General features: G+C 38.4%; 3 protein-coding genes and 1 non-coding gene across 9 annotated transcripts; 1 reads left to right on the top strand and 3 right to left on the bottom strand.

Annotated features, from left to right (window-relative positions):
- Positions 1–2,750: 2,750 nt before the first annotated feature.
- Positions 2,751–13,158, top strand: LOC143461292 (programmed cell death protein 4-like). Its single transcript, XM_076959168.1, has 13 exons — positions 2,751–3,052; positions 3,375–3,491; positions 8,034–8,134; positions 8,280–8,396; positions 8,693–8,734; positions 8,871–8,979; positions 9,986–10,104; positions 10,268–10,383; positions 10,538–10,646; positions 11,387–11,494; positions 11,649–11,759; positions 11,868–12,007; positions 12,225–13,158. The coding sequence occupies exons 1-13, from the start codon at positions 2,926–2,928 to the stop codon at positions 12,301–12,303; spliced, it is 1,395 nt and encodes a 464-aa protein (XP_076815283.1). The 5' UTR covers positions 2,751–2,925; the 3' UTR covers positions 12,304–13,158.
- Positions 4,787–4,893, bottom strand: LOC143461346 (U6 spliceosomal RNA). The gene has a single exon (XR_013118039.1). It is a non-coding gene; the product is annotated as a U6 spliceosomal RNA (small nuclear RNA).
- An 8,804-nt stretch (positions 13,159–21,962) lies between the features above and the next one.
- LOC143461294 (uncharacterized) lies at positions 21,963–25,548 on the bottom strand. Its single transcript, XM_076959170.1, has 7 exons — positions 25,331–25,548; positions 24,913–25,168; positions 24,507–24,737; positions 24,005–24,346; positions 23,764–23,875; positions 23,585–23,652; positions 21,963–23,468 (listed from the first exon to the last, which is right to left on the bottom strand). The coding sequence occupies exons 2-7, from the start codon at positions 25,139–25,141 to the stop codon at positions 23,329–23,331; spliced, it is 1,122 nt and encodes a 373-aa protein (XP_076815285.1). The 5' UTR covers positions 25,142–25,168; positions 25,331–25,548; the 3' UTR covers positions 21,963–23,328.
- Positions 25,549–26,007: 459 nt separating this feature from the next.
- Positions 26,008–52,780, bottom strand: LOC143461286 (fibroblast growth factor receptor-like). 6 transcript variants are annotated; one of them, XM_076959156.1, is made up of 17 exons: positions 52,595–52,780; positions 51,946–52,278; positions 50,490–50,522; positions 50,003–50,169; positions 49,709–49,832; positions 37,014–37,207; positions 34,760–34,898; positions 32,626–32,751; positions 32,250–32,421; positions 31,983–32,101; positions 30,431–30,587; positions 29,997–30,159; positions 29,606–29,728; positions 29,076–29,146; positions 28,627–28,870; positions 27,564–27,729; positions 26,008–27,444 (listed from the first exon to the last, which is right to left on the bottom strand). In XM_076959156.1, the coding sequence occupies exons 1-17, from the start codon at positions 52,728–52,730 to the stop codon at positions 27,350–27,352; spliced, it is 2,562 nt and encodes an 853-aa protein (XP_076815271.1). In that variant the 5' UTR covers positions 52,731–52,780; the 3' UTR covers positions 26,008–27,349. The 6 variants fall into 6 exon arrangements, with proteins under 6 accessions (XP_076815271.1, XP_076815270.1, XP_076815272.1 ...); XM_076959155.1 differs by lacking the exon at positions 34,760–34,898 and adding an exon at positions 33,274–33,418; XM_076959157.1 differs by lacking the exons at positions 34,760–34,898; positions 37,014–37,207 and adding exons at positions 33,274–33,418; positions 36,271–36,458.
- Positions 52,781–53,029: the final 249 nt, after the last annotated feature.

Here is a 53,029-nt window from a genome sequence, read left to right as displayed (position 1 = left end):
TGAGTAATACGTTTCAATGCGGAGAGAGAGCAAAATTATATAAATATCACAATATCTCAAAAATTACAAAATCCAACTTTATCAAACAAACATGGACAGATAGCTGAACATCACAATGACCCATTGTTTCAATGTTTGAGAAACACGCAAAAATCTTGCTTGAACTGTCGGTTCGATAAAGTGTCGTTCGATCAACTGTCGTTTTGATTAACTGTCGGTTCGATAAAGTGTCGTTTGATCAACTTTCGGTTCGATAAAGTGTCGTTCGATCAACTGTCGTTTCGATCAGGTGTCGTTTCGATCAGGTGTCGTTCGATTAAGTGTCTTTCGATAAAGTGTCGTTCGATTAAGTGTCGTTCGATAAAGTGTCTTTCGATAAGGTGTCGCGTCACGATCTTGCATATAGTTATAATTATTTTAACTGTTAAAGTGGCACAGTATTTTATCGTGTTCACTGCATTTTTTTTGTCATATTAATGCTTTAATTTGGAAAAATGCTATCTGAAAAATACTTAAAAGTTCGCGAAAATAATTGATAAGTCCTATTCGGGTGATCAAAATATGTAAATGGCATTCATATGTGGATCAACTATAGGTCTGCGATGACTGTGTAAAACTATGTAAAAGTTTTTTGAATGGTGGATATAAAATCATCACGTATGTCCATCCTGCTTAAAAATGCTCGAAGCGCAAAAATGTTAGGTGTTTTGAGTGTCAAAAACGACTAAAACAAAGATTTTAATTTTGTAACGCCCACAGGTGGGCAGTCGGTACTTTGAAAGTACCGTCGGTAACGTGTCTGTTTTCTATCCAAGTTGAGATTTATGCATAGAAAGAATTGTATCAATTTTGGGTCAACTAGAATCGTTACTTGCAGTTGCAGCTATACACGGTACTATCATATGACAGATAAAAATCTCACCATTATTACCGGTATATTGACGCTTCAATAGTCTACGATTCTCAGATATTCAAGGTTCAAATTGCTTAGACAGGACCCCAAACAGGTGACTATAATAGCAGTCTCACGAAAGGAATCAGATTATCGTTAGAACTAGCCTACATGAGAACAAAAACAACAATATTGGAATAAGGTTATCATTCATCAGTTTCACCATGGAATAAGACCAACAGCGTAAATTTAATAGGTTTTAAACCATGAAAAACAAAAAATAAAGATACGAGATTACTGCTATATAAAATTGCTCAGGTAATTTTGAATTTATTTCGATAATGGAAAGCTGTTATCTAATTTTTGATGAAAAATTCCCCCGCAAAACCACAGGCTAGAGGCGGCTGAATAGTAACAATTAAAAACAATATCTTTCTTAATTAGAAGTTGAAAATCGACTTTAAAATAAGCCGAAAACTGAAGGCGCACGTGCAAAAAATTGGAACATTGCTGCCGTTGCAGTGGGATCTGTGGACACATGGCAAGCCAAATTGAACAAATGTGAAAATCGTTACGTGTAAGGTTTTCGGTTAGCCAAGTGGGATAAAAACGCGTTACTACTGCCGAATGAATTATATGAATGTAGGTGTCTATTTACAGCCTACCCTATACTTTAAAATCTAAACCCAGTCTGCAACTGCAAGTATGAGCAGCCGCCAGCTTACAAAGGCTAAAAGGTTTCCAAACATTTTGACCAACAACAATCCCAACTTACCAATCTACTCTTTTAAAACGCAGATTATGTGTTTGTTGTCCCGCTTGGCCAACTCGTTGCGGTTTTCAGTTTTGTTCAGTCTGGCTTGCCATAGTGTACTAACATGGCCTCATGCGTACCATTTTCCTGGATGCGCTCTACCATGTTGTTTACGCCTTAGTTTTTCCTGCAATCTGATTGGACAACGCAATTTAGACACGAGGTTTTGTTTACTTGAGCTCGTGCAAAGCGGTGTGGTCAACAAGAACTACTTTTGCAAGTTTCCCCCCCAAATATTACCATTAGCATTAGCTTTGGAGCTAGAATTAATTTGCCTCCGTTGCATATTGGACATAGTCTTTGAAATTTTTATATGAAAATTTGCACAATACGCTTTTTCAGCACAATTCTTTAGGATGACATCACGCATTGTTATTGTGGAGAACTATGGGTATAATGACATTGCCGAGCAGTGTTGTCAACTTGAAATGTTCTGTACTAAAATTTCTGCATTTTTTAACAATTTTAGCCCAAAAGTATTTTTGGTGTCTGTAAAATGTGCTATATTAGGCAACAATGTTTATCTATTTATTCTTCTGATACCCAATTACATCCTTTATTGGCTTTGTATACGGTTTTGTTTGTTTAGAAATAAGTATTACCAATTTTTATAAAGTGTGATTGGCAACATGTTTGTGTTTAAGCAAAACAGTTCTGGACAGATTTGCGCGATTACATTCAATTACGGAATAGAAAAGTGATTCGTAGGTTGCTATTGAAGGTAGCCTATCATTAGGCCTATGTTGTTTGACAGTATGTTTTTAGATAGAGTGTGGCAGTTAATGGCCATTACGTTGTACTGTCATAAGATGTAACCTAGGGCCTAGGTTGCCGAATTGTTTTGCAATCCGAATAGGCTTCCAAAAAACCAGACTAAAGCCTGGAAGTACTGAACATTGCATCACATTACAGCAATAAACCAGTGAATAGTAGCCCATTCAAAATGGCCCATACTTACTGTTAATCATCATGCGTCAACTTGGTGACTTATTAGTTGCCATATAATCGATTAGGCTACTATATTACAGTAGTAATGGTTTGACTTTTGTCTTGTTTTGCAGATTATTCTACTGCAACATAAAAACAAGTTTGAACGTCTGAAACGAAGTGATCTCCTTAAGGTTTAACGGGGGTCTGCATCAAGCTGGGATAGTTTGTGATGATAGAGCTGTTTTGAAAATAATATTATTCCTGTATAAGTTACGTGACCTTGTGGGGAATGGAGATGGACACAGATGCTAGCACCAACACTATGCAATCAACAAATTTTAATATTGATCGGCAACAAGTTAAAGAAAAGAAACGAACACGCCGTGACTCAGCTAAAACTAAAGATCATCAAAATGGTGATTAGCCCACTGTAGCTTCATTTAAGGACGGTGTAGGCCTATAGGACAGTATACTGTAGAGTATGGCAGTTTTCGCTCAGTTCTGGAGTTATTAGGGGTACAGAATCAAAATAACAATGCACAGGTGTACATCGTGATTCCTGGCCCAGGCAAATTTCTGGCGTTTGTGGTACGCTTTTTGTAATAGAAAAGGAAAAAAAAATAGTAACTCCTTTAGTGTGTACTTCTGCCATACTTTGCAGTCTGGGTTACAGTTTATTTTGTATGTTTAAAATTTTTTTAAATGAGTTTTGTAGCATTCATGTATGACGTTTTTCAGGTGTTCTTGCGTCAACTAATGGGACAAATGCAATTACGAATGGTGCTGTAAAACGTGCTGGAAAGTTAGGTGATCGCAAATCAAGGTCATTGTATGGACGTGGACTTCCAAAGAAAGGTTTGCAAGCAGTTGCATCTGTTGATATAATCATTTGGGCCTAATGTAGAAGTGTACAACCACTGGATGCATTCTATACTAGACCTCAGCTACTCTAATTGTGACATCATTTGGTTGTGTACTTCTGCACTAGACCCGACCAGTTTTTGTAACTGAATGTATATACTTTATATATTTCTGTTTTTGTGTATGTTATGACTAACTCTTTTGTAGCTTTACAAAACGTCATCATAGGTTGTACTAATATCAGTGACATGAAAACAGGTTTAGTTAAAAATACATGATACTGTACATATAAAGCTTTTATATTACACCTTGAATGTAATTGATATATTTTATATTTGTTAAGCTTTGGTAAGGTGTAAGGATAGTGTGTTTTTAACCACATCAATTGTATATGATTATGTTATACCCAAATTATATATGTATTATTATTAAAGCGTAATAAATTCTTATCACACAGGTTATAAACAAAAAACAAACGATACAGCACATTAAAAAAATATTCAAAGTATCCTTCCAGTTTTGGGGTAACTTTGACAATGCCCAATATATATAAATCCGTAAAAATATTTATTTGAACCAGTATATAAATACTAATTTGTAAAAAGAAGTATATTCAAAATTGTTAACTATATGAAATAATTAATGTGTGAGGGTGACTGATTTCCAAAGATTTCTACAAATACCATGTATACATTTTTGACTTGCTACTTATAATTGCTTTCTGTAACTCCCAATAATTTAACACATTTGAGTGTTAAGTTGTTGTTCTGATGTGTTACATACTGTTATGTCAATGTCACCTCGCCCCTTGTCCTGGGTTACGTTGATAGAATGGCAATTTAAAGAAGTGATAAGCTTCATTGCTGCTGTATTTTTTTCTTGAAAGACTATGATTTACAGATATTATTTAAATAAAATCAAAACATTATGAGATTGTTGCAAATAGCAAAGCATTCAGAGAGCACATATTTTCACCAAGCTAACTTCTTCCTTTTAACCGTCATTTTCATAAATGCATTTGTTTGAGTTGGGTTAATTTTGTGTTTCTCTGTTCAGCTTATAAACAAAGTCAGTTTGTATTTATCTTAACGTATGCTATTTGTACTTAATCCAATAGTAAGAAAACTCTATGCAAAAGCCTACACTTCATTTTCTAATGCAAATTCAGCCGAAATTTTTCTTCATACATACTCGATCATCCATGGCAAACAACTTTAAACAAAAGTAAATCTGTGAATCCTACCACTGAGAAGTGAACTTTTAATAATATAAATACTCTGCGAAAACTTTAAAATATGGAACGCTTCACGATTTTGCGTGTCATCCTTGCGCAGGGGCCATGCTAATCTTCTCTGTATCGTTCCAATTTTAGTATACGTACTGCCGAAGCAAGTACACTTAATCCTACTTTATTGCCTCTTTATATACCAATGGAACAAAAAAATGTTTCTTTTGTGGTACGCTCTTAAAAAACTGTCGCAGACAAAACGTTTTCCCTCTGGCTAAGTACAGTACACGTGTTAGTCATTTGGCACCATTCTCCCTTTTGAATTGCCTGTAAAAGAAAGAAGGCAGCTTTTAACTTCTCTGTGAACACAGCCAGTTCTGCTATTTTAACTGAACTACAAATTTCTATTTTTATGTAGGTTTTATTTTAGTTACCTCAAATGTCATATATTTTAAAACACATTAGTATTTAGTAATACCATACTTACTGTAGTTAGATTTTTTGAGGTGGTTTTGTCCCAATTAAAACATTTTGTTTGCATTTAACTATTGCCATACAACTTCATGTAGTTCATATTTTTTCTAAAACTTGCATTTGGCTAACGACTTAATAAGGTAGTTATTTCATAAATTCAAACTTTGTGAAACTTTTCCAGTTATGTTTTTTATTTGTTATACAGGCACAAAACCGCCAAAATATAGAATACTCACTATTTACGGTTTGTTTAATATAATTCTAAAATATGACCATTGGTATACAATAATCAATGAATGTTTGGTTGAAATTTTGTTTAGTGCTGTTTTATTGTGTTCACAAAAAATATGCACTCTCTTTTACTTAGATGTGAAATTTAAAAATAAACCTAAGATTTACATGGTATGCCCATTTCAAGTTTATTTCAAGCAAGTTATAGTTGGGCCGAACTACCAAAATAACTTTGTTATAATGGCACAATAGACCTGTCTATTGCTGCAAATAAGCAGTGGCCAAAAACCCCAACGACCCATAGGGTGGCTTTGTCTCATCACTAGGGCCATTTTTATTTTGACCTAAAAAAATTTTTTTTTGACTTTATTTTGACCTAACAAAATTGCTTATTTGTAGAGGCCACAGTTCTTCCTCCAGTTACCCAAACATAATATTTTGTCGATTTCAGACCCAAACGTAATATTTTGTCGAAAAGTCAAGGTGTTTTATGGATTATAAAAAGTGCGTCGTGTTTTTTGGCGATAGGTTTAGGTAGCTTGTGTTATTTTGTCCTTGTGAAAAGGACACTTTGCCTCGATTTTCTCCGCATGGTAAATTCTAATAAACAGCAAATTAAACAGGGAATGCTTGTTGTTGCTCCAATCCAGCTTGATGGCGTTTACTTTTCCTGTGGCTTTCAACAAAATACTTTTTATCGCACTTCACTATAACCTCGCAAAAATTGCACCTTAAATCACCCCCGGGAGTTGCATTAAATTCATCAGAAAAATCTCGACAAATCTGTCTAACTTTTGCTGAAGACGATTTAGCTTGCTTAGACATTTTTGAATTACAGAATGTCAGTAGGCTATTCCTAAAATCCAAACTGTTGATCTTCGAAAATACCACGTTTATGAAGAGGAAGTGTTTTATAAGAATTATTTAAATACGTAACAATCAATAAACAATGGACAATTTGCGATAAAAGTTACTGCTGATCCAAGTGGGCATCGTGACTTATTTCCTGCTTTTATGGGTTAATATGGTTTAATTGTGTCGCAGTTCCTGATTTACAATGCTTCCACGAGGATTTTTACAAGAATTACTCTCAAGAAACACAAACACTTTGTAAAAAGCCATATTTTGACAAATTTTGACTTTATTGAAAATTTTGACTTTATTTTGACCTATAAACTTCTTAGAAACAATCCCCTAGGTGCTGAAAACAACTTTATTCTTTGAGTCGTGGTCAGACGAGGTCCTTAAAATTTTTTGACTTTATTGACTTTTGCGGGGCCCTACTCATCACTAATGTTTTGACACAATGTGTTTTGAAATGTTTTGGATATGAAAGCAATTGATTTGTTTTTTTAGGCACAATTTTACACAATTTAATAAAGATTTTTAGAAAATCGTAATTAAGTACAGAAATATTTTAATACAGTCCCCCAGTTTATGGGTACGTAAAAGCATTACTTTCAGGCAGTATTTCTAAACCTTTTTCGATCCCAGCACCCTTTTAAACAGGTTTGAACAGTCTAGCACCCATTAAATATTATTTCCTACACACCCAAGCTATTGGTTAAGTAACCATACCCTGACATTTATTCCGGCCATTAAGTGTCATTAGCTTAATGAAAAGCAAAAAAAGTAATACAGTGAGACCTCGTTAATCCGGACCACTTCGTTTCGTCAAAAAATGTCGGTTTAGCGGGTTATCCGGATTATTGAAAAGTAAAAAATCAATCAATCTTGCAAATGCAGCACCGTGTTCAAAACGCAGTATGCACCTTACTCCAATTCTAAGTACCGACTTTCTGGCTGGACAGCAACTAAAATAAAATTATATTTTTTGTATGATCCGACCCAGTGTCGAACCCCAGAACCACCGTATTAAAGACGAATGCTCTCCAAGTGACGAACATTCGGCCGCAAATCGGTTTGACAACCGCTCTTGCGTGGCGAAGCATTCCGGTGGGACCAACTGTCTTGAATTTTTTTGACCTGTTTCCAATCTTTGCGCAATGCGATATCTAAAGCTGATAGCACGATTGAGTTGCAGCAGTATGTCTTCAATAGATTGCCGCACTCAACCGATGTAATGTACGTATTTTTTTGCGACCGCGGAAGCGTTGTTTGTTACTGTTGATGAACAATTTATTTTTTCGTTTCTAAAATACTGTACAGTACTGTACTTTTGAATCAATAAAGACCGCAACGTTATTATGCGTAGATAATCGGCTATTGTTTCGTCAACAAACTAACATAGTCTATTAGGACAGTCGTGAATCATTTTCGCTTAACTGTTAATAATCCGGTTTATCGGATTTTATTGCTATTGATTGAGCACATTTGTTCCGAAACTTTAGTGTCGGAGTCGGACAGCGGGGTTTCCGGATTAAAGGGGTAAAATGCATAGGAAGAAATCCGTTCCCGGCAGTTTTGTGTCGGATAGCGGGGATTCCGGTTCATCGGGGTACGGATTAACGAGGTCCCACTGTATTTGGATATTTGTCTGCCATCTATTTATCATTTTTCAGCAACTCAAGTTACGAAAATCAGTTCTAAGGGATTATACCTTCAAATTTCTATACTTAACTTGCTTTTTAATAAATATTTAGGTGGTGGTGGGGGAAAAGGTACATGGGGCAAACTTGGAGATGAAATTGAACCACATTTAGCTCTTGATAATCATGACCCTAATTACGATTCTGAGGAGCAGGTATTTTTGTGTTTAATGGCAATTACATTTTTGCAAATTTACATATATTTCTGCATGGATTTACAAGTACCTGTAGGTAAACATTTTGGTTCCTCAATTACTTTTTAAAGTTTTACCATATTTGTGCATTATGTTGGTAAAATAGGATGCTGATATAATGTACAAGCCGGTTAAACCAAAATGGAGTCGTGAAGAGACAGAAAAAACTGTCATACCAATTCTTAATGAATACTTTGAGCATGCACAGAAGATGGAAGCTATTGTATGTTGTGTCACATTTAGAAAATTGTTTACATTTGTGCGGTTATTAAGTTAAGTAGTTTAATAATGCTATGTTTATATTGTAAGGATATGATATATTTGAACATTAATAAATGTTCTAGTTCTGGAACTTTCAATAGTATTTTTAGAGAATATGCACTGTCATTAAGTTCAGCTTAAAATTGTTTATACATATACTTTAATAATACCTCAAATGCATTGTAGTGTTTTACCTTATCTGTTGCATTGTGTTAAGCTTAACACAGGTTAATGAATTCATTGCTGTATATTTTTAAGGATGCACTTAGTCATTTGAATATTGATGATGAAAAGCCTATGGTGAGTTATTGTGGTGCATGCTATTTTTGTATTTCTGCATTAATTGTGTCAAGACTAGATTTGCTGCTTTTACTTTTCATACTCCTGCTGTATCAATATTTATATGGAGCTGTAATATCACATAATTTTAATTTAGGTTGTTGTTTGCCTTATAACATTGGCTATGGAAAAGAAGAGTGAGTTTCGTGAATTAGCATCTCAGTTAGTCAAGTCCTTCTTGGACAATAGCCAAGCAGCTGAAAATGGTGAGCTTACATATTTCTGAGACCAAGATTTATCTGCATGATTTCAAAGAAAGAAAGAAAATAATCAACATTTGCAAACAATGAATAATATTATTGAAACTAGCCGGTAGACCAGGGGTCGGCAACCTTTTTGCATGTCACGGGCCAAATCCAAATTTGTAATGTTTTGGCGGGCCACAACCTTTCTATGTTTTGCTAACATCCTAAGTTGCCTAAATTTTAGATAGCGTTATATTTGGGCTAGTTATTGTTTTAACGACACTGTGTGTGGGACTTAACACATTTCCTAACTACTGGCATTTCACTTCACCAATACTTAAAAATTAAAACTGCCAACACAACTAGCTACATTGGCAGGAATGCGGAAGCAGTACTACTTTCAACCGCTTCCACCCCTAGCGTTACCGCAGATTTACACAATTTTTCCAAGCTGTCTTTTCAACAACAGTTCACTTTGTAGTTTGTAATAACTTGATTAGTGATTACAAAACACCACGTTTTCTACCTTTTCTATCTCTACTTTCTATTGTTAATCTTATTTTCTCTAATAGGGTTTTACGACTTCATAATAATCGTACATAAAATGGCTCAGTAGGTTCGACCACAAGGCTACAAAACTTCCTAAAACGTGACGGAATGCTTCCACTCTTACTAATGCGCATGTCTGCAAACTCACACACTTATTACGTAATTTCATAGAATTTCCCTTTTATCTGCATATACACTACAACATTATTACAGATATGTTACGTCATAGATTGTTCGCAATTTATACATTAAAAAATAAAATTGCAAACGAGACGGCGGGCCGTATTCTTTTAATAACTAACGAGATGTCTCGGGCCGAATGATTTTGCTTGGCGGTCCACATCTGGCCCGTGGGCCACAGGTTGCCAACCATTGCGGTAGACTATAGAGCACTGAAAGATTTTGTTAAACCAATACAAAAGCATTACAAAATTTTTCACTTTTTGTTTCTTTCTGAAAAAGTCTTTGAAATTTTTAGGCAACAATTCCAGCTCCTCAAATTCTTCTTTCATGACTGAAAATGAGTTGGAGAGAGGATTTGATTCTCTTCGTCTTTGTTTGGCAGACCTTAAACTAGACACCCCAGATGCAGCCGAGGTATGAACTATGTTTCAACTAATTTCTATTGCACTTTTTTCTGTCCATATCTTTCTATCATGTGCTTCATTTTTTTAAATTGATTTTTGTGACTTTTGATTGCACTCTTTTCTGTAAAACTAATTTTAGTTAATTTATTTTCACATGTATAATTAATTTGCAGGTTCTTGGAAAATTTATAGCCCGTGCAATTTTCGACGGCGTTTTGTCCAGGGATATAATCAAAGTCTTTCAAACCACTCAAACAACTGACGAGGATCTTGAAAATAAGTTGTCACGGTCAGATGAAATTGATAACTACTAACTGTATGATAGCTACCAAAATATCACTACCTATGAGATGTGACTATGAATCTGTGATAATTGGGTAGTCTATATTGTTCAATATGATCAACTTCTGACATCTTTAACGGGAATAAATGTTTCATTTCAGTTCATGCGCTTTAGAGGCAGATTGTTTACTTAAAATACGTCACAACAATCTCAAGTACGTTTGGGGAGTAGGCGGTGGCATCCAGCCTCTAGAGGTGTTGAAACAAAAGGTGAAAAGAAACTTTGCAATTAATTTCAGTTGGTTAGTTGTAATGATAAGGTTTTTTTTATTACTTGGTGAGCTTTTAATGTGTTGAAGTTGCAAATGCCTGATGTCACGTGTCACATGTTGTTACAGGAAACTGTACGTTATTTATGGCTCATCACATTTCTGCTTAGTGTTAACAGTGATAAGTTCCATAAGGTGACTCATTGCCTTTGCACAATGTCTCACTTGTACAACCACTCTTTGTGCTCTATGTTATCTGCATATCTTTGTTGTTAAGTTGTTTGAGTTGGTGAGGTATACTCTCTAGTCTAGAGACATGGTATGCCTTTGTTAATGTTTTACAAATCTTGGCACCTCCAAGCGAAATGCTTGGCAATATATTAACGTTTATGTTTTGAAACTGTCATTTATAAATAGTATTCTTCATGCTTTTAGCAACCTCGTGGTGTTCTTCATAGAGTTGCAAAAAATAAAGTTTTAAAGTTGCCTTCAAAAAATTTATCAAACACTTTAGGTTTAGTGAGTCACAACATACTAATTGCTACATTAAAAGTGACCATTGATTTATTGCTGCACAAATTGTGATAAATATTGACCAAGATAATGCAGCAATTGATCGCTGCATTTTAGCAACAGCCTTTAGTTATGATCTGAAATTTTGGCACACAACTATGATCTACCATCTTTCCTGGCTTTGTGTGGTGCAAAACAGGGAAATAACACAATACCGTTCTACTGCAGATGGCAGCATTACTGAAGGAATATCTGTCATCTGGTGACAGTGAAGAAGCGATGAGGTGTGTTCGAGACCTTGACGTACCCCACTTTCATCATGAAGTTGTGTACGAGGTACAAACCATATATGTACTACATAATGTATATTTGCAGAGGTTGTTTTTGGTAAGATGAGTTCATTAAATGGCATGATAAGTTCTGTTACGCACAATCATAATAATAATAAGCTTAAACCAGTCAATGCACTTTTATTTTTTGTAACAAACAGGCTATAGTAATGGCGATTGAAGTGAGTACAAAGAGGGCAATCAGCATGCTCGTTCACCTGCTTAAGAGATTTTCAGATACAGCTATTATTACAACTGATCAACTCGTTCAGGTAAGGCTTTCATTAATAGAAATACAGTGCTTCATCAAACCTTTTCCGTATATGTAACGCTGTATCTTGCTTGCAATAACTGTTGTGTAATAAAAGTAATCAATCCAGGGCTTTGTTCGTGTCTATTCCGAGATGCCTGATATCAACCTCGACGTGCCGAACGCTTATTTTTTTCTGGAACAATTGGTGGACACCTGCTACGAGCTTAAGGTTATTAACTTGAAGTTGAAGGTGCAGGCACCAAGCAGGTACAGCGTTGAATATATCGCGAATATAACCACTGTGACAAAAGCGATTTTTTTTCTATTGAAAGCTTAATGTTTGCAGTGTGTAATATATAATGTATAAGCTGCATTTAGTCTAGCATAAAAGCTAACACGCTTTCCGATCCTAAATAGCGTTAACAGTTAAACGCCTCTATTGTTCGCGTATATCTCTTAATACATAACCATTGTCCATTGAAAGGAGCCGCAAGCGTTTCGTGAGTGAGGGTGACGGGGGACGTTTCAAGACATTTGGTGACAATTACTTCGATCTGGTTTAAACCCCCAGTGGGACTTCAACCTTATGTGTGACGTAACCGTTTTAGCTACTTGGGTTTAATTTGGTGGCGCCTTGTAACTCGGCGTACTGTATGTGCTACTGTTTCCATTTTGCCCTTTCTTAATGTTCCTTCGAAATCTTTAACCAAAAACAGTTCATATGATGTGAAAATGTTTGTTTTAATCTATTTTACTAGAACCATGAACATTATGTTTCGTTGTAGATGTGATGGATTTGCTTTTAAAAACTGCAATACTTGCAGAGTGTAGAGGATTTGTTCTTAAATTCAGAACATATTCTGGAGGACTTTGTTGAAGTTCCACGGCATTTTCATAAAGCAATTAAAATCATTGCTTCATTTGTACAGTGAATATCTTCTTTTGTTTGAGGTTGCTCACAGGCTGTTTATAAGTTCCTTTACTTTTCCTTATCGTGGCATCCCTCTTTCGTTTTGCGTTTTTAAAAATTATCTGGAAACCATGATGGAAAGAAGTTGACATTATCTTCAAAAAGATAAAGGTTTTGCACAAAAATCTCCCAGAAGCTTCGCTTTTGCTTGTACTGTATCACGCTCACAGCTGTAGCAATCCACAACCTTTACCATCACGCGCTTGGTAGTTCTGTCATGCATGAAGGTTGAACCACGTGTTTTTAAAAATTTCATGAGAAAATTTTTTTCTTGACTTTTTTTTACCACGTAGCCCTTACAGCTTCATGACATTAGTCAGTCTCTCAAAATCAGTGTGATTTTTTGCGATTAAGCGACCGATTTGTATTTGTGGGCTTTATATACACGGAGTTGTGCTTACGCTGGTTTTAGTTCGTTCTGAAATAAATTTGTTTTGATGGTGAAAAACTTTGCAATGATCGTGTGCAAGTCAAAAGACACAAGTACAGTATATCACGCCACGGTTTCACATTTCAGTTTGATCATTGACTTAATTTGAGTCGACCGAGTCACATTTTGTCATGATTTAGCTTGACTCGAGTCAGAGTCCAAAATGAATCGAGTCACGTTATGAAGTCGTGACAGCAAAAAAAGGGGGTTTTGGGTAGCAAAGTCGAAATTTTTCTAAAAATTTACACTTCGAAAAAAGTATCAAACAGATTAATTTTGAAACAGCCATGACGTTATGATAGCCAGTTTAACGCAACACACACTGTGTCGTCAGGAGAAGTTTTAACTTACATGCATGGACTTGACTTGATTCGCTGTTAAAATTGACTCGATTTACAGTTTAAATTGAAACTCCAATTTTCTTCAATTTATATTTAAGTGAAGCAGGCGATTTCATCTCCTCTTTCTTGACTAGGCAAGTTTTTCACTAGAGTACTAGTGTAACAGCTCTCTGCACCTCCCGATCAGATTTTATTTTATTATTTTTAGTGCAGTAACTTAGTCATGAAAGGTTTGTAGCGTAAGATTAACTAAGACATAAAAACAAATGCGAAATATGTTTTCGGCCTTTTTTGGGTCACTCGCTTTTTGTAATCGAATGGAGTTTCTATGTGCATCGATTTGACCCGCGTCTGAGGACAAGAGAAACAAGCGAGTTCAGTTGTTCCACACGGGTCTAATCGCTCTGATGTAGATTTCCCGCTTCCTGGGAGCGATTAGTAGGTATCTAAGTAGGGACTGTTATCCTGGTAACAGCTCATACCCGTAATTCTCAACCTTTCATGGTTTGTGGCCATCAAAATCCGTGCCTCCTGCTCATCAATAAAAAAGTTAAAATGTTGATTTCAAAACCCTTTTTCTTCACTACTGCGTGTGTAGTAGCTTTCGCGCCGCTAATTTTGCACAGCAAGTACAAAAACGTGAGAAACTTGTGTCCCGCTTTGCCCTTATCTTCCCCTACTACTACATTACAGCACACTGGTGAGGCATCTGCTCGTGGTCCCCGGAGAACGCTCCTTTGGTCCCCCATTGCCCCCTGGTTAAAAAACCCTGGCTTATACCTTTGCAGCGATAAGACTCGCGCGTTACTTGATATTATCCAAAGAGATGCGGCCGATCACACCTTGGCAGTTATTACCGATGGTCGAGTATATACACTAATATGCTCCATAGACTTTGCGTTTGTGGTGTCCTCTCTTGAAGTGGCAGCGGCAAGTTCCAGCCTCGATGTACCAACACCCAACATATGCATGCGTGTGTTACGGTTTTAGACAAGATGGAAAAATGATAAGCTAAGACTTCAGTACGTTGATGCTATAAAGGATGTACATCGGGAGAGCTGGAGTGGTGCAAACACAGCAGAGTGAAAAAGTACAATGTACACATTCACCGTGATGCAAACTGCACATTTTGACCCCTCATTGGCAGTTGATTTGAGAATCCTTGCCGAAGGACATACACTTCTTTTTTCAGCCTAGGGACTTGTTATTGTTCCACCGGAGCACTTACTGTAAGCCTGTGCAACTGTTGAAGCTGACAAAAATTGGAAAGCTATCGAGTAAGTGCCTTGCTCAAGGGCACATCTCTGGAAACGAATACGTATTGTTACGCCGAAGCATTGTCCTTTGCCACAGCGTCACCGTGGGACCGATGTCGCTGATCCAAGAAGTCAAGAGTTTAGTTTCCAATTTTCATATAGGGCAAACTTCAAAGTTTATTCCTTCAAAATTAAGAGCAAGCTTTTTTATTTTTTTAAGTTGCAAGAAATATTTTCTTCATTTACATTTTTTCCCCAAATAATGATACATACTCCAGGTTAACTGTTTAATGTAAACGACAGCGTTTAACATGTGACCTGTTTGTGTTATCGGCCTTTTCTTATGCTGGTTCGAATAGACCTGCAGTTGTAGAATTGTATTTGATAAAATAAAGGGTAAAAACAGGCACGTCTGCTCACAGCTCAGGCAACGGTAAACTGACACGTTCGCCAACTAGCAAGGCGCAATTACAAACATCAGCGCCTCCAGCCGAAGGCAGAAACACAAGGCACGTCAAACGAGCACAAAACACGTAACACTCCTCCCCCTCCAATAAATTTCTCTTCGACATTAGCATAACTGGCTATAAGCTAAATATATGGAAAATAAAACGACAAATTGCAATATAATCACGTAGCAACCGCTAGTACTTCTGTTACCCAGGTGGATGTGTTAATCTTGAAGAAAATTGTCGACCACGCATGCCACAGTGGGCTACAAAAAAAACGTTTACAAAAACGATTCCTCAAACACAGCAAAACGGTGCAGTAGCGAAAAAATTATGATTATCACACCAATAAAAACAAACGGAAATCAAGGTAAAGCATTTCTATGTAAATAATATAAATACAAACATTACATTGAAAACCACAGCAAAATTTTAAATAACTTGTTATAAAAGAAATTCAAACATTCGTTGACTATACCAAAACAATAGTAGGCCTACAAACACAATAAACATGGGTTACAAATATAATGCTTCATGCCAATAACACAACAAAAGGTATAAAAACGTGAGATTGATAGTTAAAATAGACGATATATAACGGATCCGAAATAAAATACCATCGTACTTGGTATATGTGAAACTGTGGTTTATAAAACACAAATCATAGGAAAGTAGTCAACAACATAGCATCAAGCGTCACACAAATAAACAATTAATACGTTTCGACGTCTGGGTAACGAATAGTGCGAAGTGTGGGCTTCGGCGAAGTCGACCGTTATTTCGGGAGTTGCAAACGTTATTAAAATTGTTACTCTCGTGACGATTTGCATTTGATCGGTTAGGCCTATTAAAAAAGTAAGCTCCAGTCAAGGGCATGTCTAGTTGCTGGGGGACATCTTCTGGGCAACTAGCTTGATTATAGGAAGGCATCCCTGTATGATGGTCTCCTCTGCTTAGCTTTAGCCTGTTAAAATGTACTCTTAACGTACGTTCGTGGTTGCGAATCAGATAATTTACCGGCGGAAAAGTCTCAACAACTTCGTAGGGGCCTGAATAAGGGAGGTGAAACTTTCGCTTTTCATCTTTTGATATGACAGTGTTTCGCAGCATGACCTTGTCTCCTACTTGAAACTCAGCTTGTCTCGATACCGACTTGTCGTAACGTTCTTTCATGGATTGCCGACGTTGGTCGAGTCTCGTTTTCACGACTTCGTGGACAAGTCGCATACGGTCTTGTAAATCGAACATTGCCGATGATGATGGACGACTTGAAGGCTGTCCAGTCATCAAATCTGCTGGTAATCTCAATTCTCTTCCAGTCAGAAGGAAATGTGGAGAAACACCTGTCTCTTCGTGTCGACTGGCGTTATAGGTCGCATAAATTGAGGAGAGAGATTTATCCCAGGATAGTGGATCGCGCTGGACATAATTCTTCATGATGGAAAGGATGGTTCTGTTGGCCCTTTCAACCGCTCCGTTCCCAGAAGGGTGGTATGCTGTAGTTCTTGACTTCTTGCAGCCGAGAAGATCAATAAGCTCTTTAAACAACTGGCTCTCAAAGTTTCCTCCTCGGTCGCTGTGAATGCGCTCCGGAACACCATGAATCGTCATCCAGTTATGATAGAGAACAAATGCTGTTTCTTGGGCTGTCTGTGATGGCATAGACCAAGCCTGCATATATTTAGTGTACATATCGGTGGCTACCAGTATGTAACGATTTCCTGAATGTGTCACAGGAAGTCCTCCAAGGACGTCAATCTCTATTCTTTGCATCGGCTCCAACTCCTCGGAAGGTACCAAGGGCGCTCTTGGTGTTTTAGAAGGAGCTTTACGTAAATCACAGAGTGTGCAACGCTCACAATACTCACGGACATCCGTTTTCCAGCGTGGCCAGTAAAATCGTCTTGAAACTCTTTCAGCTGTTCTATCAACACCCATGTGTCCTCCTCCATGTGATGCGTCATGTAACTCTTTCAGGACTCTCGGACGCATTTCTTTAGGAACCAGTAACTGAAGACGTTTTCCTTCCAGTGTGTCTTCCAGACTGCGGTACAAGCACTGGTGTACTAAAAAAAACTCTCCAAACAAAGACCAGTAATGTCGAATCTCACTGCTCAACTTCTTAATTTTCTTAAAAGGTGGTCTTGCGCCGGCTCTAATCCAACCTAGTACTACGAAAAGATGTTCGTCGGACATTTGAGCTTGTGAAATTTGATCAGGAGTCCAACCGAAACCCTCACGAAGATCAATACTTAAAACACTTTCCGTCGGGGTCTTACATGTTTCAAAGTTTTCTTCAACTTCAAACGGATACCTCTCAAGATTCACTTCGACGCTATTAGAATCACTTGTTTTGCTGTTCTGTGGCCTTCTACTTAGTGCGTCTGCATTGGAATGCTTTGATCCAGAGCGATGTATTAATTTAAAATCAAAATCAGCCAATATTTCAAACCAGCGCGCACATTGACCGTATGTCTCTTTTGCTGTCCACAGCCACCGTAACGAAGCGTGGTCCGTGCGAAGAAGAAAAGGTGTGCCAAGATAACAACGAAATTTCTGCACCCCATAAACAATTGCCAGGAGTTCCTTCCTCGTGGTGGAATAATTTCTTTCTGCTTTCGTTAAAGACCTACTTGCGTATGAAACTGGGTGCTCTTCACCATCTACAATCTGTGACAAAACACAGCCGAGCGAAAAATTTGAAGCATCTGTATCGAGGATGAACTGCTGCGTAAAGTCCGGGTATCTCAATACTGGGTTTGTCACGAGTGCGTCTTTCAACAAGTTGAATGAGTGTAAACATTTATCATTCCAGCAGAACTGTTTTTGAGGCTTCGTCAAGTCGTACAGTGGGGCCGCAATTTTGGCAAAATTTCTGACAAACTTGCGATAGTATGATGCGAGTCCCAAAAACTGCCTTACATCCTTTATCGACGAGGGCACAGGCCAATTGGAAACCGCAGAGATTTTCTCCGGATCGCAGGATACACCAGATTTTGAAACCACATGACCCAAGAATCTAACTTCTTCTTTGAACAAATTGCATTTAGTCGGTTTAAGTTTGAGGCCACCTGCAACTAATCGGGAAAGCACGTCGTCCAAGTTGCGCAGATGATCTTGAAAGGTGCGTGCATATATAATGATGTCATCCAGGTAAGCCAATGCACCATTCCATTCAACCCCATCGAGCACAATCCGCATCAAGTGCTGAAACGTGGCAGGTGCGTTTGCTAGTCCAAACGGCATAACATTAAAATCGAATAAACCTCGATGGCAAGTAAACGCTGTCTTTTCACGGTCGCCTTCACTCATCGGTATTTGCCAGTAACCAGATTTAAGGTCTAGTGTGGTGAAATATTTGCACCCCGAGAGTTGATCCAAACTGTCATCGATCCGTGGCAAAGGAAAACTATGCTTCTCAGTGCAATCGTTGACAGCCCTGTAGTCAATGCAAAACCTCACATTGCCGTCCTTCTTTTTTACCAACACAACTGGGCTAGACCAAGGCGACTGTGAGTGACTAATAACGTTATCATTTAACATGTCCTTTAGCAACTCATCTACCTTTCGTTTGTTTTCTTCTGACATTCTTCTCGGGTGTTGGCGTATGGGTGCAGCGTCTCCCGTGTCGATACTGTGAGTAAGAATATTGGTTTTGCCAAGGTCACGTTTAGAGAGTGAAAACGCAGCTTCCCGTCTTCGAATTACTTCGATTACAGCTTCCCGCTCATCATCTGACAAATTAAGATCATTTAAATGCAGTTGTTCAATAAGAGACGACACGTCATCATCGGTCGCTGGCTTGTCAACCTCTTCTGATATACAACATAATGAGTAGGCATTAATGTACGAAACATTTTCGCCAACAATTGGTATTAAATCTGCAACAGTTGTCCCAGCCGGAATGCACTTGCTTTTATTCGTAAAATTGGCAAGTCTAACTGGTACCAAATTTTCCTTAGTTTTTGTTACGTAGTTTGCGCCTAAGATTTCGTATTTGTCTAGTAGGCTTTCAGATCTCTGTATAAAAACGTCGTTAGACTTGGACTTTGTCGGGCGTTTAACACTACAGGGCAGCACAACCTCAGTAAACGCGGGGATAAGCAGTGACTCAATTAATGCAATCGAGGAACTGTGCAAAATACCTGGTTCTCTCAATAGCGGTAATGTTCCTCCACCAGCCTTGAGTGTCATCACATCATAGTCAACGATGCAACCATGGTCTTGGAGAAAATCCAAACCCAGAATGCAAGACTCCGACAAGTTCTCCGCAACAAAAACGTCGCGAGTGGCCTCTATTCCGGCAACGGTGAAGTTTAGCTTTGCTTTTCCTGCCATCGCGATAACGGTTCCGCTTGCGCCAATAAATCGAACATTTGAAGGGCAGTCATTTAAATCTTGAGCGGAACATTGTTGGAAAGCCAAATGGGATATGACGGTAATTGATGCACCAGTGTCAACAAGCGCAAACAAGGGCTTACCATTAATGATAACGTTAACGTACCTATATTGTTCCGCAGAGACGGTCTGTATCTTGTAAGTGACCAATTCTCGTTTTGGCTGTGGTGATGGATTCAGGGGCGGACACCTGTGCCCGCCCCGTTGGCGTTTCCCTGGCGGTTGCGTTGAAGACAATATCGACTGATGTGTCCTCTTTCTCCGCATGCAAAACACGTGCGTGATTCCCGGAGGCGAAAGGGATGATTGTGGTTAAGACGAGACCTCCGCGATATCTCCGATAGTGATTCACGCAAGATGTCAACTTCCTGCCGCAGATCCTGGATCATTTGTTTCATTTCCTCGCGAGCTGATGGGACCTGCTCCATTGGCTGTATTTTGGAAACGTGTTGTTGCACATGCTCTGGTTCCATCATTAATAGCTTTTTGACAGCATCTAAAAACTTTGGACACTGCACCTCCATGTTGCACGTGACCAGCCTTTCTGCTTCATGTTTGTTACGCAGTCCAGCTATTAAAGCGTTATACAAGACGTCATTCTTCGTACCTTCATCTTCCGGTTTCGGGTAGGCAATTGCTCCGAAATTGACAAGGGCGTTGACGTAACTTCGATTCGTTTCGCCGAGAGCTTGGGTTCTTTGTATAAGCTGCTGTTTAGCCTTGTTACGTCGAAGCGAGCAACAAGCAACTTCCTCAGCTTTGGACTTTAGTTCTTCATAGTTCATGGTGCCTAACCGTGCACCGTTGCATATCATTTCCAGCTTAACATCTTCCGGTAAACTCACCATAAAAGCATGTTTTTGAGCAGCTGCTGTTGCGTCCACACTGTCGCAGAAACTTTCAAACGTTGATAAAAACGAGATAAAACTTTCTCCAAGTTCAAACTTCGGAGGAGAGCAAAAAAAATTCATCTCGGATAAAACTCGGTCACCTTCTTCCTTCACGTTTTTTTTTTAACTGCAGGTCCTGCCGTGCTCGCCAAATGTTACCGGCCTTTTCTTATGCTGGTTCGAATAGACCTGCAGTTGTAGAATTGTATTTGATAAAATAAAGGGTAAAAACAGGCACGTCTGCTCACAGCTCAGGCAACGGTAAACTGACACGTTCGCCAACTAGCAAGGCGCAATTACAAACATCAGCGCCTCCAGCCGAAGGCAGAAACACAAGGCACGTCAAACGAGCACAAAACACGTAACATTTGTTGGGTACAGACATAGAGCTAGCAGTAACATTTCCCTTGTTTTAGGCTACTATTTTGCAGGGGTGGGCAGCTGGAACTTCAAAACTTTAATTTATTAGTTTCAATAAAGAATGAAAGTTGGTTTGTTGTTTAAATTTACCAATCAGACAAAAGATGTGACGTAATAAATGCACAGATGCAACGTATAATTGTTTTTCTTTTGCAAATTACTTTCGTATTGTACCGGTAGTGAGTTTATTGTTTTCAAATACCTGTTTTCCATACAAAACAAGATAAAAGTGCAAATTTCAACAATAATTAACAAATGAAAAAATTAAGATTAAAAACAATTCTACCTGCATTTTGTTTAGACTAAGCTTACATAAATTCCGAAATTTGCATGAAATTCTGCTAATAGCAAGCGAGACAGGGCTTTTTCGGCCGTAATGGGAGGAATGTAGGGTAAAGATTGATAAACATTTACCACCGGGCTATAAGCCATAATTTCATCCAACCCACATACGACCACCGAGGCTAAGCTTATTATTTCCTTCAGTGGAAAAAAGCACCTAAGTGAGTCAACTAAACCAACCCTACTCCCCATAGATGACTGTCATAAAAGGTTTTAGACTGTATAGAGTAGACTATAGAGGGAAACCCTATGTGAATTTACATAGGTAAAGGTAGGCTTGTATGAAGTATATGTAGCCTAAACTTCTCAGGATTTTGATGGAATAACGTGATAACTGCAGAAGTAAGTTATTGGTAAGCGGTGCATTCAAAACGATCCAACGCAGTCAGAAATTTAACACTATCAAGCGGGGCTGGGCGAACCAGAACTATAGTATCTCAGTTGATGTAAGCTTATTCTGTCTGGCGGCGTCTGCCACTCTCCACAGCATTCTTCATTATAAGGAAAAACCTATAAGCTGTGGGTATGTGTGAGGATGTGAGCACTGCAGTGAAAAAGCGAAAAATGCAGTACAGTTTGTGCGTTTGACAGATCACATCTTCTTGCTTTACAAGGATCTACAGTCGTGGCCAAAAGTTTAAGACCAAACCGCGAATTTCGAAATTCTCCGTCCTATTTCTTGTCGCTTTTTTACTTATTTCTTGCTAAACTATATATAAGACAAAGTAATAAGCATTTATATTGTATTTTGCATCAAAATCTCAAATTTTTCAATATTTGGTGTGTCCTCCTTTCGCTTTGATGACGGCCTTGATTCGTCTGGGCATACTTTCGATTAAATTTTTGCAAAGTTCTTCAAGAATTTCACGAATCCAGACTAATTTGATTGCTGCAATTAGGGAAGGAATACTCGAGGGATGTTTTTAAGCAACTTTATTCTTGAGAAAAGTCCAAAAGTTTTCGATAGGGTTAAGATCCCCGGGACTATTCCCCGGCCACTGCAGAGGAGTAATTTTCTTAGCCCTAAAAAACTCTGTTGCTGTCTTTGAACGATGGCATGGGGCTCAATCTTGCATAAAAATCGTGCACTTGTGCACGACATGAGCAGTTGTAGCTTCTCCTTGATTAAGTCCAAGTATTTCTGGCCGTTCATCGTGGTTCCTGGTTTTAGAAAAAAGAGTCCGGCTATACCTTTGGTCGAAATGATTCCCCATATCATCACACTCCGTGGATGTTTTATCGTTTGCCGGGTATACTTTTCATCAAATCGTGTTCCTGAGGCCTGAGGGTCGACGGACATTTCTTTTTCTTGCACCAAACTGTTGGAAACTCGATTGGTCCGAAAATAAAACTTTAGACCATTGGGCATAAGTCCAGTCTTTGTGCTGCAATGCAAACAGGAGGCGCTTTTTCTTCATCGCTGGTGTAAGCCTAGGTTTTCTTGCTGGTTTTTGTGACTTCAGACCAAATTCTACAACTAAACGGCGGCTAACAGTCTTCCTGCTGACTGGAATACCGGCTTCATTCAAATTGGCCCTGATTGTTTTCGCTGAACATGTTGAAGACTTCATCACTTGCATTTTCATGAAGATGTCAGCTCTAGGAGTTATTTTCCGGGGACGACCACTGCGTTTTGCATCAGTATAAGTTCCTGATTTCTTAAATTTCACAATTGCCTGATGCACAGCAGTTTTACTAAATCCAAGCCGCTTACCAATTTTGACGTTCTGTGTAACCTTCCGGGTGGAGAACAATTTGACATCGCTGAACCTCCGAAAGACAGCACATTTTACCCATTTTAGGCAGATAAATAATAGAGAAAAGTAATCTCTACTGGCTAATGTTCAATTGATATTTGCTAAATAATGACTGATTACATCAGATTTCGACCCAGAATAAAGATGATGCAACTGAAAAAATATCTGATGCAGCATTATGACGTAATAAGACAAAAGGTCATAAATCAAGTCTAGTCTTAAACTTTTGGTCACGACTGTTTATGAAAAGCAATGGCATCCGTACTTTCGTTGAATTCTGGGAAAGTAGGCTACAGCTGAAGTCAAAACTTTTCAAGGAAACTTGTGAAATAGCATTATAAGTAGACGTGGCTTTTCACATATACTTCAGATTTTTCTTTGCACGAGCAGGATGTGTAATCATAGCTAAAGGTTAAATTATCCGATTCTACTGCAAAAGGATCTTGACTTCCAAGATCCATTGATACAGCGTCGCCTAAAATTACAAATAAACCTTTGTTTTATTGGATAATGGTCATTTCCAGAGGAAGTGTAATGAACCACACACTGCCTTCAAATACACAAAGATAAGTTACGATCTTTGCTACAAACCTAATCGAATGTCATTCATCTCAACATTCGAGTTCCTTGCATCGCCGTTCTCCAGGTTGTAATACCATCTAATACAACATTTATTTAAATTTTAAAGTCATAACAGACAATGTAAACGTATTGATACCAACCATAACATTTTAACACAAAGCAAAATGAATAAGAAATGTAATCTATACCGTGCTCTTTTCTTTCTCAACTTCATGATTATTCGAATGATGAAGACAAGAAAACATATTATGATTATGGTGAGAAATGAAAATATTGCATAGACATATCCATAGTGTGAATCTAAAACAAAAATCAAACCAAGACGTTTTACGGCTGTTCAGAACTAGAAGTATAACGTATGGTCAGCAAACAGCTTAAATACTGAATGTTTTAATAGCTTTGTATAGCAGGAAATGATTGTAGACTTACTTGAAACTAATTGAACCGTTGAATTGGTAATAAATAAGAAACTTTTTGAACTAAACCGTTGCTGACTAAGATCAAGCACTTTTGTTGCTGTTTGTGATGACGTATTGAAATCTACGACCGTAGGACGGATCTTTTCTGAAGACATAGCAACGGTGGCTTCTTGAGCTCTTAGGGCCGAAGTTTTCAAATGTAAATTTTGGGATGATGTCGCATTTTTGGAAATTGCTGACAACGCTTCCGTAGTTGCATCAGCCTGTAGTCCTTTTTGCTGGTTGATAAGAGAATTTGTAGCGACTGTTACTGTTGTTGGGTTGATTTTGTGAAAAGTTGTCGTGGTCTTGTCTTCAAAATATAAACTTATGGCAATTGTTAACTTACACACTTCTTCATAAAAAATAGTTTTACGTTTTACAGCTCACTAAAATACAAATCTTATTTGAAATAAGAAAGGCACTTTCATCATTCTGCGTTTTGACATTTCGCGAAGTGTAGACGCACTCACTTATTTGACGCTGGCAAATATACCGAGAGGGCGTATTGGCTGAGATGTTATACCAAAGAAAGTCGGGATGTAGTTGATGGACTCCCCCCATTACCACGAAATCCCCTTCTCCATATTTCTTCGGTTGGCTGGAGTCCCACCATGTACCACCGGTACTAACATCTGTACCATCTGACCAGACCAAGTCATCACCGTGTTTCCGAAGGCCGATATAAAAGGAGTAGGGCTTACCTTAAATGCATCGCAGAAAAGAAAAGTCAAATCTGTGTTGCTACATGTAGAAAAGTGGCCATACTGAAAGGCTAAAATCGAAGGTTTATAATTGTGCAAAACAATGCAGGCTCTCTAAACACCATTTCACCCAGAGTTCAGGAAATCCAAGCATAACAATGCTTTTTGAACTAACCATATAATTTTCCGATTTTTGCGACCAAAAAGTTTTTTACAGCGGGCGTTTTAACGACAGCAAGAATGGATGATTTTTGTTTGCAGCCGTCCGCGGCCTGATGGTAAGTTGAAACATAGGAATGCTCGATGTAGTATTCGGTACCATTCAACGAATGCCATGTATCAGCAGAAGTAAAGGTAAAGTAAACTAGTGCTATTAAAACTAGTGCCCAATTCATCGGCTTCATTTCTCTTCTTAAAGGTAACTTGCTGAACTAAAACCATAAAAATGAAATAAATTCAATCTTTTTAATATTGCTGTTATGGTTAATCTGTACGTTTTTTGTAAAACTACGTCTCATGAAAATATCTAAGCTATTCTATTTCGAACAACTATTCCTTCACAAAATAAATTGCTTAGAATTGCTTTTGTGTACATTATCTCGAGCTCTGCATTATATCGCCTGTTGGTGTCTTCATAAGCAGAAAGAATGCACGTAGCGTCACACCACTAATCATTACGTGTGCTTCCGCCAACGCAGCACACCACACATTGTTCAAACGTGCAAAAAAGATTGACCCGGTGTGTGAAGACCTATTAATTTTGATAAAAATTATTTCGTTTCGCTTGTACCGCTACACTTTTATACAAACGAGAATTTCTTCTAGTAGCCAGCTATTGCATAGACGTTTATGTGGCATGGGTATTGATTCATAACAAAATTACAGGAAACTGCTCATAACATCCGGTCATCACTGCCACTTTAATCATTGGTGGTTTGAATGACGAGACTTCTAAGGATCAGCATCAGGTTATTGCACGTTGGTAACTGACAACTAATGCTCACGTGCACATCTTTGCATTATACCACCTCTCTGGAAACGAGTGTCGCCTGAACCTATGGAATCCAGATCAAACTACATGTAAGCAGCTGGTCATGTAACCGGAAGCAAGACGATTTCCGCTTTTACGTTTCGGTAACATCATAGCCATAACTATTTTCGAAATAACATACATTTCTCAAGTAGATAATGGCACTAGGTATGTGTGTATGAGTGCATAATGAAAACTACCGTGAAAGACAACCCTGTTACAACATAAGCAGCTTTAAACTTCAAGCAGAAAGTGGTTTATTTATAAGTACATGTAGGCAGCGTAGTAGCTACACGCGGCAAAGCAGCACAAATGTAATCTAACGGTTAGACCACATCGTTTGAAATCATAGACTGTACAGAAGCAACAAAAAAGAAAGTAACAACGGAAAAATGTACACTTTATGCTACGTTCAGGGCTGTAGTCGGACTATCTTTAGGCGAATTTGTCGAGTATTGTATGGATCGAGTTTAGCACCAGAAATTATCGCAATAGATAAAGCTCAAAGAAATTATATTTAACGATTATATTAATCGGGAAAAACAAACAGAAATCAAATTTTGAATTGGCTAGAAACAGAACTTTATAGCTTAAACGTAACTAATAATGCTTTTTCTGACTTTAAATAATCTTACATAAGTGACAACAAAATCCTGTTGAAAATTCGTACTGTTCAAAGTCGACAGTAAACTCGAGGACGAGGAATACCTCACAAGCTCAGTCCCTTGAAAATATTTCAACACAGCGGAGTTGCTTGAAAAGGCCTGACAGTAACACGCTACTGCTACGTAACACTAGGATTAAAAAAGTATGTAAATAAACAAAAATTCCGAAAAACGAGTCCGCATTATTTTCAGACAAGAAGAAATAATAGCAAAAACATTCATCTCATTCAACGCAAAAATCTGTAAAAACACAATTCTATAACAGTAAAACGAATTCTGGGTGCAATCAAAAACTTACAGGGTCCTTAAAATCTCAATGTCGCGTATAGTCCGTAACTTTTGAAGGTCTTGAACATGTCGAAAAAAAGAATTCTTCAAACATGCTGAGGTACCAAAAGCATAAGTAACTTATTTGCTGAGAGAATATATCTTATGTCAGTAACAATAAAATCAGAAACGTCGGCAAAACGCGATCGATCATTATCGCTCAAATTCTATGAAAAGTGAGTCAAAAATAGCAAATTGAAACCCGTTTTTGAACTGTTGGCTGCTGATTAAACCATTTAATTTAAAAAAAAAAACGTTATCGAACATGGTTATTTTATACGGGCCCATCTTCAAACGCAACTCCCCTATCAGTTATTTTTACATTAAAAAAGTTCATGATTTCAATACTTCTAAAACGAAACGTATGAGGAAAACACGATTGTTAGTCCACATTTGTACAGTACAAGATTGTGAAAACAAGAAAATTTTCAAAGAGTTGTCAAAGATAAAAAGAAAAACAACGAGGCATGGCAGCAAGACCTAGCACCCGCTCGCAGTAACCCATTCGCATTAATATTAGCCACTCTCGGCCGCTGTGGAGCATCCGCTGTTGAGCACGATCGCACTCAATGATTGTGACGTCAAAGCGCTCAAATGTCGGACTGCATTCGGGCGTGACCATTACAAAGTATGTTCATGCCGGCTCTGTTGTTTAGCAATGGGCCCTCTTCGTCATATTGCATATCTGCAAGATAATAACAACGGTGTTATACAGGAAAGCCAAGTCAGCGTATACTATTTCCGTAGCCCCCGAAATGGCCCCCAGTATCATCATATGGAGTGCATGTACACTGTAAAGCTTACCAATATCATTATCCGCTGCCATTCCGGCGTGTTCAAACACAGAGTCGCTATCTTCGCCAGTCGCGTTGGCGGAGTCCCTGCTCGATTCGATTTCGTCTTCAGTCTCCGCCTCGCTGTCCGAATTTGAACAGTCGGCCTCGCAGGGTCCGCTCAAGTCGATATATTCCTGAATGATAAAATTTTTAAGTTGAACAATCGTGTGAGTTCGGTTTGGTATCTAACAATATTCATATTTAAACGTTGCAACTCATTCACACAAGTAAAAGTTTTTTTCGTTTAAGGGTTTCAAGATATTTTCTTGGAGTGTGCATTCATTTGCGCTGAAGCCATTTTCATTGTCCACATAAAAAGGGTAGCGTTATCCTAGTTCTCCAAAGCATAAGAAACAGAGGCACAAGCGCATATTCAACAGTTCAACCGTCACGTGCGCATACGCATATGAGCAAGCGCGAGTGAATGAGCGTTGAATGAATAACCAGTGCGACACCAAAGTTTTCGGATTAATACTTCGACAAAACACGGTCTATTATTACACGATTCATATCAAGTTAGATAATCGTGAGCCTTTACCATCTCGTTCGTCACGTAAAATCGTAGATTTGTGGCCTTGTATCATCTCTAAGTATTTTATACAATTTTGGGGCGACTGCCACACGGAAGTAGCAAAAAAACACAAAATTGTCGCTAGAATTCTATAGCTACAAATGGTGAAGGTCTTAACAAACGGTCTTATCTTGTGACTTTCTACGCGAAACTTTCTGGGAACACCTGCAAGTTAAAGATGTAGTAAAACGATTGCTAAGCAATTAAGGCCCCGGTTGCTCAGATACCATAGCCTGAAAGCAATCAAATTCCGAGTTAGCAAATAAGTCGGACACAAACTAACACGAAACGAGTCGATTCAGCGAAGTTGATTTATAGCCCATAACACAGCTGGCCGTTAAATTAGCGCCATTACTTCGTAGCAGAATATGCCTAAGCTGCTGCGGCGATAAAAATTTACAGCTAGGCTAAGCAAACGAAAAGGCTTTTACGAGAAAAAAATATCCTCAAGGTTACTTACGGCTGGTGACGAATCAGCAAGCATACGGTCGAGATCCTCGACAAGTTGGCGAAACTTGGGCCGACGTTGGGGCATCTCTTCCCAGCAGTCTCTCATTAAACGATAAAGCTCAGTGGACGCGTACTGGGGCCGATCCAATCTCTCACCCTGTCTGAGGAATCGAACTAACTCATGTGTCTTTACTCCTGGGTAAGGGGATCCACCGAGCGAAAATATTTCCCAGAGCAGAACACCGAATGACCACCTGTGGACCATGAAAAATAGAGGTTGTTTTAAGAGTTCTATGTTTATTAACGACTTTAACATTGTTATTGACAGCAGGTTATCCGATCTTCACTGAATACAGCCAAGGCTTGAATTAATCGCGTTACAATTAACCATTGTGTAGCCAGTCCTATAAGAATGGCATTCAGAGTCAAGTACAAGCAAGGGTTCTCAGAGCTACTTACACGTCGGTACCGTGAGTGAACACGTTATCTATCATTGCTTCCAGTGCCATCCATTTGTAAGGAAGATGACCCTGAAACAACATCGGGTGAGTCGAAAAGACAAAAAAGACACTTAAGGCACAAAACCAACAACTACAGGTAATCGCAAGTGGCGAGGAGTGTGCATGTGGCATAACAAAACGTGCAATTACAACGAACCCAACCTGTTACAACGAACTTGTTTATGGAAGAAACGCATTGTTATCTTAATCATGCCTCGCTAGATGTAAAAAAATCCCTATACGCTGTTTAACAGTGGCGTTTAGCGAACCATATGAAATATGGAAAACATCGGTTAATGTGAGTCTTGGATGTTATCCAGTGGAAAAACCACAAGGCCTTTCAAAGGCGTATTACTCAACCGTTTTATAAGGATGTCGGTGGCACAGTTCATTAGGCAAAAATGTACGCTCGTTCCATGTCGCCTTTGTTCGGTATTTTCGACTAATCAATATCCCATTGAAAGGGGCGGAAGAAGGGGCAGGACCAACCTTGGTGTGCTTCCTGTAGTAATCGTTTGATCTGATGTCGCGGGCCAGACCAAAGTCGGCAATCTTCATTACGCAATCTTCGGTGACCAACACGTTTCTGGCGGCCAGGTCGCGATGTATGCACTGAAGAAGGAAAAAAAATGGATCGTGGTCTTTTATTATTACTTTTCCTCGTTCGCGCCGCAATGTACGTTCCGTAAAACGAAGGAGGCGGTCAAAGGTGCAAGGTAAATGCCAAAAAAGTTGACCTCGGTAAGAGAAAATCACGATTTTCCATGTTTTTCAACATACCACGCACATTTCTTTATTGAAACGAAAAACACGAGGTTAAACATAGTTCCGTCACAATACCGACAAGAGTAAATGAAGCAAAACATTTTTCCAAAATTACCTTCTTCTGGGCCAAATATTCCATCCCGCGCGCAACCTGATACGCCGCTGACAACAAGTCTTTTATAGTTAAGGGTTCGCTCGGAAGCTGAGGCAGCAGACCTCCGTTGGGGTCGGTAAGATGATATTGCATTTCAGCAGGTCGTCTCCGTCTGAGGTAATCTCTGCAAACAGTGCGGGATATTTCAGTGAGAGGATTATCGCTAATGACATAATCTGCTGGCAGCGAGACAAAAGCAAATGTGTCGTGACGAGCGAATGCCTTCTCTCAACAAACACGGTCCCTCTGCAGCGATTTAAAACAGAGACATCGACAACACTCCGGCGCGAACTCCACAAAAAATAATTACTCTGTGCTTAAGTTCCACCCGGGAGAGGAATCTAGTTTCCGCCGCGGATTTAACTTGAAATAGAAATCCGCCTTTAAAAAATTACCTCAGGTTGCCCTCTTGCGCGTATTCAGTGACTAGCCATAAAATCCCATTCTGGGTGCACACTCCGAGGAGATTAATAATGTTTTTGTGTTTTCCAACTCTTTTCATCTGGTCCATCTCGGTCAGTAAATCGAGCATATCTTTCTCTGTTCTTGTATCTGCGACAAAGACAAGGTAATAATTCTCAAGTCCGAGATGAAGTCTTCGGGGAGGCAACGTCGCGGGTTATTTAATAGCGGATTCGGGAAACCATGGCAAAGGTAACGATAAGCAAATAAACTCGCTTTGTTAGCAGCTGACGTTGAGGTTTCCGACCCCTTAAAATATCGTAAACGGAAGATTGACAGTCTTAAGCGTCGAAGCTTTCGGCTTTATATTACGTCAAGTTAAGTCAGCTACGGTCCATTACGGAGTCATTAGTTTTGCATAGTGGCAAGTGGCGACTACAGATTCATAAACGAAAATATAAAATGCAAACTCCAACGGCGTGTTAAAATATTCATCAATCATAAATTCATGCAAAAATACAAAATGGGCGAAAAACAAAACATCACTTAACATTAAATTTGGGTTTGTTTAGATTCTTGTCATCTAGCATGCTACGTTTACGGTAGATGTTCCACGCGTTTCGTTCCAACGACGTGAGCTATACAGTTAGTCAGGGCTACACTGATTCACAACGACAAAAGCTCTTCATGCGGATGTTACGCAATCGATTGTATGTTTTGAAAAGTTTTAGGTGTGAATAAAACAGAGCTAGAATAGGCGTCCGCCTACACGCTGGGTTTACTGGTTTAGATTTCACGGTTTCAAAGAACGAAAACAAGCGCATTTTAATCTGATACTAAATAAATCAGGGGCGTGTTGTAATCTGAGTGAGAAAATCGAAGAAAAACGTTTTGGTGGTGAAATTTCACTTCGATATTATGTTTTTTGTTATAGTTTGTCTATAGTACCGTAAGCTAAGGGTATCACTTAAGGTTGTGTACTCAAATGAACTCTGCTAAGTGTTTTAGGATAAGTTTATTAACTAACATATAGCAAGAACATTAACGTAACGGTCTGCGCAAACTCCATACTAATATTACCGTTGCTTCAGTCTGTCGTTCAGCTCTCAAATGCAATGAGCCAGTATGCGGGTGCCAATCAATTTCTCGTAATTCGTTATTTCTGTTTTATTGATCCATTATCGATTATACTTTCTCCTGTGTGTACAGCTGTGCATGCGAAACGAGGATGAAGTTGTAATTTATCCAGCTCGTTGGAAAGCGAAACTGATAGGGGCAAAATTAGCTTTTGAATAATGCAGACGAGACGGAGGAGAAACATCCGGACAAAAATACTCCACGCGAAAATCAATATTAATAATTTATGAAAGCTTTATTGCCTCTTTGCGTAGCCTGAGCAGCAGCTAATCACGGTCTGGGTGGAATTAAAACAACAGCCCGCACGCGTAAGATGATAAATACTCAACCAATAAAACTTTTCGTCAAGTAAGCACAGTAAACAGACTGTAGTTGAGTAGGCCGAGTCCACGGAGCAGTTGCACTTACTTTTTAACATTTTGACAGCTGATTCTAACTTTTCCTTCTTGCCATTCACGCATCTCAGAAGATCAGCTTTATAGACTTGTCCGAAAAAGCCTTCGTCGATACGATCGTGCAGTAAAATGCTACAATAATCGAGCAAAACTTTGGAACAATCGACAATGGAAAGAATAAGACAGATCAAAAATAGGCTTAAATAAAAATTAAACAATTAAAATTGGAGCCGGGGAGACCGATTTCATGGATAATCGACATAATATCATTAGTACTTACTCCTCTCGTTTGAGTTCCCACTGTAAGTCCGGTTGGATGTTGATTTCAATATGATCTGCCTGGCACATTCTTCTCCAGGCCTGCTCGTTTCCTATTAGCATCAGTGGCTCCTCCATCTTAGTCATAGGCGGGATGTTGTCTGGATTCTCGATCGGAACTAATCTTGGAGCGTCTAAAAAGTAAATCGGTTATCGAGTGACGAAATCTCGATAATAAATTTCGTGCGCCAAGTCAAACAAATGCGCTACGAAGTTCAACGGTTACAGTAAAGGAAATTCAAACAGTTCCGCAATTACACACATAATATTCTCTCGTTTAAGTCATGTATACTGTGATAATATATCACTTTATCAGTTGAAAAACATGCTTTTCATACCTTTATTGCTGTACTGGGATTTGCCAATGTACAAGAGAAAAGCAATCACAACCACAACGCATATCCCACCCAAGACATAAATAAGATAATGGGTTGCTTCAATTTCTTCAGGTGTTTCAAAGTCCGCTAGAATTTGAAAGGAGTATTAAGGTAATTAACCAAGGATAAATATTATCCAGCATTAATCTGGTTGCACTGTCACCAATAGAGAGCAATTTGTCAAACAGTTAAAATGGCGGTCAAACATTAAGCCAGTAACGATAACTACCCTTGTACAAACACTGATAATAATGATGGTTTTATACGCAGAAAAGTGTGAAATCGATTAATCGCTTTGACAAAGCAAGCCAGATTAATGACAGTTGAACGCAAAATTCGACAGCGACCACTCTGTCGTTCATTAACATCGCCACCATTCAGCTTGCGATGAATCATAGCCATGGCAAGTTTGTCATCTGTAGTATCCACCTGGTCATGTTTCACCCATACCATGCATTTCAGGCAAGTATGAGTTTAGGCGAAAACTTTTCAATGATTCATACAAGCACTGGTTTTTGCAGAAGCCAATCTTACTTCGCAAGTTAAACATCTGTCCAAAGTTCCAAAAATACCAAAGTTGATTAAAATTCGATGAATATTTAAGCACACCTGGTATAACAGTCAACCATGCAGATACGTGAGATATTCCAATTGAGTTGCCCGCAAGGCAGGTATATTCACCGGCATCTTCATACGTCACGTTCTTGATCTTTAGGGTTTGCATGTCCCTATCAGTGGTGTTAACACCGGATTTCTGATGTAGTAATCACCAAACGTGCGTTAGTTTCATGCGTTAGCTTATGATTATAAGTAAATTAGATTAAGCCGTTTAGCACCAAATGCTTCTTGGACCTGTTATTCATTCAAATATACCGTTACATTGAAATTTTCCGCAGCAGACCACCAGAGTTCCTATTTGTTGCTATCGAATTTGACTGGGTATATCATTATAAGCCCTGTTTACCTTTTTCTTGTGCCTTATTAACCCGTATACATCGCTTACTGTTAACGGAACAAATTTGCAAGCAAAACAAGCAGTTCAGATTGGTAACCAAGTGGTTTACGAGAGTGCGTAAAAAATAGGAAATGTCAAATGTCTGTAAAGTGCGATGTGTTATCGGGTCATACTGTCGGGAAAAAAGTGGACGCCGAGTGACAACTGGATTTGAACGCTGTGGTTGTCTAGCACAATTAAGATTTCGGGACCACCCACGTAATAGCACTAATAAAGACAATAAGCCTTTTATTAACCATTTAGTGTTTCCATATGCCAACGATACAAATTCTGTTGCTTATTTTGTGGAAAAAGAACGACAGGACGTGTTCACCCCAAATTTGCAGACAAGGTCTCGTTAGAAACGGAAAACTAATTCTGGAACTTGCAATCACCAAAAGAAGGAGCAAAAATACTTCTAAGCGTAATTTACAATTCTAGATCGGTAGAAGAATTTAAGGTAGTTTGTTCTGCAGAACTCACAAGCGAGTATGATAAGAATGTTAACATGCAGATAACTTAAAGGGTCTCCATCAACTAGCGGAAATCAATTATTGAAAATATTCCCGAAACATTACTATTCATTCCGTATCCTTGGGGTTGATATGAATCACTATATTAGGAAGGCTGACGTTCGTCGGCCGACTCAAAGGTTTGAATGAAGTAAAGGAAAGTAGTCCTATTTCTATATCAAAGCGTTATAAAACGGATATTGTATTTCTGTTATTAAAAAATAGTTTGATAGGCACCACCATGTGTCTATCAAAACATGCACTAGCTTATACTTCATCAGTAAATAATCGAATTTAAACACCCAATTTATACACATTATTTCTGCATTATCGTTGTGGTCTCTGTTGGACGCTGAAAACAGGACAATAAAAGATATTTTAAGATATGATAAATTAAGTTGAAAACACCACGGCATGCTTTGGGTTAAATAGTTCCAGCAAACAGCATGGTGCATGACATAAGCCATGACACTGTAGTTATTGATACGTTCGATCCCCATTGAATTCGCAATAAGTCCACCCGTGCTTTTAACATTGACTCAATGTTTTGGTGAATCAACGTGCGCCTGTGCTGGTTGGGACACTATACCTGAAAGAACAGTAAGCACAGCCGGATTTTCTGTCACTCCAAACATATTGGAGGCTTTACAAGCGTATGTTCCGGCGTCCTCAAAGGTTACATTTGGAATTTTCAAGACTTTCATATCGTGCTCATGTATCCCAGATTGCTAAGTTCGAAAACAAGAGTTAGTACTTGAACTTCCCAAAAACGTGTAAATTACCGTTTTGCGGCCTGCTGCATTGCGAATAGGGACATGGAGTGACAAGAATTAGAACATGTATGTCAAAAATATTTTGGATAGTTATACGTAGTCTGTGAAAGCGTAAAAATTTGGTACATAACGGCAATACCTGTACGCATATAACCTACACAATGTCTAAAATATTTAATAAATATATTAAGTTAATATTTACAACAAAAAATACAGGTATATATTTCAGTAATTTGTGCATTAATGAAATCTACAAGGGTGCAATTTTTCAAAACGTTTTCAAACGATTTCTCATGTATAGAAAGGCAAACAAAATCACTGAAATATATACAAGCGTACAAAAGTCAATAACACCAATATACATAAAATACGACATATGACATGCTTTAGGACACCGGCTCAAAAATCATAAGTTAAAAATGATTTTTGTGATTTGTTAAGGATAAGGAAATTAGTATATGTGAGCTGTTTGGTTAGATGATGACGTTAAAGTTTAGGTAAGGGCCAAGGCTAGTGACATGCAAATGCTTGACAAAACATGACAAAAACATAAAAATTGAGTATACTGTAGTGAGAAAAATAAACCGTGTGAAATTTCACCGCAAACTAGTGAAAAAAATTGTCATTAAAAGTGTGTCTGTGTATTGGTAAAAATAGTCAAGCGAGGACAACATCTGTCTGTGCAAATTATTTTGCAGATTTTTTGTACCAACTGTAGTTTTCGTCTAGAATATTAATCCAGGCTGTGATACATACATCTTGGTTATGTATATAGTATATAAAAAAAACTTGGAGTTAACGGGCTTGTTCTTGTTTAAATGTGTTTTTTCGAATCAAACACACAATGACAAATCATAAATAAATGATGAAATGATCATGCGATGGTAAAAGTTAGCAGAAATAAGGTTGCACAAAATATACTGCAATTGAAATGCATGCGTTATCAGGTTGATGTTGCCAATGTTATATGATCAAAGCATTGAGGTTAACAAGGGCCAAAAAAGAAAAAATTCCCAACAAAATGATAACAACAAACGAAATGGGAGAAAAGAATTGCGTAACAACAGACTGTGTAATTTGATGGGAACATCTAAATGAGACAACCCTCTAAATTTCAGCATTTGAAATTTAATGTCCACTTGCCTTGGTACTTTATAGTAACTCACATAAAGAACCTTTGTAAATATGATAGTGACGTCTTCATGATGTAATGTACATGATGTCACTAGCCGTACCCCTTAGCTTTACTATTTTGGGGCTAGGGGCAAAATTAATCAGAGTGTCAGTTGTCCCCATGTTTGATTACCTTGAGGATTGCTCATGTTACCTTAACTACTTGGATGTCTTCAGAATGGTTTCCAAACCGGCTGCTATTCCTTGACTTTATGTGAAACCATTCTATATGTGGATGGGCGTCACTGTACACCATACATTGAAAAGTAACGTCCTCGCCAAGATGCTTGGTCTGGTTTCGCATCAGACCAGGTTGCATAAATGGCTTCGCAGCGGATCGTTCTGTTCCCCCGAGATTAAGAGAAGAGTTCCAGGAGGTTGGGAGAGAGAGAAGGGGTTTTGGGTGAAAGAGGTTTAAGATAGCGGAGGAGAGACAAGAAAAAAATAAATTCAAGATGATTTCAGTGCGCGTAGGCAGTTAATATATAGAGCAAACGCAGAAGGTCAAATATCGAAAAAAAAACAAAAAAAAACACAAATCAATGGTCTTGATTATTATGATAAATTAGCATAATGATGACACCAACACAGCACATGTTAATGATTGTTAGTATGTCAGCACCAAACAAGCAATGAAACAACAAACGCAATTGTAGCGGATCGAATCTCATATTATGCTGCTACACCACAGCTTAATAGCCGGTAAGAAAACAAAGCTTAACGCCCTGTTGAACTAAATTAAATTTAGACATTTTCTACTTTGAAACATATAAAAATATTTAAGTTGATCCGCTACAAATGAACGGTTAGACAAAACATTGCACAGCAGCCAATTAATGTTAGAAGACACGTTGTTAGATGCAGGCGAAAGAGTGCGGGTGCGGACATGACGGATACCTTCAGTACTATAACATAGGGCTCATTAGTTTCTGGGTCGGTTTCGCTGCCGTTCACTTTGACGCGTTTGACCCACTCTATGTGAGGATGAGGGTCACTGTAGACCTTGCATTCGAATTCAACGTCCTCACCGACACGGGCAGTTACATTCTTTGGCAAACCAAACTGCAGCAGTGGTCGATGGGGCGAGCGTTCTGTTGCCAGAGTGGCAGTACATATTCATGGTCACAGGGGCAGCATCATGAGCGATGTTGTTTACGGTAAACCGTGCTAATGCACTCGTTATTTTAAAGGTGCACAAGTAAACGAACACACAACAAAATATGAAAACAAACTTGAAAAAGATGTCCGGTGATTGGCGAAATATAACGATAAAAAAATGCTTAAATGCATGAGTTGAGAACGTGCGTGGGTTGAGAAGACAAAATCAAGGTTTGTTTTCATATATCGACATGCAAATACACAGCTAAACACTTAAGCTATTTTCAAAACCAAACTAAACTACTATTGCTAGTGGACTAATTAAAGACACAGTCTACCACTCTAATTTCATACCAAACACGGCACACTAGAAAAAAATCTCTCCCTAAGCAATTAGGTAAGAAGAAAATATAACCAAATCCACGCGACCATTGGGGGGCAAAGCGTCAACAACACAACAGGCTTACAAAAGAAAATTAAATTATCCTTTTTATCACAGCATGACCCCGGATAAATACATTACCGCATCAGTTTACTTAAGAAGAGGCCTTTTAGCACTAAACAAAATAGGTTTCCATTCAAAAACGCTCACAATTTAACTGTAAATGTTTACAGAAAGGAACAAGTTACCAGATCACCCATTTAAAGTGGTGACTGTGTTGAATACACGAGTGAAATAGGGCGGCATTCGCTTACACGTAACATGAGACGGACTTTACAAAAACAAAAAACTTAAAATCAAAGAGTGATGTAATCAATACTGAAATTATGGCCCCTTCGTTTGGCGCCAAAACTGGACCCTGACGCAACAGCGGAAACAAACGTAAATAGAAGACAAGGCAAAATCTCCATCTCGTGGGTGGACAACAACGGAACGGCATAAAAAAACACAAAACGCATCAACGAGTTTAAACTGCTGCTGACAAGGCATGACCAAATTTTGTGCAATTTCCTCTACCACTAACGGATTTTGTGTTTAAATTGTGAGCCGGCCACCTGCAATTTACGTTGCAAATGAAGCGTTACACCAAGGTGATTGCTCGCCACATTCGTTCGACCTTTCAATCCTCGGAATAGACTGGCTCTTAACCGAAACCGTCTCTACTTGACTTATAATTGAATTTGTTCAGTAGGGAACTCGAAAAGCGAACCGTGCTTAAGTGTGCAAACGTGATCACTGATTAAGCTCTAGATCGGTGGTTCTCAACCGGGGTGCCATTTACGTTTCGCAAGGGTGCCGCAAGTTATTGCGCACTAATCACTAGTCCAGGAAAACGGTTGCCAAAATTATTTTTATTTAATGCAGAAAATTTTTGGTTTGACTGTGGGTGCCACCAAATCTTTTGGTTGTTTGCAGGGTGCCGTAAGCCAAAAAAGGTTGAGAACCACTGCTCTAGATGGTGGATATTTGATATCGGTTTCGGCCAAGCATCTTGAATATGTGTGATGAGTGGGTAACTGGTAGTATTCGATTCCTCTAGAGATAGGACTGAGTCAACAAGTCTGAGGAATGCTGGAATAATCGAACGATTATCATCACCGAGTCTGGTGGCTGTGAGCGGCCGATAACTGTCGATTGACGAATTGTGTGAAATAGGGCTTAATGCCAACATATTTTTTCGTATCAGCGCTTTGTCGCCAGTGCATGCTGTTGTGAAAATAGGAGCGCTAATGTGGCAACGAATATGTCAACCGGATGACCAAAAAATAAAATAGCGCAAAGCGACAGAAGATTTCGAGAATTCAGTGATGAACACTGTTTTCGTTGAAACCAACCACGAGTCGAGTGATAAATGTGGCGAAAAACATCCGGAGTTAAGCCCCAAGACGCGCCTTTCTGGAGACTAAACCGAATCGATTAGCTTGAACTGACAGCGCCGAAGCCTAACCTGCCACATCTAATTACAGTACCTACTGTTTATGCATAACGGAATAAAAACAGCAACATTGGATCCGTTTGATTCTATTAAATGCTACTTTCGACATAACTTAAAATACAAAGAAAAATTTATTGCGGAACAGAATAATCTATACGCGAAAAAATATTTCGCAAAAACAGTCTTTCAAGGTAAACTGTACAGTAATTCCCGGTATGATACAAATACAATACAAAACAAGAAAGTAACAATGACTGATTCAAATAAGCACGACGACATCTGACCGAGAAATAAACGTAGTCTGGTTGTTGGAAACCCTGAAATAGCGGATAATACAAGCGTAAAGAAGAAAACCTGCCACTTCACAAAAAGGCAATGTGTTTACTTTTACAAAAACGATCCAGATACCAAAACTTGTATCTCTTCACAATCACAATCATTGTGGTATACAATCACTGCAATATACGTTCGTAGAACGCCCTTCGTTCCTATCTGTAGAGCGTGATAAAGCTCATGTAGTGTACAAAAACATTGTTTATCAGCGCGGGTTGTTTGGCGTTCACACAAGGTCGTTTATTTATGGTGGAAGAGATCAGTGAAAGTTGCAAATTCATCTTCGACCGCAGTCGGATAATAATCGATAAAGAAAAGTAGCTGATTTAGAGCAACGGAAAATGGAGGTGATTACAGCAGGTGTTGGACGATTTCAAATTTTGGTTAATTTCAAACTATATTGGAAAGTGTTGTTTGGTTGACTTTAGGCGTTTACTACTCATTTTCTCTAGATTTGTTTTTAATATCGATAACCGCACATAATATCCACTATATGACGTACATGAGTTTACCATAGACGTAGTGTTTACCTAAGATCGTAATGTGTATGACGTACCATATGATGCAATTAGGCGTTTCTGCTCCAATTGCCAAAATCACTTTTAACGGAGCCACAAGGGAGCAATTTACCTGAATGGAAGCTGCAAGCGCAAAGTATGACGCAAAAGCCGTTAAGCAACATAAGCTGCAATCCGAGATACAGAGCCATAAATCCAATGTGGCATTTTGGTGGAAAAGTTTATTTCTGAAATTTCTAACACAAAACCCAGCCCTAGTGATCGTAATCTCGACTGTAGTGGCGTGACTAATCTGCTAAATCCTATTATGATTAGAATCTCCCAAAATGCTTGAGTTATGCGATATTGGCAATTCGTGGGCAACGGTCGCCATAGGTTAAGTGCGTATATACCACCCGAGATCCTAAAAGGAGTGTCCGGGGTGCATACGGTGAGTGCTTGAGAAAATAGCGACGCCATCTTATCACAGAAGACATATGTGCCCGTCTCGAAAAGTTAGTTGACTAACGGTTTGCGTCACGCGAACTTGAAATAGTTGGCACGCTACGCATAACCCGGGCTAAACAAACCGTTGAAAACAGAAAAGTGTGGTCCACTTTCAGAAGACGTGCTATCCAAGGATTTTCGGATCTATTGAAGATTTTAAACTTTTCAGTTTAGAATAAATCAAAATATATTGGGGCCGTGAAGTACGTTGCCTTGCATTATCAACAGAAATACAGTAACGTCGAACTAAAATTACGGCACCACTTTCAAATGGCAGTATTGATAATATTTATTTATTCTATGAAATACGACGGAAATGTTTTATTTGATCTGGCTCATGGAAACAGCTGGGCTAAATCGATCGAAAACGTAAGAAAAAACCGATACTGCCCTAACTGGATTGATCTTCGGACATCGGCGAGCACCTTTACAACAGAACGACAATGAAGATGCGCAAAATTTCTAACGCACAGCATTAGTTCTTTGATCATGTCAAATTAAAACACACAAGCCACGAAACTTTATGGATGCATGAGGTGGCAGGCACGGTGGTTAAGATATTCTAACTGCTTTGATGAGATTTTCCCGAAATACCCACCCTTGTTATCAGCGGGAAAAAGTTATTACAACTCTTGGAGGGAGGTCTATATTTCTCCTGAGGAATATCGTGCCAAGTTAATATCCGCTGAATTACAAAACCCCCATTGCGGATCAAATTTAAAGCGCGGAGCATCTGGATTTTGGCATAATTCGACGAGCATTTAAAAAACAAACCACTCCACGGTTTCGGGTTGGCATAATAAATTAACCATGTCGGACCTCATAACTAAGCTTTTATAGCGTCCGGTCTGAGACTCGAATTTCGAGAGCGGCATAAAGGGACTTTACTGCCGCTCAAGACAGCTGGAATTTCTTCAAAAAGAAAATGGTAGCGCTTGGGGTTGGAGTTTGTGACGCAAGTATTGCGTGCTGTCTAAAGTGCTCTGCATTTATCGCGTGAAATTACAGGAAATGTGAAGTAGAACTGATTCAATAATTAACTGTGGAGTTCTAAATTTCAATCCTCCTTGTTGCCCTTGTCGGCCAGCGTTTGTTTGAAATTTTTATCTCATTTTGCTGTTTTAAAACGGGGAACGTACGACATAAAATTATACATGCTCCAGCGACAGTATATAGGTGATAAGATTTTCTTGAAAACAATACCGACTTCAAAAATGTCGGAAATTTTCGCCGGGAGTAAATGGCCTAAAACAGAGCTAGTGCGTATACGCCTACTCAAAAAAGCAGGCGTAGCTCCATAACCACTTGACATGCGAGATTGATTTATGAAAAACGTAACATAGGTAAATAAGATTGTCGCCGGTTTTACAGACGTTGTTACAAAATGACAACCATTTCAAGCAGTTTTCTCAAAACATGCACGGTTTAATTTCATAATTTGCCGGTTTTGCTAACTAATGCCGTGGAAACCAATAAAAAAGACGACGAGGTGACATAGCGGTTGCGCTGCTTTGTTTTGACCTACGTGGATGGTCAATCTTAAAGGAATTTAATTGTGGTCCCGTGAGATATTACTTCCTTATTGCTCAACCATTTCCTATATTCTACACCTCCCAGCAGGCAGATGGTCAAGTCTATCAATTTGGTATGAAATTTATACAGTCGCTGCAGTCGAATAACGCAGACATTAAAATACCACCGCACAATGAACCGTCAACCACATATCGCGTGCACTCCTTTCCAAGATTTTAAACTTTAATATTGTAAAGTTTACATCAATATATTTTTATCATTTACGATCTGCTCTAGTCTAGATGGAAAAGATTCCATGACACTTGGAAAACATTGTTGAAATTACATTAAACAAATCGTCTGACAACGTATAGAATTTTCAGTCGTCTTTCAAAAAGTATAAGAAATCTACACAATACGTAAAAACTGCCAGACGTTTCTTTAAACAACAAAAAGGGATTATTATTGGAAAAAATATAATAACACGGCGTATATTATCGTTTTGATAGGGCTCTTGAAATGAAGTAAATGCGGCAGGAGGTTAGGTTAACTTTCCTCCATATACTTTTCAGTGATCTTATGTCAACACAGCTTGAGAACTGTCATTGTATTTCAGCCGACTTGGAGTATCGCGATTCAAAAACAAAAAATGACTTACTTAGGCGCTGACTGAGTGTTATTGCTGACGTGCATACCGTGAGTTTAGATAAAGCGGCAAACAAACAGGTTTGACGTGTGCCCGTTATGGCTTATATGGAGTCGTTTAAATATAAGAGCTTGAAAGACGAAAAACGTGAAGAAATTTGCGGAATCGGCTTCCTTACCCAACAAAGTCAATCGATGTTTAAAAATGATGTTGATATCTTTCCAGCAAACACAAACAAATTTTTTTTTATCGACGATGGACATTTGAACGAGCTTTTGAATTTTGTAAACAGCGCTTCCTGCTGCGAAAAGCTTCAAAATCGGCCCAGGAGGTAAGCGTTAAAATCAACAGCGGTTTAGAACGTCTTTACAAGAGTCCTTTTCCGTGCTGAATCCGATTGGTTCACAATAAGCGGATTAAGAAGTAAATTCCCACATCCGCTTCTGTTTGCGGCGGCTTACAAAACTGTGGATTGTCAGTTTTCAAAAAGCGAGCGCTAGAAAATAACACCAAAGCGACGAAAATAAACCTAAACACGTGCAAGAGCATACCGCTAACGACTGCAACATGATAGTCGAAAGATGTGACATGGGCACGCGCAATCGCCAATTAAACTTTAAATTGTTTACAAGTTAAGGACAAAATTAACGACGTACACAACACGTGTATGCGTGGGCTGCGGTTATCCACGCAAAATCAATGTTTTAACCTCTAGCACGAATTCATATTTTTGTTGTTTTTAATGATCATTGTGATTTTTATTTTCTTTTAGGGCTTTGAGTGGGAGAGTGCTTATAGGTAATTACAAACAAGTATTCGGCACGCATAACTGTACATGTTGCCTTTTGAGAGTTAATTCGCCCAATTCGAGCCGCTTAATCGTCCAATTGGACGCACAATGGTCGCTTTAAAACGAATTGTAGGTTTAATTGCTTCCGATTGGCTTCATTGAAGCGCTATATTTCCAGGGTCACTTAAAAACAGAAGAAAAATCTTAATGGACAATGGATTAGGCCACTGTTTGCCTGGTCACGGCGCATTATTATCGACGTGGAATAAAATGAGAACTTGTATGTGATTGTTTTCATGGGAACTGGCTTTTTTAGCGAAACTCAGGCAAAGTCTACCAACAATTAAGTTATTAGCAAATCCGCTGCGCCTTGGCAAACACCCACATTTGCCGTTGACAAAAGACTAAGCCATAATTCGATTACCGCCTTCCCCTTCCAACAACCGCTTGTGTTCAGTCGTTGTAGAAAAAACAAAAACTTTCAGGCGTGTGCGTTTACGTGGATTTTACTTGAAAACCTGTTCCCAGAAAAGAAAACAGATGCGAGTAGCTTCGTACCACGGGCCGGATTTTGCATGTCCTGCAAAGGAGACTACAGCAGGGTGATAATTACAGCGGATTGAAAACCCAACTCTCCGGAAACGCTGTGCGCGACTGGATGACAGAGTATTAGACAATATCGGTAGATGACGACTTAGTGATGTAGTGTGTTCGCCAGTCAAGATATATCTTTTTAATCTCAATAAAGATCTTAAATTGCATTGTTTTGCTGGTGCTGTTAGGCCCTTTGGGACTAGTCGGTGTTTTCCCAACAAACCGTCAATTGCGAAATCGAAAAACATCCTTCCAATCCGCATCACAAACAATGGCTTGGCGAATTGCGGAGGTTGCTTGAGTTCTTACTGGAGATAAGAACGCTTGTAAGCGGTTCCCAAGCACTTTCGTCGTTTCCTGAGTACCTCCGGTATGACAACGCTAAAAAAATTCGCATCTTTCCTGCCCAATCTGAGAACTGTTCTACCCTATTTTTCAGTCTTGTGTGCAATAATTTCAAAAACTGGATTTTGACTTTATCGTCATAAAAATAAAAACAAGACCACTGACACGTGCATGTGACATGCAACTGATATCTACCCTTAAAGGTCCCACATTCCAAAGATTAAGCGATCACCAGGATCACCAGGACGTATAAAAGTACCAGGCTGGGACCCACTCACGCTGTTTACTGGCGACGATTTGAACGGGTTTCGAGTTGAAATTCAGCTTAAATTCGCAAAACCTTGGACATGTTGTTGATCGCTTAATCCATAACGGAATGTTGTACAGGTGCAAATCTGGGGTAAACTTTGAGCTGTCATAACTAAATTAAGTCCAGTGCCGTCAAATGATTTGTAAAAATTCCTGGCACTTTGTCGGTTGTCGAATTGAAAAATCACAAAATTACCACCAAATTTGACATAACTCGATTTCATCTATTTGTAGTAACCATAGAACGCATATTTTCCCTCAACAAGGTCCATCTATATTGCAACTGAATGTACCAGCGTATAAAACGTAGGTACAAAAAGATGGTACTCTATAAAACTTTAAATCGTGCGTTTCCGTTAATAGCGTAATTAGACTGATCTTGGGATTTCAAACGATAAGTTTCGATGATGTAATTTCGTGGCTTTCAGGGATATAGCCTAAAATTACGTACAGTGCTGAGCAATGCCAGTCTCGGAAGGTTTAACCATACAATGATCGAATTATGTCGCCACGAAAGAGAATAGAAATAGACCGACAAGCGCTAAGAAACAACCCTTGCCTTCACCAATTCGTTGTTTAACGATCGGGAAAATTACGAGTTTGTGAAAACAGAAAACTCACATTTATTTGTTTAGAAAAGGCGATCAAATAGGATTGCTGTAACCCAAAATAAGCTCTGAGATGCTATCTGCGTAATAAGGGTTTACAGTGGACGGTTGGAACGGAACCGTGGCCGAATGATAAAAGCAAATTATCTTTCATCAAATACAATTTTCGGCCAAACTGATGGATGCATGCCAGATTTCAAACCACTTCAGAAAACTGAAGGCGCAAATAACGAACGGAAAAACTTTCTTTGTGTTAATTTAACTCACATCCCTTACAAGCAGAAGGGCCTTAGTACCTTTTTTTGGTAAAGAAGCCTGCAGTTTCTTGTACAATAGTGTTCCATATCCTTGTAAGGATGCATTTTTGATGACTGTTATAACCACAAACCATCAGAAAATGACAGCGACACAGTGCAATTTACGACAGGATTATAGGGTGTCGTGGCCTGCCGAATCTAAATTTTAAAGGAAGCGCTTGATTTAATATGACAAGGAGTTGCTTCTTATGGATTCGTAAAATTAGTTTTATTTAACGATAGACAAAAGCGTGGCCTCATTAAGTTCGTTCTATGTACGATAAGCTTACGTAACAATTAAATCAATTTCCTGGCGGTTAATGGAAATTGTATTAAGGGAGGCAAACAAATATGATCCTAATCGATGACAACTCAAATACGTCATATTAAAACTATTCGAAATTGTCTGCGGCTGTTCTGTTGAAGCGGTAGTGTACGGGAAGGAATCCGGATATTATGTGGAAGTGCGAAAATAAGCACCCCGGGCAAATTACGCTTGGCAAACGTAATCTAATCAGGATAGAAAAAAAGTTGAAACTTATTCACAATTCACCTTGAATGAATTGAATTTTCTATTACGATTATTAGCACTTTTTATCTAAAACGTGAAGTTGGCTTTGACGGGTTCGCGCAACTGCCAACTCGCGAAGCAACATGTCAATATGCCACAGATTTTGAGTCTTTTGACTTAGGGACAAGTTTGCTCGACCAAACTGACGATGCTTATAGCTACATTATCTACTTGTCCAATCTTAAACACTGGTTCATGGTGACGTCTGACCTACTGTGATATGAAATCGGAAAATATTTATCATTTTCTGTCAGAAAATCCATGCAGGTAAGTTAGGTAGCGGATGTTTAGTATTTAGACATGTGGGCACGTACTGTGATTCTGCGAGACAGTATGATTAAAATCTGCACGATGGGTCAAATGAAGGTTTAAATGGGGAGATTATAATATGGCTTGCCCACACCTCACTTAACCTTATTCACTATTCATCAATTCTAACTATCCGATGCCCTGCCTTTATACGAAGGCCTAACGTTGCATTATTACACTTTAGAGTACAAAAGAGTGGGAGTAATTATTTAAAATTTATGACGCATTTCGCTTTGATATAGAACACTTATTACTGCGAATGGCCTATCAAGTACAATCAGCGTAAATGTTTTCAAGAGATATGGTCTTGTAGCAACAAAACCACCATGTTATAATGCACGTAGCTTACACGTAAAGGAGTGCCACTGCGGACTTGTGTAAGAAGGTTGGAGCTTTATTTAAATGGAGGGAGGCACGATCTACAGATTTTGACAAGATACACGTTTTTTCAGTTGCATTTTTCAAGTGCTGTGATATGTTCTATGACTATGTAAGGAAACTACATTGCTTGCATTATTACATGGATGTTTACGATGTTGCAGATATGCCAACAAATACATTACGAAGAACTTCGTCAAACGCGGACCGCGGAGATGGAGAGTTAGCAAAAGGCCGCCGAATTTAGAGCGGAGAAAAGATAAAAAGCGTTATTTAAAGCTAAATGTTTGGGACACTCTTGTCACTTCCATCAAAGAATTACAATCATTACTAAAACAAAATCATAACTACTGGAATGAGACCATTATCAAATGAAATAAACCGTAATTGACGAATTGACATTAATATAAAAAAGATGCGTGAACCAAAATTATTAACCGTGTTGTTCATGCCAATTTGAGCTAAAACCGATTATGTTATTATTCTATTATTGATATAAAAACGCGTCTTTCTTGTTTAACCCTTAACATGTGCGGATGTTAGCAGTGGCAGGCGGCCAAGTGACAACGGCTGGTGTTACTAACAATTCCGCCCGACCACACCAAGTGGTATGAGTTCGACAACGGAATTGCGTTACATACTACAACGAAATGAAGCGTTACCATTTGAGAACAATAGGGCATTGTTTCGTCAGTGCCACTCATCCGCAATACGATACACTCTCCTACGTCATAGCCGAACAAAAACACTGGTCCCGCGGCTGATAGGTTTCAAGTTTGGACATCACTGGTGTAAAGAATTTGCAATTAAATCTGTATATTCCATCGCAAGAAAAGACAAACAATACATTTGTACATTTGGTTTCCAAGAGTTCGTTGGAAACCGTCAAACAAATATCGCAAATGCCTGAAGAATCCTCTTATCTTTGGAGGGCTGACTTTGTTTGATGGGAAAAGGCAAAGAATGCACATCGTACGATCTGGGCTGTTTGCGGTTATGTTCGACAATCACAGTGCCAAGTAGATAATGACAGTTCGTTGTTCTTTCGATAATGAAGTTGATTTACTCCGACTTACAGCTCGGCAAATCGTAATCGCGAAAATAGCAATAACCAAAATGAAAATGTAGAAATTTTTGACAGGCTAAAGTATCACCTGGTAACATATGCCAACATAATGCCCGAATCTTCGATTGAATGACACGATGCACAGTTTGCAAAACAATTGCGAACTAGACCTTTATTTGTCAAGCTAAAAGACACTGTCAACAAAGGAGAACAGACCGGAATTAAAATTAAACAAAATTGGCGAGTCAAAAATCGATAACATGTCACGATAGATTTGAAATCGTTCTTTTGTGCCAGTCTTGGACAGCAAATTAATTGAACTAGAGCAGCTGGAGTAGATTGCACTTTGTCGCTATTTGGCGTTGCCATTTTTAGATTGTCGATAATGCTGGCGCTGATGCTTATTCAGCAAATAGCAAGGCTGTATCAAATCGAGTTATATTCTCATAACCTGACCGTCTCGTATCACGACAAAACGCACCATGTGTGTGAACTGGAAACGCAACGCAACTGTACTCGGTCAAAGGTAGATGGGTAGTGATTAACAGACAAAAACTTCCGTGTGAACAAGGTTCAGCAACTGATAGCACACGTCTAAACGCATTAAATTGCAATTTTTTCAACATTAATCCGGCGTGTGATTTGTCCAAACAAAAACGCATTATCGTACAGGGCGGATGGCGATTTTTTTATAGCACTGTGGATGAACGCTATATGTGTTTAGTTCCAAACTGTTGTGTAACAATTACCGCGCCCACTAGTCACACAAAATTGTTGCAGATAAATTTCGGAAATCTTGACTGGAGTACGGGGCCATAAACACTAGAAAACAGGCGGAGAGTGACGACTAGAATGCCCTTCAGAAAAGCTCCTGTACCCGTTGTTGATCCAAAGCGCCTACACAAACAAGTGAGACGCCACAAGAAACGCAACCATTAAAGGACGTGTTTTAATGTGAAACCAACTCCCCTGGCCACTTATAAAAGACTCGTCCACATCAAATCAAGACCCCCAAGGAGCTGGAAAAGTGGCCCATGTTGCCTGGTAGTGGTCAACTTCGTTGTTTGCTCAGCGCTTGGATCACTTTGATAAGGATTGCGGATTGCAAAGTGGAGTGCTGCGAGGTGAACGAGTGGGTCTAACGTGTTTCTCCTGCCGCGCTCCAAATAAGCGTGATTTCCATGACAAATACCGGGTACAAATTTAAAAAAGCCAAACGCACAACAATCAAACACGCATAATATGTGTTTTAAAAATTATGTTGTTATCACGCGAGTATAAACTTCGCTCTAGCGATCAAATGCACAATATTATGATACAAGACTATGATATACTGTATATACCAAAGTTACTGTGAAACTGTGAAAAGCTTCTAGCAACGCCTTACAAAACTAAAAAATTAATTAATTACGACTACCCTAGATCGCCGTGATAAGTGAGGTAAACAGCACTTGTTTGCCTAAGGCAGCTAGGTGACGAATTTCAACTATCATTATTGAAAATGTTTGCACAATCAGCAACAACAAATACGTGCTCCAAACTTGCAAATACTACTTAGCAGCTAATGCTTGATGCATTGTCTGCTCGAAGCTAAACTGAAGCTTTAAACATGGAGTGACTATTTATTGTACTGAAAAAACATCTATTTCAAGCAAATAACATAGACAGTTTTTGCTAGCTACCATACCCTTGGCGCTACATGATACAAAGAGAAGAATCTACACAACTTTCATGTCAAGACAACAAAAATATTTCAATAATTCCCATAATACAAAAGAAACAGCAATCATTCCCACATTCATACCAGCATTTTTTGCAAACAAAATCCTTAAAACCACACTTGCAGAAACACTTACCGGTGACTTCGAGCTCATAGGTATGGTTAATGGAACCATATTTGTTGGAAATAACACATTTGAAAAGACCATTATCTGATACTACAACTGACTCCAACCTGATCTGTTGATTCTGGTGTCGAAACTGTCACAAGAAAACGTCAATATTATTATATATGAAAAATACCTTTTCAGACTTTTCTACATATATATAAGCATAGAACCTGCACAGAGTTTTGATAAACGTCACACAATTCAATCATAGAAAATTCAAAAGTTGAAACAATAACAGTAAATGTTGAATAAGTTTCTTACTGTATATCCACCAATTCTGTCATCTTTTTTAATTAACTTTCTGTCTTTGTACCACACTGTTTTTAATTCTCCTTCACCTTCAGCCAGGCACCTGAAAGTTACTGTATTTCCAGCAGGTTCTGCATGAAATCGTTTTTGCATTTGTTTCAGCTTAGTCCAATGTGGAGCTATGAAAAATACAACGTTTTATGTCAATTAGTTTTGGTCATGTGTTTGGTCATCTGTTTGGTCAGAGACATGTGTTTTCTTTAAATTAAATATTTTCTTTGCTGATTTGTATATAGTGTTAGTTTAACACATGCCACATACATGCCCACAGGCAACATGTACACAGTACTTAATCATCATATGAAAACTATTTATCTGAAGAAAAAACTTATCATTCCCTATTAAAACTTTACATATAAGCCTAAGGCATCAGAGCCAAGCAAGTGAACACAAAGCTATTAACAAGATTTCAAAAACTAAACAAGGCTTCAAAGCTTACATCTAGGATCTTTACGCCTGGTCTTGGCATGATCTGAAAAAAGAATACATTCCATTTTTAAAAACATAAACGCATTATACCAAGTGCAAGTATTTAATATGCACAATAAGTTCACTGTCAAAATTATCAATCAATCATCATTAAGCTGTTGCAATAATTGCTAGGATGCTATTTAAAGACAATTAAGGTCTTAAACCATAGCAAATTACTGGATACAGTTGAGTCAAATGTGGCATCTCCATTGACAAAAACAAGCAGCAACAAGGCATATTGCCACATTGCCATTGGTCGTGGTAAGTATTATTTTATGCAGTATATCTAACTAAGGTTACTTATTGCTGAATCTTATGCTATGTTAATCAAAGTTAATTTTTTGCATAATGCTTCAAGCCTATTCACCCATTTACCAAATCTATAGATGGACATATGCTAGTAAAAATTAAGCATGCTTTTTCAAACCAGCTAATTATATAAATGTTGTTACAATACTAGCAGCAGCTTGGCGCGTGGGTTAGTTGTCATTCTACATACCAACTGTATATGTATTATATTATATATACATAAATGACTTACACGTACTGTAACAATTACATTACTCCAAACAAACATTTAAAAAACACTGCTTTTGTTACAAAGCAATTCAGTTAGTTGGCCCCAAATGTTTCTGTCTTAGCAAGATGATTTTGATTGTATATTTACGTCAAATTAAGACTGCATTTGTGGGTTGACTAGCTTTAGCTTTCAAATATCCAATAAGCTTAACTATATAATTGATTAAAACTATAAACTGAAGATGCATATGCTGGAAACTGGCCACATCAAAACTGACTAAATGTTTAAATGATTTCATTTTGTCCAAATGACAAATTAAGCAACAGAAATGCAAAAACAACACAAATGGCTTTTTCAGTGATGAATTACCAATGCTTGCATTATTCACCAAGATTACAGAAAAAGCTTGCATGAGTCCATGCAGCTTTCCCTTGATGAGGCAGTTTATCAAAATTAGATTTGGCTTAAGAGAAAACATTGGTGTCACAAAATGCTACTAACTATGAAGACCTATCCTTAGCTATAATAACAGCAAAATTATTAAATACTTAATAATACTAAAGCATTTTTTCAACTAAAATATACAATATAACAAAAATATCGTGTTCTCCACACAACAGTTAATATTTTCTAGCAATTAAAGTGTGCATAAATTTTTAGACAACTCCTGCATACAAGAGTTTACAACAGCAACAGCACAGTTTGCATCAAATAATAAGTCCGAGGAATAGGTTAACAAGCTTTGTTTTAGCATAGAAAATGCAATTGCCATTCACCAACTAGTTGTGCTCCCTAAATGTAAAATATAGGCATGCTTGAGCACAGAATCATGCACATGAGGAGTGGTTTTAGCCATAAAGAGTGCCACCATTAAGTCTAACACCACTGCTCCTTGGAAAAGTACCTGAGGAATCAGAGTTGATGACTTTAACATGGTATGTCACGTTTCTAGTTGTGCTTCCAGCAGAACTTGAGACTAAACAATGATATATTCCACTGTCTTCAAAAGTGGCATTATTTATCACTAATGTGTTCTTTGCAAAATGCATTCTTTTTGCTAACAATTGGTTTGACTTTGAATTTAGCTCTTCTGAGCCTTTATAAAAACGAACTGCAAGCTTTCGCTTGTCACCATGACGTTTGCAGTTGATTCGAATAGGGTCTCCAATTCTAACTAGCTTTTCGGACATGTCCTTTCCAGGATGGTGTTTTTTCAAATCAGGTAACGTTTGATGTTCTGATCAGATTGGATTTAGTTATAAAAGAGCTGAATATAAGTGAAAAAGATACAAGTACAAAGAGTAGATACACGCAAGAAAATCAAATATTACATATACATGTATGGAAAGCTAACATATAGACGATATTGAAATAAAAAACACTATCATAGGCTATACATAAAACGCATTCCATTGTGCAGGTAAAATAATAGGCTATGCTCTAAAAAGCTTTGTAATTTAACACAAATTTTAAAGAGCATGCATTTAATAGATTAGCACCTCCACAGCCTAACAAACAGCTAAGAATTTTTGCTACCACCACTTCTTACTTACCTTCGGTTGTATTTTGATGTTCACCTTGCGAGGAAATATTACGCTTTGCATAACGTTTGCTTCTGTTACCCTCCGCATACACAATGCCAAATACAACAATTACAATAAACAACAGGAAATATTTTTGCATAAACATTATTGAAAAATTATGCCACTGAATTTAAAACATGTCACTGAAAAATTAGGATAGACCTCCTCATATAACAACATAAATTGGTAATAATGACAAAGCCCATGCAAGCTTAGCTGTTAATAATATAGGCCTATTAAGACCAAAATCCTATTGCTACCAAACAGAAATACTCAACAAAAACCTTGCGCGCTTCAAACTTAGGCTAGCTTATTACGGTACGCCTACAGAGTGTCGGCTCCATGGTATCAGTAACTTAAGCTAAACTTTAACTGGTTGCTCCAAGCCTCGCATTCATAAAAATT

Source organism: Clavelina lepadiformis, chromosome 5 (assembly GCF_947623445.1).
Source record: "Clavelina lepadiformis chromosome 5, kaClaLepa1.1, whole genome shotgun sequence".
NCBI lineage: Eukaryota > Metazoa > Chordata > Ascidiacea > Aplousobranchia > Clavelinidae > Clavelina > Clavelina lepadiformis.
This window is presented reverse-complemented; position numbering and strand designations above follow the sequence as displayed.

What these genes read in the sequence shown, in the direction of transcription:
- LOC143461292 (XM_076959168.1), top strand. Translation starts at nt 2,926, where the DNA reads ATGGAGATGGACACAGATGCTAGCACCAACACTATGCAATCAACAAAT. An exon ending in TAGCCAAGCAGCTGAAAATG is followed by an intron (nt 8,980 to 9,985) that starts GTGAGCTTACAT and finishes TGAAATTTTTAG; the next exon opens with GCAACAATTCCAGCTCCTCA. An exon ending in CAACTGATCAACTCGTTCAG is followed by an intron (nt 11,760 to 11,867) that starts GTAAGGCTTTCA and finishes TAATCAATCCAG; the next exon opens with GGCTTTGTTCGTGTCTATTC.
- LOC143461294 (XM_076959170.1), bottom strand. Translation starts at nt 25,141, where the DNA reads ATGAAGCCGATGAATTGGGCACTAGTTTTAATAGCACTAGTTTACTTT. An exon ending in TATTTGCCAGCGTCAAATAA is followed by an intron (nt 24,347 to 24,506) that starts GTGAGTGCGTCT and finishes TATATTTTGAAG; the next exon opens with ACAAGACCACGACAACTTTT. An exon ending in GATGAATGACATTCGATTAG is followed by an intron (nt 23,469 to 23,584) that starts GTTTGTAGCAAA and finishes TTGTAATTTTAG; the next exon opens with GCGACGCTGTATCAATGGAT.
- LOC143461286 (XM_076959155.1), bottom strand. Translation starts at nt 52,730, where the DNA reads ATGTTTATGCAAAAATATTTCCTGTTGTTTATTGTAATTGTTGTATTT. An exon ending in CCTATGTTATAGTACTGAAG is followed by an intron (nt 33,419 to 37,013) that starts GTATCCGTCATG and finishes TTACTACATCAG; the next exon opens with AAATCCGGTGTTAACACCAC. An exon ending in GCGCAAGAGGGCAACCTGAG is followed by an intron (nt 30,160 to 30,430) that starts GTAATTTTTTAA and finishes CACTGTTTGCAG; the next exon opens with AGATTACCTCAGACGGAGAC.